This window comes from Megalops cyprinoides, chromosome 25 (assembly GCF_013368585.1).
Source record: "Megalops cyprinoides isolate fMegCyp1 chromosome 25, fMegCyp1.pri, whole genome shotgun sequence".
Taxonomy (NCBI): domain Eukaryota; kingdom Metazoa; phylum Chordata; class Actinopteri; order Elopiformes; family Megalopidae; genus Megalops; species Megalops cyprinoides.
This window is the reverse complement of record NC_050607.1, coordinates 12,380,865-12,442,070: the sequence shown is the minus strand read 5'-3', so window position 1 is coordinate 12,442,070 and position 61,206 is coordinate 12,380,865. Positions and strand designations below refer to the sequence as shown.

The 61,206-nt window shown below is 44.3% G+C and overlaps 1 protein-coding gene across 1 annotated transcript; it reads right to left on the bottom strand.

The window, feature by feature from the left end:
* Positions 1-942: 942 nt before the first annotated feature.
* On the bottom strand, positions 943-50,482 carry arhgef39 (Rho guanine nucleotide exchange factor (GEF) 39). The gene is made up of 12 exons (XM_036520503.1): positions 50,441-50,482; positions 41,797-41,992; positions 41,078-41,172; positions 36,087-36,207; positions 33,223-33,341; positions 22,985-23,055; positions 19,154-19,282; positions 15,376-15,605; positions 6,983-7,071; positions 3,429-3,558; positions 2,289-2,404; positions 943-1,205 (listed from the first exon to the last, which is right to left on the bottom strand). The coding sequence occupies exons 2-12, from the start codon at positions 41,950-41,952 to the stop codon at positions 1,166-1,168; spliced, it is 1,296 nt and encodes a 431-aa protein (XP_036376396.1). The 5' UTR covers positions 41,953-41,992; positions 50,441-50,482; the 3' UTR covers positions 943-1,165.
* Between the last annotated feature and the right edge of the window lie 10,724 nt (positions 50,483-61,206).

The window sequence follows — 61,206 nt, the reverse complement described above, 5'->3', positions numbered from 1 at the left end:
TATCTCGCCATAGATGAAGCAAAAGCCAGTGAGTTCAGTCCCCAGCGGTCCCCAAGCCTTTTCAGCACCTTTCCACGTGTCTGTAACATCACAGACTGGAACGTCATTCATAGCTTCCTGAAGCATTTTGTCAAGAAATCAATTTAATTTTCACCAGTTGTAACAGCTTTCAAACCAACACCATCTGTCTGGAGTAACAGAAGAGCAGACAATATAAAAGACAAATACTGTGTGAGGAAGCTGGCCAAAGCACATCGGCCAGCGCTGGCACATACAGTTAATGAAAAGAAAAATAAAGGAGTACAGGTCTCACTTAAAACATACAATCTTAAGGAGAAGGGATCTAAATGTTAACCTGAACATAATGATATAACAATTAAACGGCTACAAGTCACAAAAATGTCAAAATTAATGAGTGAAGATCAATCAGTATCAATGAAAAAATGCTACAGTATCAATATAAATACCTGCTGTATATATTATTATGATTGTTCTTATGATTGCCATTACTACAGGAACAACAATTACCTGATATTTAAATAATCTTTTCAGTAGTTTAATGAATTAATTCAATAGTAATCAATGTATACGGACACAGTGTAAATTGCTTCCACTCACCTACTCCATTATTGCACAACTTATAACCATCTCCACAAAAGGTGTCTGATATACATCCATATATCATCACGCACATGTTTAGTAAAACAGTGTTTGGCAGCCATAATATTGAAGTAGTATGTGTTAACAAACACTTCATAAATCCGTTATAAAACCACATCAATATGAGATGACAGGCCGAGAGCATAACTCTTCATTGCATTGATCAAACACATTAAAATGTTTCAAATAAAATATGAATAGAAAAGAAAACACTCAAACATTCAGTTTGATGTCCTTTGGTATATGATCATCATCACATTTAGTATTTTTCAGGCAGAGAAAAGCCACTGAAGCAGTTTAATAAGGATACATTTTTTTTAAAGGTTGACTGGAAATGCACTGGTTAATCAGGTCTGCCTAAATATATAAGTCAGTGAGCACTGATACCCTGATATTCCTCTAACCTCATTCTTAACCACATTCCTGTCTCAGTTCCCAGTGTCAGATATTCCGCAGCTCTTTGGAGACAGGGCGGCGGTCAGGCCTGGCGCCTCCCAGAAGCCCGTTACAGAATCACACAGCTGGATCCGGCTGACTCCTGAGAACTGGGTGAGGAAGGTCAGAGTTCACAGGTTAAGAGGTTTTGAACAGAGCCTTGCAGCACATTTCCTGTGAAACATTTCATTGTCATCGCTTATGAAACTAAGAGGCTAACACAGAGCCCTGCCTATCTGAAGACATGCTAGTTAGTTTCTGTTAGTTCAGTACATCAGTGTTCAAACACAAGAGGAATTTTAACAGTGGGGACAAACCTCTACATGGCTAATAATCTTTTGATGAACAAGATCTAACACAAAAAATGCCCAATAGTGAATTATGTGCTTTATTTTTGTTTTTGCATCATAGCCATCCTTGCCAAAAAATCCTAAAAGAACACATCACCCTTCACCTATTAAAGCTGTAGGAATTAAACAAAACAGGACTGTTAAAAGGTAAATCAATGATGAAGTAAAAGCTGCCTGTAATTATGTCCCTCAAGGTGGCAGGCTTTCACAGTCCTTGGGCTCTCTCACTTACCTACTGCTGATGGAACACACTCACCACAGAACTACGGTTCCCAGAATGCCACTTTTTTCTAATGAGACAACAGATGCACGCCATGGAGGTTCTCTGAATCTCTCCCTTCTTAATAAATTAAATGCCCTCACACTTACAATGGAAATTATTCTGCAACATTTCTCATTCAATTACAGCAGAGAAATTAGCCACCCCTGTTTCAAAAAGAGCAGCAATACAAACAGAGAGGTATAGGATCTGTGGTGATTAAGGACACTGTCAGGGCTCCTGACGGGGCCTTGATACCTCACAAACAGATCACACCACCAGTGTGCCATTGATATCTCCTCACAACCTCGCCACCACCTACATAATTTATACTTTCTGCCTTTTTTGGTTTTCCCTTTTGTTCTTCTGGTGCTGTAATTGGCTGTCAGATTGGAGCCGGTAAATAAATAAATAAACAATGGAAGGGGCACGGGGAAAGAAAGGGGTCCCTGTAAGTTTGACAAACTGGCCAGCTAATTAAGGGGGTTGATAAATGTTTAATTCCTCCCCTGGTCCTGGTGATGGGGGGGGGGGGGCGGGGGGGGGGGTCTCGGGTCTGACCCTGGATGTCGAGCGCGGGGTACCTTGCCGCAGGAGCCTCTGACAGCTTCATCCTTTTCGAGGCGCTGCCTTGGCCCCCTCCCGCAGGGGAGCGGGGGCTGCAGGGGTCGCGGCTCTGCTCCTTGGGCTCGGCTGTGACCTGAGGGGGGCGACACACGGAACAAAGCTCAGGCCCCAGGCTTTGAAGGAGAGACAGGAAGGGAGAGACGGGGATGAGGGTGGGAAGGGGGTCGGTTCCCCTGATGCACGTTACGGCCCCTGGGTGGCTCGCTAATTCAGTCCATGGGCACCTTTTCAAGCAATCAGCACTCTGACACCAGGAACAGCTGTCTCCCTGTGCAGGGAGGGAGGAAAGTGATGTGGGGGTGTGGGGGGAAGACTACTCATGGACGGTGCATTTATTCGGATTCGGACCCTCGCTGCGGGCGATGCCTCGTCAGCATAACGAAGGCGGGTCTGTTAAAGGTGTCCTGCAGCCGGGCACATGTCCCGACCCTTCTGCCAAGTGCATCTCACTCAGGCGCGCACGTTAGGGGTGCTGTTCAGGGGACAGAGGTGTGTGGGGATCGGGGGATGTGTTACTGTAACTGTGAGGGTGGGAAACGACCCCCGGGGGGGGGGGGGTTTGCGCCACTCCGGTGTGCCGAACCACGCGGGGAGCGGGTTTCGGAATCAGTTTGGCCTGTCGCCCCCTCCGCCAGCGCCTAACAGCCTGGGGGGGAGGGGCGCTGCAGCAGGCAGGGCAGCGGGCGCGTGCTGGGAGAGAGCCCTGGAACACTTGACAGCAGTAATACCCTGTTTGTTTTGCATTAACGGCGCCCGCGCCTCCTCCGAGCAGAACAAACGCCGCGTCTGACAGCACGCCCGCCGACTGCTACACTCCCCGCTATACTCTCCGGCTTCCGCGCGCTATCAGAGGCGTTCTAATTACACAGCCGCGCAGCCGCCGAGGGCCGCCAGACGTGTAAACTTAAAACGGGATCAGAGCCGCAGCAAAGCGAGGAGTGCTCCCGTTAGCCTTGGAGACACTGCACATCAGCACGCCCCCTGCTGCGCTCAATGGCTTCTGCCTAAAGAGCTGTGTGTGTGGAGTGGGATGCCGCATCAGGGAGGTTTTAACTGTGGTAAAGTCGGAATGTGGGTTATGAAGGGAGTGTGCTGACCATGGCCCTCTTCCTGCTGGGGGGTGGGGCCGCGGGGGTGTTGGGCTCGCTGCGGTCCTCAGCGGACCGCAGGGGTCGTCGGCACAGGTCGTCTCTCCGGTGCACCGCCGTGTTCCGCGACCTGAGCTGCCTGCTCGCACAGGGAGAGGAAATTACATCACAGCATTCACCTTTATCGCGTCATAGAGGTTTCACAAGTAAGGATGGGAGAGCGAGTGTTCACGAACCGCCATAACTGGTGGATGGACCATTGTGCTGTCAAACACTTACTTGCATGAACTAATCAAAACACTTGGTTGAAATCAGAGTCATAAACAGCACACAATGGTTCCACCCATTTTGTGGTTCATGACACCTCACTCTCCAATCTGTATTAACATGGACAAAAATATTTTTTATTCTCTTTCATAATGCTGTGATTGTACAAATTGTATGAATATGAATATGCATGAAAACCAATGTTGACCTATTGAGAACCTGGTTGCATTTATTTTTTAATAATTAAGCATAGGAGGAAAAAAAAAAACAATAATTTGAAATTCGAACTCAAAAAAATACTTAATTTCCATGACAAAAATATGAAGTGTCAAAGCAATACCAGTATATTAGCAGAAGTCATAGTATAGAGCAAATACACCAGCTACACCAGAAAAATACACAATACAACTGCTGATAACAATTACACACATCTAAAACCTAAAATCTACAAGGATTAAATAACTGTTCTCTGCATTCTCCCCACTCAGTTTCCAGAAGCAATGTCACCATTGGAAAGCTGATCTGAACATCAGTATCAGAGTGATGTGCATGGCTGTTTGGGACATCCAGGAGCCTTTGTATTGGACTCGCCTGTCTGCCCACATTGGGGCGCCCCGATTTCCTTTAAGAGCCCCTATCCTTAACCAGGACGGGCCGCCACGGGCGGGGCAGGGGAGGTGCCACTTTTAACCTTGCGAGGAGCTGTCGCTGAGTGCATCGATTCAATAAAGACTGATCGACTGCTCTGCCTCAAAGCTGTGTGTGTGTGTGTGTGTGTGTCTTTCTGTCTCTATCTGCTCAACAACGCAAAACGGTCTCCTGCATGAAAAAAAAAAAACCTTTCCGTGATTTAAAGTTTTGCAGAACACTCAAATACCACAGGAAGCGTGTGGCTGTTTCTCCCCTGCGCAGGAAGTCGATAGTCTATGAGACTGACACCGGCCGGGACGCCAGCAGTGGAAATAAAGCAGAGGATTGTGTTTCTCCACAAACATCGGTAACAATGACACCAGCTTGTACAAATTGCTGTAAAAGGAACTTTGATACCGATTAGTAAAGGAAAACAAAGATATTATGATTATTAATTACCTGTATGAACAGGCGGTATAGATTTTGCAAGACTGATAGTTACGGTACAGTGAACGATATTCCCTCCTGAGAATACAATGAAGTTTTTCTGCCCTGCAACATAATGTATCCTACCACAATGTATTCCTCAACAAAACCACACATACTGTTATGTAACAATATACTCTAATGTCCAAATTTAACAGGCACATTTCATTTGGTATTTTATTGCATTTAAAATGATAGACATTCTCATTCCTTGAACTTGACTACATTGTACAGTGTGCAATCACATTAAACTCTTATATGCAAGACATCTAGTGATATACTCCATGTAGTGCTTATCAGTAATGATCCAAAGTATTTAACAGATGGCCTTCCTCAGAAACACAGGAATAATGCTGAGGAGGATTTAAATTTGGTGTTTTTGCTTGTTTGATATTTCTGTGAAAAAACACAAAAATGTGTTCAAAGTGCTGCAGCTTAATAGGCAGATCCATTAATTGATGAGCCGGGAGAACTTCTGAGTTCCTCTATGCCAAGATGTGTCCGTTTAACACCCATCAGGGGGTAATTAACAAGCACACGAGTTAACACAGAGGGGATGGAAACTGGGGCGACCCTTTCAAAAAGACACATCTGAAGAAATTAGTTTTGGGAGGGGGGTGAAAGCAAACCTACTGTCACCCATAACAATCACAAAATTCACCCCCAAAGAACACCTTTAATTACCAGGGACAAAAAAGCGATCAGGGCCAATTAGTATCAAAAGGAGTGGTGGCTTAGACGGGGGTGATATTAATATCAAAGCGTAATATCTTTTGCTCTTTATATCAGGAATAGAAGGCGGGGCAGACAATGGGCTGGCCTTAATGAGGAAGAGTCGTGTGGAATGAGCTCCTAATTGCCCCTTCCCAACTCGTTCCACACACTGCAAGGGGCCCGGAGATGAAAGCAAAAGCTTACATGTGTCAATCAGCAAAGGGGGAGAGTGGCCGTTGGATATTTGATGGAGATCACAGACTGTGACACACACACAAGGATTAAGGGAACAGAAAGTGCATTTGTGACCGAGGGGGTGGGGGGTGGTGTCACAGTTTCAGGTCATGGTTACTTTGGGTGCCTGACACAAAATGCACCTGAATCTCCATACCTCCATACCTTCAATGTAAGTATGCACTGGTATTGGTATGAACTTACACCAATACATCTAAGGGAAGCATTTGGAAAAATATCTGAACTGTTAGGCAGCCACAACAACTTTTCCAGTTATTTCGCCCTCTAGTGATAAGATGTTGTAACTGCAGGAAAGGCTCACTCATTTCGTGCGTGAGTGAGGAACACGTCCCCTTTCTGTGGCTGCCTTGTTCTGCTGAGGCCAAAAAACAACAACAACAACAACAAAAATCTGCCGCAGACAGGCACAGTGCTAAAATATCCGCCCGCAAGACACTTGTGAGGCTCCGTCTCTCAGCCTCTCTCTCTCTCCCTGGCTCAATAATGAATCTCCAGGTTCTCTGCGGTCATTAGCGGCGTGTCATTAATGTCAGGGTCCTCGAGAGGAGCGCCACGTCTCCAGTATCTATCAAAGTGACAGCTGGGACCGCAGGCGCGCGGGGACCGCTCCTCCCTCCGCGCGCTGGAAGCCCGTACTGTAGGTGTGCCAAAAGAAACAGGGGGGTATTAACACTCTCTTCCCGCTGCCATCTGGCTGCCCCCACCTGCAGTGACCCCGCCCCCCCCCTCCCTCGCCCCCCCACTCTCCCGTCTCCTTCCTTCAGGTGAGCTCTTATCTTTTTAGTGCGACCCCGGCCACAACCCTGTCAGCGTCGGAACAGCAGGCCCGACCCCCGGTAATGACCACCCCGCAGGCCGGCTGATTCAACTCCTAACAACGTCCCCTGTGCAATAAAGGGCAAGATGACAACGTCTCCCCTCGTCAAGGTGTCTGTATAATAAACTAATTAGCCCGGCCGCGCAGGCTGTGCTGCTCCTTTAATGAGCAGCTATCGGCTGGCCCCAGTAATGATAGCCCGGCCTGGCCCCCCTTTTGGGATTCAATTAAGGCAGAGACTGTCATGTGCTAGGGGGACTGATCAATGCAGCCGCGGCCACCTCTTCTTGGGAGGGGGGAAGGGGGAATGGGGGGGGGGCATCGGCAAGGTCAGTCAGGCCAGCGTTGGGTGGTGGGGGCGTGAGTGGGGGGGAGGGGGTTGGGCGATGCGTACCCGATGGCCGCGGACAGGCTCCGGTACCAGTCGTTGATGTCCTCCTGGTCGCTGGACATCAGCAGGAGTTTGTCTTCAGTGAAGGTCAGCTGAAAGAGAGAGAGGAGCCGGCGTTAGCTGTGGGTTGCGCTGCCAGAGAGAGAGAGAGAGACAGAGAGACAGAGGAGTGGGGAGGGAGAGGTCTGAGGAGGCCTGGCTTCAGTTTCGTTTAAGATCATTATAAATCGGAATCCTCTGTCTCCCAGACAAGTTCTTGTCACTAATGGGGCTCAAGTGCTTGTCTTTCTCCCACACGTCTGTGGAAATGACCTGTTCTCTCTCTCCCACCCCCCCCCCCGGCCCCCCAGCACCATAAGCCGAAATGGAGGGAAATATTAATAAAAAACATCGACTGAGTACCATCATCTCTAATATTGTTACATGTGACAATGCATGAAAGAAACAGCTACACTCGGTGTTGGAATAAAGCAGAAACCGCAATTCTGTGTTGGAATAAAGCAGAAACCGCCATTCTGTGTTGGAATAAAGCAGAAACCGCCATTCTGTGTTGGAATGGAGGAACACAGAACCCTGCTCTAAGAGCGTGTTCTTCGGTCGAGGAGAGATGGGAGACTGACTTGCTGCAGCAGGTGCTGCCGTTATGTAACCAACCTCACAGATACGTTAGAAGGATGCTGTGGTGCTTGCACTGCAAACCCTGGGGCCAGCTGCATAAGGATGGCCATTTAGCTGCGGCTGAATGCAAGAGACTGAAGAAAGTCACAACTAAGGCAGCTGCATAAAGCACTCCAGTGTCCGGCTCACACCGGTCTGACTGCAACAAAGCACTAGAGCCTGATGACAAGGGCCCTCACTGTGTTTGAACATGCTGACGATGCTCCATGCATCTCCTGTCATGTCTAACTGTAGTTACAGTCTGGCCACCTGAACAGTGGAAAGACCTTACAGTGCACTTCCAGTGTTCAGGAACAATACTAGTCGTATACTATGCTATGTTATGCTATGGTCCTTAGAGGCCGTTGCTGTAATTCTAGAAGGCGGCTGGTTTCACTGCTTTGCCTCAAACAGTTTTGACCATTATAAGCTATTGATTTTTATTGTTGATTCATGTAAGTGGCCTGCACTGTATTGAGGAGAAGTGCATGCTGGGTAATATCTACGCCTCACATTCCAATGGCTCCACTGTGCTTCTGGATACTCAATTGATCATAAAGGATATTTTGCCATTCCGCCAGAACTACACCCATAAGTCTGTTTACACCATTAAGTCTGTTCTTTCGTCTGGGGTTTATTCTGACAACAGGCACACGCCATATTTCCCTGCTGCTGCGTGGACTTTGGATCAATTGCATCATCCTATCAACAGGGGGCAGCCCACACCCAGTAAGAGGAAGCACTCTGAGACGGAAGCAGGCTGCAATCACTGCTTTCATGAGTTATCACACTGGCTGCTTCTGCGTGTAACAGGATGAAATGAGTGCACAACATGAGTATATTAAGAGCTAAGAAAGGCAAGGTGGGAAAGAAAGAAAGGGAGTGATCAGACAGGGAGAAGAGAGGAGAGGAGGCAGAGGAGCGTGCACTGGCCTGCACTGGGGCTCAGGTCGGGGAGTGGACTGCACCTCTCCATGCAGTCTGTACAGCTTAATCAGAGGCCCTGTTGGCGAGGGTTCTAAATGTCAATGCAAATGGTGTAAAGTGACGCTCCGCCCCCACCCACCAGGGGCTTACTGTACATGAGCAGGGTGCTCTTCCATGGGACTGGGAACCGTGAGAGGATCCCGCATTATCAACACCCCTTGGTGCACCCTGGGATACTGGAGTTCATCCACACTCATCCTGGTTATCATGTAAAAGTGTGGGGGTGGGATCAGGGCACTGTTTGCAAAAGCCGGTAAAGGGGAGGAGGAGGAGGGCGTGAGTGGAGCGGCGGCCTGCTTTAAACCTCAGCTGTTACGTCACTGCATTTGTATCCATCACGACGGGACTCTTAATATTCAAGCTGTGTCTTTCCTGCGAGCCAAGGTCAGATAAGACCAGGTGAGGAAACCGGACTCCTACACTCCAACGTAGGACAAGGCCGCTGCATACCAGCGTGTACGTTACATATTGATACTAAAAATACGCGGCCGCTGATCTTAACTACAGAGCATGAATGAGCACTGAGAACTCGTGCTGTAGAGGCATGAGGTCGGCGTTATTTCCGCACTTGAGAGGGAGGGCTCTTTCTTTCTAGGGTAAGAGAAAATCACACATTAAGGGAGGTTTACCCCGACATTACACATGTCAAATATGAAAACAGCAGCTCCAGCCCCAAACAATGGGGGTTTTATACCAGAATAATTACAACAGGAACCTATTAGAGGGGATTATAATTAGTGCCCCGCATATTAAATGACCTTTCACATTTACCTGGAGCCCTGGTTATATGGAAAACAGGCGAGGTTATGAACGTCATATTAGTAATCTTTAATCTTTATTACGGCTGTGGACAGAATTTTAATGATGGTTAAATAGGCAGCGGTCACCAACATATCCCTATTAAAATAAAGGGAAGGGGGGGGGACCTCATAAAAAATTAAATGGATTAAGATTTCAAATGTACCATCATCAAAAGTATTATCTAATTACAGAGTTCACTGAGCGGGCCAAGCGAAATGGCTGATAATATTAGTTACTTGCCACTTGGGAACGATGGTGATTTATGCACAAATAGATTCCACTTCTGTTGCAGCGTGGTAATTAAGAATTTGTCAGGAAATTTGACCCTCTAGGGTAGAAATTACTTTGTAAAATAGGAATGGCAGAGCCTGGGCCTCCACACTGCACATAATTTAGCTTGATTATTTATACATCAAAGGCAGTCTGCTGTGGATGCAGTGTAATATTTAAGTAGCAGGGATATTAGGGAGAAACGCACACAGAAAAAGGAAGAGGGAGAGAGAAGGGGGGACAGAGTGGGAGAGAGAAAGAGAGAGAGAGTGAGAGTGAGAGTAAGAGAGAGAGAGGAAAAAAAAAAACTTTTCTCTTCCAAATATGCGTGAGAAAATGGAGGAAATTTTCATAAAGGCCTTTTCGTTTTGCATATAAATTGGCGGCCGGGATTGCTGGCGCACATTTACTGCTGTCAAATGTAATTTTTCTTTAATTCTTCAGGCCCTGATGCAAAGGGCTCGGGAGTGCTGACGGCAATTTTCCCTGCTTACAGGTAGGGCCTTGGATCGATAATGTGTCTTTATGAGAAATTACCCTTAATGTTATTGAGTATGCATTTTGGCTTTATAGGATAACAAGGTAATGAAATGCCATTTCTTCCGTTAGATAACGCTAACTGCTTAAATGAAAAGGGTGGCAGGCCTGAGGAAGATGTATTTACTGGAAGGAAGGAAGGAACGGATCTTTGGCCTAATCTGATAAGCGTCTGAGCTTTTAGCGTCCCGTCAGGACGGGACGGGACGGGCCCCCGCCGAGGCGCGGAAATAACGAGTGGAGTCTCGGAGACGTGTCGTCATGGCGCGGGGCCCCCGCGGTGCTGGTGAGGACAGGTAACGATCCTGTAAACGTCATCGGTCAGAAGCGCTGCTCCTGCCCCAGGAGTGAAAGCAGCTTTTACTGATATGTTCCTCAGAGGGACGACAAACCATATCAGGCCACCAAATTCCTCCTTGTGAAAAAACACTCGTAGCTCACATCGCTGAACTTTTCTAAAAAAAAAAAAAAAAAAAAAATTGTGGGCTCACATTCCTTTGCACTGACAATAAGACAGGATAAGCAAGGTTCCGAACATATCTGAAACCACCTTCCAATCAAAGCCCAGCAAATGGCTGCTCTTGTTTGCCTGTGAACACAGAGTTGAAGGATAAGAGGACAGGTGAAGGTCCCTTCAAAGCAGGAGAACACACGTGAACATGACCTTGCTCTCACCTGTTTGTACCACCTGTTGTGAAGAACTCTGAGAGCTCAGCGCTTCCTTTAACTAGGTTAAAATCTTCCTCTGAATGAACACGACAAAATTACAAATACATTTGCTCCAAAATATGAAATCGCATCTACACAACGTCTCCTGAGGCGCATATACCCCCGTGACATTTTACACAGTGTGTGGTGAGGTACAGTTTGTCCCTGGTTGGGTCAAAACCATTTGACCAAGCAGTTCAAATGAATTTCTCCTCTGCCACACGTGGATGACCTTCTTTGAGAGTTGGAGTTACAGAAACTGTTCCTCCACTGTGCCCAACAGCGCACAGTTCTGAAGACGAAAAAACACATATAGTGCACTGCCACCCCTGCCCCCCCCCACCCCCCAAAAAAGGAAAATATTATTTATATCCCTGGCTCCTTTGTTTGTTTTTGTAACCTGGTGCTCTTTTCACACACTCTGAGTGTGGGTTTTGAATGATTTATACGGATGCAAATGTTCCTACCTTGTCAGACATCAATCTCTGTCTGGAGCGTCACCCGCACTCTGACACTACAATCCCACTCCTGGGACTGCAGCCGTCTGACTTCTCCTCAGCGAGTCACACAAACTGTAAACAGTGCACTTTTACAAATGGGTATTGTGTATATTTAGTCAACTCTACATGTAAGAGGTGCTTGGAGGGAGGGGAGGGAAAAAAAAAAAACACACACACAGTCTCTGTTTTACAAAGCCAGTGGGCTGAGCCTTTAAGTATGCCTTTATCCAGAATAATGTTTGTTTTATGTTTTAAAGTTTGCGGGGGCCTTTAAACAGTGTACAGCTGTTTAAAGAGCCGAGCCAGACTCTCATTAATACACCATTTCCTCCATCTTCATGCACCCAAAACATATTATTAATCTCCTGGGCAAATGATGAAACTCACGTACATGCAGTTTACTCCAGAGCATGTTTATATGAGGCCTCATTGGAGCTACTGAGATCCACTCCCATCTGTAATTAGAACTCACAACCCTCTGGTGACAGGTCTAATGCTCTGACCACTTAATTTTCAACACACAATGCTTATAAACATACATTTTACCCCAACAGGACCTCTAGTGCAGTCTTAATGGGTTACAGAATATGTAAGCTGCAGTCTGTTCCTTCTGGGTGCAGCAGCAGCATTGCAATAGGAATGGGAACCCATGAACTTCTGGTATGGAGGAAAGGGCTGTAACCCCTACAGCACATGCTTCCAATGCCAGCGCATGTACACAAGTAAAGAGTAGAGCTACAAACCTACAGGTCGTGTTGCACAGCCGACCGTATAAGTACAGAACACAGCGTGTGCTTGTGTGCATGTCGGTACGCTTTGCATAGTGTTGCGTTGTGTTGCACTGCGCCTCGGCAAGTTGTTCAGATCCGATCAGGGACCTGTAGACAAAAGCCCAAAACACGGCACACTGGGATAGGCTGGGATAGGTTACCCCCGGAGGTGAAGAGCGCATCCACGCCCCTCACCCAGCGCTTTGATATCGCGCGTCCGGAGGGAGCAATCCACTTTGTCAATCTCACAGACGTCGAGGCGGCAAGCGTTTGTGACGCCTCGTGTTGACGAGGGCGGACCGCTCGTACGGGGCTTGGGACGAGTCGGGCGCGTGTCATATCCGACCTCAGGGACTGGGGGGGGGGAGAGGCGTTGGCCCTGAGGGAACATTAGCATCTCCCTCCTGCCCTGCCTGTCAGCGCTCTCAAAACAAGAGGTAACTGTCAAAACTGAGCAGCCTACGCCGACCGCGATAACCCGCCACGCACCCGGGAAAGGAGAGGGAAGAAACAACATTTTAAACTGCAGAACAAACACAAGCCATCAGGAGTTCTGCCTCTGCTTTCTGCAGCCCTAATGTGAAGTGAGATCTGTAGGCCTCGATTCAAAAACACAGAGGGAAACCGAAAAAAAAAAAGGTGCCGTACTGTAAGAACGCAAAAGTTTCTTCAAAGTTTTTTACAATACCAGGAAACTGCATCACAGACGCAATGCACCACTGTTGCCTCTTACTTCAAAACTTTAATTCCAATGCACCTATCCTTTTACCCCATGCTCAGATTGCAGAAAGGGATACAGGCGGCCAAAGCGGCCCAGGTTTGTCAGGCCAGCATATACCATTTCTGAAGCACTGAAACCATCGCGCCGGGAGTGGAAAATGGCATCCAGAACGGCGCAATGTTTTCTTCGGGCCTTGGCAGTCCAACGGTAGTGGACGAAATTAATATTACATCTAATATCAAACGCAAACCACCAAAACAAACACGAAACATGAGTAATGTAGATCCTGGTTCACCCAATCAAAACCAGCCAAGCAGCCGCCAGGAGCCGGCTGCATCTCGAAATCTCTAAAGTAAAGAGCACTGTGTGACTCAGTGCCCTGGGAACCAGGCGGAGTGTTAAAGGGGCTCCCAACAAATAGAATAATAAATAAGTGATGTATATTTACTGCTGCGGTAATTATCTGAGCTGGCAAACTGCACGCGTGTGAGCCGCGAAGTGAGGGGGGTGTGAGTGTGTGTGTGTGTGTGTGTGTGTGTGTGTGTGCGCATGCGCGTGTGTGTGTGAGAGAGAGGGAGAGGGAGAGGGAGAGCATTCAGGGGGGAATTGTTCCACATTTGAATACGTTTGATTTGCCATCGCAGTGAGAGAATCGTTAGACTGATGCAAAATTAACAGAGGAAAATACAGTGGCATTTCATGTCTTTTTCAGTTTTCTTTAATGTATAAACTGGGACACGAGTGAACTTTAATTACTGGGGCTCAACTTTATCTGCGGGTGCACCAGCAATCTCTCAGCATCCTCAGCTTTATCTAACACCCACTTACTCTCTTCACGGATTCGCCCTCTCATTGCGAGCTGAAGAATATGTCCACATTCATTAGAACATTTTATATTGGGGTTGTTTAAATTTATGTCATAAACACTCTAACTTTCAGTCATACAATCGCATCACACTGTAAGTTTGAGAGCACTCACAAAAAGAAAAGAGATTCTATGGAACTGAGGGCAAACCCAGGAAAGACACAAAGTCCTCCCAAAATGCAAGTTTTTCAGTGAGAAAATCGCATCAGATTGTAAGCTACAGATGAATTAAAACAGAGCAGGAATTCCATGGCATTGGGGCTGCACCCAAGACACAAAAACCACCCAAAATTCGAGTCCTGTGCAGTCAAATTCACCACGCCAAACTAAGCGAAGGAGGTGATTATGCAGTCAGTGTAAAGAAACACAAGGACCCTGGAGCTAGTGGGGATAAATACTTATACATTGCATAGCTACACACTACAGAACACATGCTGGAGGTCAACTGCCCTGAAATAACCATGAGGAACTACAGGGAAAAAGCTAGCCATGTACAGTTACAGCAACAGCAAATACATACGAATGAGTATAGAAAAACCAAAACATCTACATTGAAATATCAGTGACAACACATTCATCAGCCTATGCATGTGTGTTTCTGACAACCATATCCTTCAGATAATGAGGAGGTAAAGATGGGCTCCAGCGCTCTCCCTGACATTTAAAAGGGGAGGAGAAGAGGAAGAACCCATGTTAAAAAAAAAGATGTGGCGTGGCAGGCAGGTGACCTCTAACAAATGATCACCAGGTGTCACTCTGTTGCACGACAGGAGAGGGGTGAACCCCGCTTAGCATATGAAGGTAGACGAGTCACAGGACTAGTCAGATAGTGGCCCACCATCGACCTCCTGTTGGCCCTTTGATCAGTGAGAACAAACACAAAAAAACACTACCATGCATCAAAGTCTGCGATTACTTGGCGCTGGAGGATAACTATCTCCCGTATGTCCAGGAGTCATCAGCAAATGTAATCACCTATATTTTATTATGTGCTGTAATCCTTGTTAAGTTTCCTAACTGGAGACCTGAAACTGCACTACTAAACAGTATACTATAGCCATACTCATGTAAATTAAGATTTGTCAAGCTTCTTTGTGTTGCTAAGTTTACCCTACAGCATTAAAGCATTTCCATGCAAATATGAAGCATGTATACAATACAGCCTTCAACAGAACTGACAAAACGCCCTCTGTCGTCACCTGCATCCATGCTGCGGGGCGACACTTCCGGTGAAACTTTTTGGAAATGCGCCGCTCACTCTACCACAACTCGCACACGCTGTTCATACATACTTTATCATACAAGTGTGTTGTTTTGGCAGATACTTGCCAGACATCATGTTACACATTCTACTTTTAGCACTATCGTTCAGGCTGATGTTTAGTGTGAATCTGGATGTTCAGCGCATATGCTACTTTTGCTCCACTGCTATGCTTTTACACCATCCCAGCCTTGTGTGCCCCTCTGAGTGAGACCGTCTTGCCAAATAAACAATTACATAGACACATACATAATACGGACAGGATGATCTTGGTAGTCTGAGTTGCAAAGGGGCTTCTCTGGGGCCCAGAGTCACTCACACTGATCAGACCTCCCTGACTCCTGGTGTGGCCGAACACCTTGTCCACGGTGCACTCTTTGAGGGGGTAGACGCGCTGGCAGGCGTACTTGTCGCCGTTGGTGGGATGCAGCGGGCTGCAGGGCTTGGCCATGAGCAGGATGTCGGAGAACAGGAAGAACATCTTAGGCTTGGCCTCCGCACCCTTAGGGGGCACGGCCTTCAGCCAGCCCTCTCGGATGTACCAGCGGCCTGGGAGGGACATAGAGAGAGAGGTCATGGGAGAGAATACGCCCTCTACAGGAGGGGAGGACACAAAGCCTAGAGGTGAAGACCATATTAAGATATCTCGTATGATCCTCCATCTTGGAAGCTCTAGTTGGTAAGAGGAGGTTTTAGTGCTGTCTGTTTCTACAGCAGCGACGCATGCTTCATTTCAGACCACACCTCCTCAAGAATGTTCATAATGAGCCAGCAAATCAGAACACATACTGCTCCAACTACAGCAGACATCTGTGTAGATAGGCAGAACATAGTTTAGTGTGTATTGAGCTTGAATTTCTTGTAACAGTTCACATGCTCAAATACCAACACAAGCCCATGGTCAGTCTCCCATTATGATTATATACCATTAAAAGGACTGCAGTTCGAGGTAAATTCAAAAGGACATCTTTAACACTTTCTGTATCTGCTGTTTGCAGGGTATAGATGAACTCTGACCCTGGATTATGCAGCTGTAAATAGTTAAAAGACTGTGTTACTGCCTTCCTGAGTGTTTATTTGGCCTTCTCTGCACAGACTCAGGGCAGGCTGAGGAGAGGGCCGTTGGTCCTGTATGCCTTGTAAAGATCGGTAATTAGTCCCCAAGAATCTCCAATCCTGGCTAATTGGGAGCCATCGGGTTGGTGTGTAGAGGGCTTAAATGTACTACTTTCCAAGCACTTTCTTTCGATCTGTACTTTTACTTATTTATTTTTTTAAATAAGCTATTCAAAGCCTCAGAAAGTCTTGTGCATCCATAAGTAAATTAAAATTTTATCAATAAGAGCGCACATATATGATGTATAATGTAGTTAATTGGGTCCTCCTGTGAAGCCCTCTGTAGGGGTGTGGATAGGTGCACAGGAATTTGAATCGTTTGGAATCCACTGCCACAGCACCCTCAGCTGAACTAAGGCTTCCGGAACAGGGCCTGAGAGGACCTCATGTACAATGGGACAGAGATTAGCAGGAGGGTCAGGATCTATAATTGAGCAGGGGCAGATTTATTGACAAATCTATTGACTGACAAAAACATCTGGACAGTTCCTCTTGATGTTCTCTGGTGTTCTGGAGCCATCTGATACCACAGTTTAAGTGTGCTGACCAGGGCCTGGTGTTTCAAGCTCCTCCTCCGGGTCCATGATGCTGTTCAGTGCTCTTACCCGGCACGGACGCTGTCTCAAAGTGTTTAAGGGCGATTTTGCACTTACACCGAAATTCATTTTATTCTAAAAGATTAGTGTCACCTGACAGTGGGTTTGAGGGAGGGGCTTATTCCAGAGCGATGAGGCTTATTTTAGTCTCCTTCTGCACTGTAGGTGGGGACAGGGCTATACAAAGAGCTAAAAAGGCTGTGGCCAGAGCAAGGTCATAAATGATGTGCATCTTTCACGATCAGAGAATCAGGACAATGTAACAATGAAGGGTGAGGTACTGTAGGTGGCAGCCAATGTCAGGTCAGAAAACAAGATGCCCCCCCCCCCACCCCCCCCCACTCTTATTCTACCTCTTATGTGCGCTTTTACCAAATGTCTTGGATGAAAGAGTGGTCATACGAGTGGTGGAAAATGGACTCTTCAGGGTGTTTTGCTTAGAAAAGGACTGGACCAGCTTGGAAAAAAAAAAATCCAGGCTTACAGGCTCTCAAAGAGCAAACAAGCTATATTATTGGTTCCCAAGCACAAAGCAATATGAACCCTCGTGATCACTCAGGACACTCGTATGAACAATGGCACCAGTGGAGAGCCTGCCCGTGCCATGCTTTACTCGTTCAGTAATTACGAGCCACTCCAGCGCTCTGAAGCTCCTGTTTGTGTGGACCCTCCTGTAACCCAGAGCGGGCCCATTGTGGACCAGCCTGTTCCCTCTGTGGCCCTTTGAATGGAGCAGGTTCAAAGAGCGCCACTTTCAAGCTCCCCTTTCCATGTCCTGCTCTTTCAACTCCCCGTTTCAAAAGGCCGCTCCGCTGCAGTTCAAAGGCCCGCAGGTTTGCAGGGGGCCGGGTCAGTGCTAAAGGTTGCACTACAAAGACTTCAGGCCATCTTGACAAATCCAGTAAGGGCAAAAAATGAAATGCGCCTGATGAGCTAGGTGAGAGTGATCACCGTCATTTAATTTGGGGTGGATGGCCATAGGTGAGGACGGTAATTACGTCACTCTATCAAATATAAATTTCCAATGCAACGCCCAATAATTCCTATAGCTGGAATTTCAAATTCCACATTCTAAATGGGTTATGTTGTGATAATTGGCTGGCATTGGCAACGTTTGGTGGTCATTCCAATATCTCAGAACCAGAAACTGTCCTCAACAACATTTCTCAGGAGCATCATATCAGACTCAGGTCAGATATCGTGATGTGGAAAAACCTGACAAATGTGAAAAATGTTTGGTATTATAGCTGGGGGGGGGGGGGGGGGTTTACAGGTGCAAACACGCCGGGCCTGCAGACAGCTGGAGATGGCAGGGTTTCACTGCAGTCACCCACACAGGAATCGCGAGCATGTGCTTTCACCCGACAGACAGCCAGGCGTATCAATATCCCATTGATTCCGCTTTCGGTCTGACGTTCGCCCCTGCGTTTCCTGCCGCGCGGCTTAATACGTTTCAAGGGCTCTGAGGTTACTTATTTGTACAGCATCTCTCTCTTTTACCCACAGAAGGAGCCGCAGGGACGGGAGGCAGCCTTCACTGCAACCCTGTGACGTTATTGGATGAGAGGGCTCTCGGTAGATTCGGGGACCTCGAGAGTTTGGATGAGAAAGCTTATAAACTTCCCACATCCGCCACATCTGAGAGAATTGGGCTACGGCTTGTTGGGTATTCATCATCACCACCCCCCTCCACCCTTCAAGCTTGCGCGTCACACACTCACATACATACACACACACACACACACACACACACACACAAACACACGCGCACGCATGCACACACACACTCTTACACACGGACTTTGCACATCCTTTTTATCTGCCTGCCCACAAGATGTGGAGCGCCGTTAATTGGTCCTGGGGGAGATTGGCAGGCCCGGACTTTCATGAGGAGCTTTCTCTGTGTTTTGCACATGTGGGCATCTCTCCTGGGAGACACAAAGGCATGGAGGCAGGAAGAAAGGGGCCACAAACTCCACAAGTCGAGAGAGAAGAAACAGGGAGAAGCCAAGGGAGGAGAAGAGGCACCTCCCCCTCCTCCCCAAAACCCCCACCCACCCTATTACTTACCCACAATCAATCATCATTTTTATTTAGTTTATTTTTTTTCCATCTTAGAAAAAGAAGTCCACACTTATGACATTACTTTGGTGGTGTTAATTACCATGCTGTGATTTTTCTCCTATTGAAAATGAACCTTTTTTCCTCCTTCCATAGTGCAAACTTTCTCCTGTCCTCCACCTCCACCCTCCTCCCTCTCTCTCTCTCTCCCTCCCTCTCTCCCTTCTCCTCCTCCTCCTCTTCTTTTCCCACCTCCCCACAGACGACAGAGAAGGGGTGGTCTCTCGGAGAAGATGAAAGGAATAGATGATCACAAGAACTAACCTGGAGCCAACACCTTGGTCTTTCGTCCTTTCAGCAGTTTTTGCACCCTCTGCATCTGCAGGTGGTTCTCGTGGCTGCGGGCGTTGTCCTGGATACGCTGAGACACCCCCGAGATTGCCTTCACCGCCCCTGGCACACGCACAGTTAAAACGTTACTCCACCAGGGTATATTATCAACAGCACTGCATTCCCGCGCTAGCCAATTAGCACAGCTTAGGTTCAATCTCAAGCATTTAGCTAGCTGTTCTGAGACTTCACACTGTGTATCTGTTTTGGTGTCTTTAGGATTTAAGGGACGGGTTGAAAGGTCAAGTTGAGTTTGACTTGGTTCACCCTTGTGGTCAGATTCCAAATTTTCTGAGCAGTTTTTTTTCTTTCAAACCCAGTAGAATGTTAATAGGTTTTTCCCAGGTCCTTTGCTGATTGGGTGATTTATGTGCTGGTGACATATATTCCGCTCTATTTGGAACTGCAGGCCTGAAACAAACCACATTAATTATCTAACCATCAGTTCCAAAAATCATCCAATCAGCAACGCCAGCATGCGCCCCTCCACTCCAAACTGGACCAACAAAGAAATCTGAAATATTCAGGCTCAATTCACTCAAATTTGCTATTGGTGATTTTGGTATCCTGAAGCAAGAAAGTTGTTTAAATTCAATCTCAGTTCATCCACTCTGACATAAAATAATTGTAATATCCCATGTGGAAGTTCAAAACTTATTAATATCATTATAAATAATGTAAAAATCTGCAAACATGACTACACTGGTGATTAACCAATTCCCAGAAATAGGACCGTTTTCATGACAATATTTCAGAAGTTCAGTAAGAACTGAAGTCATTCATTCAGTCAGTAACAAACAACCAATTAATCAAAGTGGCACAGGGGAAGGAAAAAAAAAAAAAATCAATATCCAAAACCCGTACACATTGTCTATATACATAGATGCGTGTGGTGAGCTGTTTGCATTGACTGTGAGTATGTTTATGTACACGCACGCGCGATGGGGAAAGTGGTGCGTTTTCACAGGCGCACGCAGCGTAGGGAACCCTGCGGGAGGAGAGCGGCATTATCCCGGGCACAGCAAACACGGTAACGCTCCGTTTGTTTTCCCCTGGCCCCCCCCCCACCCCCCCTCGCCTCGCGGGCGGGAGCGGCCCTCTGTTTGATTTCGTCACCCGTCCCCAGACGGTGGGTGACCCCGCTCGGGTGAAATTAAAATATCAAAACGCTGGTGATTGCGTTGGATGTGGCGCCGGGGGAGGACGCGCGGCGCGGAGAGGAGCGGCGGACGGCCGCGTTAATTAGAGCGCTCGCTGTCGGCTCCGCGGGGCGTTCTGTAACCCATTAAATGTCGCCATGAAGAAGGTGTGCCTTCGTCTTATTAGGGGCTCCAAAAGTGCCTACACATACGGTGGTGAACCAGCAATATCGCAACCAACACCATCGCTCCCCTCAACCCGAGCAGGGGAGAGAACGAGAGTGTGCGTCTCATTACACAGCACTAACTTCTAACAGAATGCTGCTCACCAAAGCTTTACTTTATTCTTGAATGAATCTGAAATTTACAGCTGGTACAGCAGACTCTGAGCCGGGACGGCCCAGAAAGGTCAGAGGACATTCCCGAATATGACACGTCGAACAGCATGACTGCATGTCACTCCACTAAGGCGCCATTGTTTCTCTCACGCTCCTAGAGGTGCGGGAACCCAGCAGAGAGAGAGAGAGAGAGAGAGAGAGTCTATCAGCTGAGGCTTAAACCTACAACTCACTGTATCCATAGTGGGCATCAAACAATGTGCTAGCATCAGGTGCAATAAGCCATTACACCAGCACATTACCACCAACACAGAATATACAAATTACACATACCTAAAACATGAAATTTCATGTGAATATTACAAGAATAAAGTATTCCGTAATGTACAATCTTCAATAGCAGCATAATATTCAAAATAGGCAGAGACAAAGAATACGTAGCTTTGACGGAGCTGCATTGTATTATATCCAGTTACTACAAAGAATGTTTTTAATGAGCCCTATTTTTTCCTGTACATTTAATCTGCATAACTCAGGTGTGCTCTGTTGATTTAATTAATCACTAAGCAACTCGATGAACCATGTGTACTAATAACGCCCAATTACTATTCACATTTACATATATCTGCGAAAAAAAAACAAAAAAAGGAAAAAAAAAAACAAACAAAAACTAAATGAAGGGATGTCCTCTAATTTTGAATTCAACTGTCTTGTTCGACAGAGCATTAAGAATCAGACGACGAGCATGTTGCTTCAGGAACCTTGACTCAGATAAAATAATTACTGTAGACTAATTGGGTCACTTATCTTTATAACAATTATCAGCTCCGTCTTACATAAATGAGTTTTCCCGCTCTAAAACATTCCCATTATTATTATATATATATTTTTCACCTTTTCATAATTGTGTTTTAGCATAGCCTATACCAAATGCATTAATAACGGATCTGACATGCATAACAGACAGGTACAAGTTGGCGCCTTTTTATCTACCAAATATGTTTAATATAAATTGGCCATAGGAGCACTTCATTGTTAATGTTTTTAATTAACCTCTGACAGGGCCGCTATTGTGGGTGTGGGGAGCCTGTCTGCCTAAACTTGTGAATTCATATTAACATGTGGGCTAAAAAGATTCTGAAGTGCGGTGATTAAAACACTTGACACCGAGCTATCAACATGTTGCGAACTAAAACGAACCCTGACAAAAAGAGTGAAAAACAACAACAGGACTCTGGTAATTTTCACTTCTTGTGTGCTTTATCAGTTCTATGTGCTAGAGCTCTTTTTTTAAGTACAATTCCTTTTCTAATGAGACATCACATTAAGGGGAAAAAAGTAGCCAGAAAAAAACAACTTCAAATTAAAAGAGGAAGGAGCAGCAGAGTAGCAAATGATATGTTCCTTCATCTTAGAAAATAAAATATCGCAGCCGTTTTAATTTGTAAGCAAAAGCAGCACACAGCCAATGAGATTTTAATTAAAACACATAAATAATTCTTTGTGTAAATTTGTGCTTAAGTAGGATCTGCTGTTTATTTGACATTGGGATTAGAAATTAGTCATTATCAGGCTTCTGTTGATTTTGAAATATTATTTATTAATATATATCACGCTTCATATCCCCTGGTCAGGTCCCAATTAACGATTTCAAAATCCAGATAGAGAATGTAGACTCGCGTGGAGCTCAGCAATACTTTTATCCTCTTTGAGTCATGTTGTTCTGTGATAATAATAGTAAATAAATAATAAAGCTGGGAAGAGGAGCATTGCTCTTTGTTACCTTAACAAGGATGAGGTAGGCCCTTCTTTCACTAAGACTTGTTTTTTATTTTTTGGGCCAGCCATTCTTGGTTTGTACACTTTCCTCATGCTTTTGAAAGGTAAAAACCTTCATGCTCTTGAAAGGTAAAAACCACAGAATTTACTTCTATTCATCGTCCTCAGGTGTAGCACTACACCTTGTAATGCAAACAGGCACAATAATCAGATATCCTTCCCTGACAGATACACAATGCTGACATGGAGAGAGGGATGTGTCTACTACTGATTGCATGAAAAACAGTGTCAAATGGTCATATGGAGCTTGTATGTGTGAGAATAAGGCTGGCATTTAAAATCACACACACACACACACACACACACACACACACACACACACACACACACACACACACACACACACACACAGGGGGTACCAAGTTAAATGGTATAAGGTAAATGGAGCACATTCACGTTTTTTTGTGTGATCCATTAGTGATTAGGAGTACAGTGGTGAGGACTCTTACTTGAGAACTGAGGAAATTCTGGGTGCTCTGGGCTAGTGTTTTCTGCCAGGTCCCGTAAGAAATGCTTGTACCTGGGAAAAGAAAACAAAAAAGTATTTTTCCCCCCTTTTCATTTTTAACCATAACAATCCTAAACCAACAGAACAGAAATAAAGCAGGAGAGGTTAGCAGGTCGACAGGCCTGTTGCAGAATAGCTTCTATGCAGGGGCAAAGATGCACAGCGCAAACACTGCACTCTTTCTAGTCAACTTCCTCGACATGATTAAGTCCCGTTCTGTCAGAGCACATCAGTCCCTAAAGCAGGTAGCAGCGTCGCCAGTGTGTTAACGTGAACTGCCTTCAGAAGAAAGAAAAGAAAAAAAAAAAAAACACATCTCGAAGCCATATCGTATCTACAGCCCAGACTGTGAAAGGAATGACTTTTACAGTGTTTTCTGATGTCCCCAGAGCCACAGTATGGCCGTGTGCAGGTAACCTCCTTAATTCCAGTAGGGTAGTGAAAATGTGGCACAAACGCAAGGCTGTATTTGACAGGAGTCCAGATCTGGACATTATTTACCTTTCCCCCAAGTCCAATGAATTGCCATCCAGGAGAAATTAAATATTGATTATTGGGAGATCGCCTCCCCATTTGAGAGAGGTTATAAATGACAGGCCACTCGGAGACCTGTGTCATTTACAAAATCTGAGGAAATGACCTCATCACGAAGTGACACACAAGAGACGATAGGGAAGTTCTGGGATATTTATTTCACTCTGTTCGTGGGAAATGAGAGGGCCGGAATGAAATCCAAATACCAGTAAAAGGATGGGTCCAATTTTAATGGTTACCCGTGGATTCTGAGGCATTTGGGTCGCCTGGTGTCACACAGAAAATGAGAGAGGGAGCGAGCTTTCCCAAAATGGCCAATTTCATTACAGTTTTTCCTTTGGTACGGAGTGCGACCCATTTAGGGTAATGCGACTCACAAAAAGGCGTCGATATTCCTCAGTTTCATGCCATTAACTCCTCCATGCGAGCAAACAGACAAGGAACTAAGGGGCTTCTCGCTTCTTTTCGGCAGGGCTTGAAAGAGGCCTGGGCCACAAGCTGAAGGCACATAAAGACAGAGGGAAGATGAAACGCGAGTCTGGGCCTCTGTTGTGACTACAGAGTGTGGCTGCTGCACAGGTACACATGTGGGAGTTAAAGAAAGGTGTTCCTCCAATCTCAGACGGCATCAAAAATGAGTTCTGGCCTTAATCTATCTAGGGAGTGCTACAAAGACGGGGAAGACGACTGCCGAAACGGAGCTGAATTGCGCGCGACACATTCAAGAGCTGTCGCTGTCAAAAGCCCAACGCGGGCTCCGATTCAATCTAATTGCACCGCGCTTTGTCCGTGAATTTGAGTAAGGAACTTACGCGTGTGTCAAATTTCTATTCATCTGTTTATTTTATTTATTTATCCGCTTGTTAGTTCCTTCACAGCGCTTGCTTAGACATGCTACTCACAGTTAAGGTCAGACTCCTTTGTGGTTTGATTGAATCCCACCTGCCTTTAAAGATCAGTCTTGACGGGTTTGGCCACAGGTACTTGCAAACACCTTGAAATACTTTCAATTGTATCTGCGCTCAACTTTTTCATTATGTGGTATTTTTGTGAAAAAGACAACCCCCCCCAACAAAAAAAAAAAAAAACAACTCCAATAAACGAGGTCCCTGTGGAAACACTGTACCGCTGTATCTGGAGGAAAAAAGTACCATCAGCATGAACACGATGCTATCAATTAACACCTGAGAACAGACTTACACCAATAACAGGAAAGCAGGGGAGTGAGGGCTATTTCACTCAGAGGGACCATATACCCTTGGGACAAAAAGCACATTCAAACTCTATTCCAGATGTATTTCTGTATATTGGATTCTTCAAGTACATATTAACATTAATATTGATTAGTAAATATGTCTAAAGCGCTTAGAATCGCACAACATTAAAGCCAAATCTATTATGTATACATACTGCCGCCTGGACGTGTAGAATTAATACAGTATGGCGGCGTTACATGACCGCAAACAAAGTTAATACGCTTTATTAAATATTTACACAGACAGCCTCATTATTATTTTAAGAGACCTTTACCTACAGGATTATACCACTTCTTAGTAATAAAGACAATAAAAAAAGTTTATTCGCAGCCATCCCTAAAATCCCAGAGGGGAAAAGGTTTAGCAAAAGATGTTGCTCAAGTATTCCGTCTCCCCAAGAATTCAGTCGTGCCACGGCAGTGCATTTCATCATTGAGGAAACATCGGGGAGGGGGAGAGCCACCACTGCCTCGCATTTCCTGCAGCCATGTTATGATATAAATACCTGTGACAGCAGATGGATGTCACCCGTCACTTGTGAAAACGACTGAAATTGATAGTATCCAGCAGAAAGAGATCTCTCCCGCTGCTCCTGCCTTTAAACTCCAGTACTGACAAGTCTTTGTGGGTAAGACTACAAGACTGGGAGAATATCCATCGCATGAAAATCAGATTCCAATTTACCTGACTGTTCCCCCCACCCCCCCCGCCCCTCCTTTTCCTGAAGCGAGTCCCGGTGTAGGTTCAGACTGCATTCAAAATCTGAGGGGTTATCTTTATTCGGGACAGTGACTGCAGCATATTAACTAAAGTCTACACATTAAGGGTGTGGGCTGCATGAAGTGTGGATTTCATTTGCTCATTATGATCGCTACGTGTTCCATTGAAAATGCTTGATTGTGTTTTTAAAAAAAAAAAAAAAACAGGTAATCAATTCAATACAAAAGTACGTAATGTAATGTAATGTACAATGTAATACAATGTGTAACTATAACATATTGTACGACAGGCCTGCACAGGACAGAGCAAGGCTGAGAAGTCACAGGTATTCCTGCTCGTTAATTCTCCCCTGTGAAATGTAATCTGCTCTTCGTATCTCATCCGAAAATCAGACTTTTTTTTCTCATGCATTTTCTAATTAGAGATAAAACGAGCATTTATTCAAGAAATTCAAAGTTGAAATATCTTCATTAGAAAAACAAATGGAATAAACCATGTTCTAGAAAAAAGAAGAAAAAAAAACATTCATTCATTCATTTTGAAATTTGATGAATATTTTTCAGAAGAAAACCGTTTTTTTTTTTTTAATTGGCAGCGTGCCATAAGAAGTGTAGTGGCAATAGAGATCGTTCCAGAAATGAAACCTGCCATGGCAGATTCACAGCTCTCTTAATCCTGGTCTATAGATCCACAGAGGGGCAGTGCGACCTTGGTGGCATTGACAATCAACATTGATTTCCACTGTGTCTGTCTCTGGCTCCAAGTCCTTCTCTGTGTTTACCGTCTGTGTCTGTTTTCAGTGCCACAAAAGAAAGGCTCTCTGTTAGGGTAAATCACAATCAGAGATGATTCACATAAGATCACATTGGTGGCAGCAGTAGGATGACTGATGCAAACCGAGAGTAATGGATGATAGCGAATGTCAGAAAATCTGTATGTACATATTATCAATAGCAGACTACCTTTCTATTAAGTTACTGGCAGTCAGAATGATCCGACAGCTTTCCGCTAATTGGCGCGGACGGACTGACATGGCTCTTCCACCAAGATATCCTAATACCGATTATTTCCTCCATAACCACTTCAAAAAAAAGAATGACGAAGAAACATGTTCAGTGTCACTCCATAGCATCCCAAGCAACACTGACAAGGGCAAGCAGACTGTCAGCATATCAAGATCAGATATGGGAGACATGCTGCATAAACGCAGTGTGAATCCCTGGAAATTCAGTCCTTCCAATGAATGCACTGTACCTCGGAACGAGCAAGGAGGACACAAGTGACAGAGAGTTGAGATACTGTCGAGTTACTAAGAGAAGTATTGGAGTACTGGAGCTACAAGCTTGTGGCTTTGGGGCACATACTGTATGAGGTGGGGAAAAATGTTACGAGGCTTCAACATGCATGTGGCAAAAATGAAACCCAGCAGGGCCCAACTATGTTATGTCACACAGACCTACAGCACAGGGCTGAGAGCAGGCTAGCTGGAAATGAAATTATATCAGCTCCTCATCAAAATTACACCGACCCCAAACAGAGGAACATCGCATTACTCGTTAGAAATAAAATTACAACAAACGCAGAGCTAAATTAAGCCTCCTTCAATTAAGAAGCACTTGAAAGGGAAATAATTTCAGATCTTTTTTCTTGTCTTATAACAAATACATTACAGGCATTATCAGCCCTGAATGTCCTCATACTTATTAAGGGTGTGGGTGGGGGGGTAAGGGGGAGGGGGGGAATCAAATTAAAGCAAAGCATTTCCCTGCTCTCTTTAACAAAAAAGGGAACATTCTAATGAGTAATATTAAGGCACATTCCAAATAATGTAAACGGAAGTTGCTCATTTAACAGCCCTGTCCTACTCATTACCGCCAATGCAAAGAGATGATAACAAGACAATAATATAATCCGAATGATATCTATACCAATTAAGTTATTATAATGAAGACGGGAGGATTAGAAAGCGCCGTTGTCCTACTTACAGACGCGCCACTTAACTATTCCCAGCTAATTCCTTTGTAATATGCAGATGAAATGTGCTCTTTTCTTCCGGCAGACATGTTGGGTCATTCAGTACTAACGCACTTGTCAGTGAAAGAGAAAAGGGAAAAAAAAAAATCTGTCCAATTATTTTTCTTAATATACACGCATTAAGGATTCAAATTTCTAATTAAGAGACAACATGCGCTGTCAGGCATCTACATGGGTTATTGAACACTGCATAGGCTGTTCCATAATTATTCAAGTTTAACAGCTCCAAAATGTGAGCAATGTGCATCTGCATTAGAGGCTGCACGGCTCGTCACGTGAGAGAGAGGCGCTGAGAGGCAAGACGCACCTCTCGGCGTACCTGACTAATTAAAGCGCAGTGGAGTTTCTTCAAAAGAGGGGAGAGATTCAAAGTAAATTCAGTTAGGCGAACAGAGAGGAAAAATAAAATGTCCAAGAGTAGAGTAGGCCGAATGCTGAATTTTGGACTGCTGGACTAAAATCACTTACTGACCGCTGCCGCTGGGAATTATGGGATTGAAACCAGAGACCCATGCGGTTAATCTGAGCGGACGATTCTGTGGCTGAGAGCAGCCTGCTCCAAAACCCATTCGGCACCTTCATCCATAAATTGCATCCATCTCACTGGATTGTGCATTTGATGGTTCGTTAGATCTGCCCGCAAAATTTGGAACTGGACAAGGCTCCACACGCATGCCTGTGCCTCTCTTCTAGCTCATAGCCCAGTGGTAACTGCACAACTATTCATAAATTATACAGGGAATATCTGAAAGACCAAATTTGCTTCAGACGGTAAGATGAAAAAACACAAGGCCAACCTTCATATAAGGATTCAGGAGTCACTGGGTAACACCACTAGTGTTTGTTCAGTTTTTGTAAGGGAATATGGCTGAAATTACATAAATTATGAGTAACTGGGCTTCATTTTGATCTCAGCTCTTTAACAGCAAACCTACATTTTCAAATGTTTTTACAAACTCAGAGAATATCTGCTTTGTACACGAGTACATTGGCATTTTTAGTAAATGGAAAATATGATTTTTGGTGAAGATACAAAAATCGCACCCCAGGGACACCATCTCTGTCATATCGCACACACTGCATGTGGCTACAATCAACAGAAGAAGCTCTTTGGACATAAGAGAGATCATTCGGTTTTGTCTTCCCAGAGTAAAGCAGGGATGCATATTAAGGGATCTCCATTTTGAAGACTCCTAACTTTCATAAAAAAAGATGATCAAACAACAAATGCTTGGCAGAACTATGGGAAAAGGAAGATGAATGAAAAAAACAAAGCCCCAGTATTCCCAATCCTGTCAGATAACTTATGTCTCGGTATTTGTGACACAACCGTATGTTTTCCAATGTGGCAATCTGGCACCATTTTACACTCCTGGGGCTCCCCAAAACACATGGAAGACAACCCTGTACCTCAGCTCTGCAGCTACGGGCTGAAATACACACACACACACACGCACACGCACACACGCACAGTCCAAGTTTTTGGCTTGGGCCTTGCCTTCCCTGCCATGCCTAGGGCCCCGGTGGGCACCTGCAGCCCACGGTGGGACCATGTCAGGCAGGGAGGCCTCCTCAGCCGCTGGGTTGGGCTGGATGAGCGCCGGCGCCAGTTGGCGCGGGCAGATGGTTACGCGCGTTTAGGCTGTGAGAGCCCTTCCCTCGCCGCCGCTGCTGAGCTTAATTACAGACGACGGGTGTCAACGCGAGGCAGGCAGGGCCTAGGGGGAGAGGCCCTAGCAGTACGTGCTGACAGCCAGTTCACTGCTCTTAACACGCGCGGGGGGGTGGGGCGGGGGTTACTGTTGACAACGGCAAGATTAACAACAGAGCTTTCTCCCGCGGCCGGGGGTATAGGGGAGGGAGGGAATGGCGTCCCCCGGAACGAGAGCGTTCCTCCAGGCTATGAGAGGCCTGCATCCCCTCAGCACGGAACAGGGAGAAAAAGCACAGCAAAACATCACTCTAAGAGTGTCAGAGTCCTACCTGAAACCTGCGTTACGCTCCAAGAGAGTCAGAGTGGATGTGGAGGATGTGCTGGGCAGCATGGTGGCCGGGAGTAGGCTGCAGGCCCCAGCCAGTGATTTCACTTACCCTGGCAAAAATACAGGGCCCATTTTTCCCGTTGTTAGGTCACAGCTCTGCAAACTCGCCTCACTCTCCTCTCCTTCTGGTGATGTCCCCTCTGGCACTGCCAGCAAGCAGAGGGTGTGTAATCTAATCCAACCTTGCCTGCAATATAATGTGACTTGGAATAAGCTGAACCATCGTCGTCTTCTCTTTTTTTTTTTCCATGGAGGAGGGTGACTCCAGCAACATGTGCTACATGTCAGAAACAATTATGCAACCGGAGGTGGATTCCTGCCATTACATGCATATTAAAATGAAGTTAAACACATGTGTAGTTAAGAGTGCGTCTCTCGGGGGATTGCCTTCCGAGAAAAAACTGTGTAAGAAATGTAGTCACCCTCTAAACCCTTCATAAAGGCTGGAAGATGATAAAGTGCACTGTGATGAAATGGAATTCAAATGCACGGATTTGACTGTAATGTAACCACAAATCAGCATTAAAGGGAAGGAAAAGAGTGGAATGGCCTCATCCCGGGCTAAGCTGTTTAAACTGAGTGCACTCAAGGTCTCTCTATGAAAGCACAGAGGAAAAGACTCAGTGGTGACCTACTGAACTGTTTCACGAGAGGGTCACAGGGTTGCCTGGGGTGACCTCCAGTGCCCAATCTCTATCACAACACTGGCTCCTAAGTCTGGATGCACAACTGGATCCAACTTTGGGTGTTTCATCAGAGGTATTTGCAATAAAAGACACCTCCTTCCCCTAAATGCTTTCTTTTCTACATTAATATCTGTATTAACCATTATTAAAATAAACGAACTTCATCACCAAGACTGCACTTTGTGTGCAATTATGACAAAGTCTTCAGTCTCTTCAAATAAACACTGCTTGGGGGGTTGGGGGGGGGGGGGGTCTTCAGAGCAGCGGTTGATCCCTATAGGGGTACCCAGAACACAAAAGAGGTCGCAAGCCTCTGATCTCCCCTCCAGTTGACACCTCCGGTCAGAACAAAGCGGCGCTCGCCCTTGGCGCTCAGCGGGGCCTGTCCCTTTAAAAGGCACGCCTCTCCCTGTCAATACATCCACGCATAAACAGACAGCCGCAATAATGCCATTCACAGTCAAGAGCAGCCAATAAAGCCAACGAGGTCCATCACTGCCATCATCAGAAGGCTCTGCAGGAAGGGGAGCCATTTCCCCACAGCGCCACTGAATGTCATCTCTTCATCACTCTAATGATTTTTCCTCCTTCATAATGCCTTAAGTATCGACGCTGGAGACGCGGTTACGATCCATCATCCTCGAGCGCGTTAAATGACAAGGAAAGGGGAATCACTTGTTTGCTGTCCATGGTTCCCCCTCCTTTCTGTAAAGAGTGGCAGGCCCAGGCGTAATGTGGCCCACTCCTCTCTCCGCCGGCTCGTCAGGGTACGGTCATTAAGGCAGACAATGAAAAACCATTTATGCTTATTTTTGTATCATATCTGTGTCTGGTGTTTGTATTGTGACCGGCTTAGGCAGACGTCACAATGTAATGTACTTCCTTCTCGACTTTCCTGGCTGGACTCTCAAAAAAAAAAAACAGGGTCATGAGAGATTTCTTGATTAAATAAAGGTTAAGATTAATTCATGAATTAGACAGCTGCACGTCCTGTGTTCATCTACTATTTTTATGCCGCGGGAAATGATTTGGAAACACGAAACGGAAACGTGTGGCAAAATCTAGCACAGCACAGAAATCCATCAGCGTAGCTCCGTGCAATCTGAGTCCGATGTTATGATACAGCACTATATTTAAAATTGCACACAACGCTCTACATACGCAAATATCCTCCCGACTCTAATGTGCTTTGGCTTGTGGATCCCATCTGTAGAGGCGGGGCCCGGGCCTGTTTTGTTCGGATGTTCGGGTTTCCATTAAACAAAGGACTTAAAATAAAAAAAAAGAAAGAAGACCATAATTAAGACATTCTCAACCAGCCTGGTAAAACAATGGCACGTTACTACTCCTCTTCATTAACAAGCATGTTTTGGTCCATTTTTGCTTCATGCTGTATTAATTCATGACAGGGTTCAAGACCGCATGAAATTACAGCCAACAAATTGGTGTTTAACAAAGGATATTTTGACAGTTCTGGGATATGTTGGGAGCAGGAACGGCCGCTGCCGTCAGTAATTCTGTCTCTCTACCGCAGGTTACAATTAAGGTTTCCTGTGAAGAAACGGGTGACTAGTAATGGAAAAAAAAAAACCAACCAACGCTGCAAACCAGGAACACTTCAAGTGTGAAACAAGTGCCATCTACGTCAGCGACGGTTTTTCTAATGATACACTTAAAACGGGAGCATTTTTTAAGGAAATATGAACACAAAATAAAATCCTAAACAAGAAGGGGGTGTGTGTGTGTGTGTGAGAGAATGTGTGTAAAGCAACCCGCTGCCCAATCATTCTAATGACACGCGTGTGACACGTGGGGACAATCTGTACGCTTTAATCATATTACAAGCAGGCGAGCTTAGCACTGACACGGTGCAGCGGTGCATATCCAAAATCCATAGGCTTTCAGTTCAGAACATGAGCGTGTATCAGCGCCGGCAGCTCGTAAACACTGCCTAATCTCCCACAGAGCCCATTATAAGACAGTGTCAGTCACACACCGCTCGTAAACGTAAGACTGATGGAGAACGCTTTCCCGCTGAATTGATTTCTTTTGCACCGGTGGAGGAACGTAAACCTACAAATTACATTCTGTGTTTGTGATAACCACGATCACAGGTAATAAAGGGAGTGGATGTATGTATGGAAATACGTGCCCAGATCTCCCCTAATACTTCAGTGGTGTCCACAGAGATAAAGCATGCTCTGGCCTGTTGCAGCTTAAGACATTCAGAGTACACGGTGGCTGCACCGTTTACTTTGACACCTCAGTGCGAAAGCACACGTTTGGGAACAACAGTATGGCAATGGGCAAGTGAACTGTCATGATGTACTATTAATTAGTATTTACAGTTAGACTGAACACTTAATTGCATAGAAACCGCTGTGTATCACGCAGCCTATAAGCACGACATGCACCCTAGTGTTAGTAATCCATACCTGTCGATCACAAGTGAATCAAATCCTTTTTCGTTTTCATTCTGTTAGGCATTATTATGTGTTGTATGCATGAATAAAATTGGAAAGGTTGTAAATATTCTGTGTTACTCCACAACAAAAGAATTATATATACCAAAGACTGCAGACTGAATGCTCGTCGGTTTAAACTACAGCTTGGTTCAACTAACACCAAAGTCTGGGCACTCACAGCATATCCTCAAAAACATTTTCATCCTGCACCTACTGAGGCACTTAAAGTATGGGATGTAATGTAAAGACTCCTATTATTAGAGTGTGACACTTATGATTTAGTATCATCTCCGCTCTTGGCCTGACCTTCCTGTATGGTATGTACTTTTGCAAGTCTCTCTGGTTAAGAGCGTCCGTTAACACGACTAAACACAAATGTTAATGCAAACATCACACTTTTAAGTGTGTTTTAATCCATGACTCTGTAGAGACCGGCACTCACTGCTGGATGCGCTGGAGAGGCAGAGGCAGCAGATCCTCCAGCTTTGAGTTGCGGAATTCGGGCCGCGACTCCTGCAGCTTCTTGAATCGTCTGAAGGCCTTGTTCTTCTTCACTTGTATCTGTTTGAAAGGTACAGCGACAGTGACAATACTACACCACCTGTCCCATTAGCCCTTGCACAGACAGGACATTCTGTAAACTTGAAACAGGGACAGAAAAGTTTTCATGCACACTATTCATGTTTCATGTTTTTTTTTTTGGAGGGGGGGGCTCTTTGCCCCACTGCTAATGTTGCTTCTGCTTCAACTTCTGTACATGCCTGTTTCAGTTTGGTTTACAGCATGAGGCAAGTATTATTGAAGAGCAGTGATGGGTTGCCATAATTGAAAATGATGATTAATGAATGATAACAGTAATTCAGTATAATGTCGGCTGTCGGAGATTGCGTCAGACATTGTTCTGGGTTCAAGTGCATAACCCTCACAGAAGCAAAACACTCAACTAACCCACCGCCTCCCACACACACAACAGATCTCTCATCACAGAGGAAGGAGGAAAGAAGCTGAAAGAAACACAGAGAATGAGGACGAAGTGCATTACTAAATGGCTCAAGAGCAGCACAGCTTGTGCTAATGAGGCCCACAATTGTCAAGGCCAACCGGACACCAGCACCCAAATGACTACTTTATACTGATAACTGCCTTGCGGTCTCACGATCACCCGCAAATACTGCCTCCATTTTCAATGGGATGTGCGAGAGTTAGTGTGGGCTTTTTTCTGTTCGATTAGAGAGAACAGCAAATTGCAGACCATGACCCTTTTGTCCATCTCAGGATTTGTATCCACGCATTCACCAGGTTTACCTGTTCTGTGTTGAGTGATTATGTGCATGACACACACACACACACACACACACACACACACACACACACACACACACACACACACAATGACATAGGAAGATATCATTTGTTCTGGATTTGTGTGAGTTTTATTCCGTGTGTGAACCCATATGCTGATTCCCCCTCATCTAAGATGAAAAGGATGGCACAATTCTTATAATGATCTGACCAAACCATTTCTTTAACCTCTTTTAGTGGTTGTTAAACTTGGGGAAATTTTTGGTTGGATTTACTGAACACAGATCTGCCTTGAAATGACCTTGTGCGTTCAATGGTAGATCCATCAAAACTCTCTCTCTGAAGTTCACTTTCTAACACCTACCACCTGTTTCCACGCAACAAAAAAGGACATTTCAGGCTCCAAGTAGATGCAAATAATAATGACTGGATATATATATATATATATATATATATATATATATATATATATATATATATATATATATTTATATACACACACAAAAGGATAGCTGCAAGGTCAATTATTATTGATGAGAGAACATACCATGAATTTCCTTTAAAGCTGTGCTACGCCATTTGTTTCGACTTTTAATTTTTGAATTTCCCCAAACAGGCACTAAAAACTCGCAGTAAGATTTCTATTTTCGGGAGACCAGGTACCCTGCATCCTGAGGAGTGCGTTGCCCAAAAAAAGAGGAGGGGGAAAAAAAATGACACTTGCTAACATTTCAAAACTCCCCGCTAATTGAGCGGAATCTGCATTATCATGCGAAACAAGGAGACTGAAGGTTGAAAAGGACAGACCAACTCCTCTCTGTCACACCGCTGCAATTATGCAGCCCCATGTTCCGACAATTACATTTATGTAGACCCACTGCTAAAATCAATGTTACTTGTGCAGCGAGTCCTTAATCGATGGGATCAGTCAATTGGCCGTGGCCACATCCTTCTTCTTAATTAAGACAGTGATATCTCTGGAGCTCAGGGGCTCAGAGAGATAAATAAGCAGCAGAGGTTAGGAAATGTCAAAGAGGTGAAACACCCCCCCCCCCTTCTTGCCCACTCCCGGACCAACTTTGAGGGAGCGGGAGACAGTTGGGGATAATGAAGGCGTTTCGTGGAAGGGGTTGAGTGGCCTCACAAAGAGTTGGCTAAGCGCTCGTTAAGACGGTACAGGTACAGGTCGTCTGACAGCCATGTGTTAATGAGCAGGGAGAACCCCCCCCCCCGCCCACCTCCACCCACCCACCGCCCTGCTGTGTGTTTCCATGACGCTGAGTTATGAAGGCTGCGGTGCCCAAGCCTGTCCAGATGACACGCAGCGAGGGCCCTCGATCGGACAGCTAGCATTTAGCCGGAGGGGCCCGTTTGGGGAAGGGCGTCGACCCGCCTGTCACAATGGAAATGGCACGCGAGATGGAGCGTCCTGCTTTAAATGCCCGCAGTACGGGTTGTGGTCCCGCGCTCCGGGGCAATGGCGCTCCGCATGTAAAAAACGCAGCAACAGGATCCGCTGGAGCAGGGATGCTGGACTCGGTGACACCCGGGGGGGCTGTGGAGACCGAGCCGTGTGCCGCGCGGGCCGTAACGACACAGCGGGCTTCGGATTAACACTCAACGCGGCAGCTTTGAAGGCGATCGTTATGAGCGTTTCATCAATGGCACCTGCTTTGTCAATCCATATCAAATAAATATTCATAGGGAGGAATTGGCAGCGGGCCTTGCTGTCTGGCTCAGAACATGTGGAAGGTCACCTCTCATGATTCATATCGCGATTCACGGCGTAAGAACCAAACAAAAACAACAATAAGTAGAGTGCTGTTCAAAAAATATCAAAGGAAGCTAGCGGAGTGACTGCTGTAAGTGGTTGTCCAACAGCAGCTTGGGGTCAGCGTAGAAACTGGGTGGTCAGATGACCTTTGTGTAGAGAGTTGTCGTCAAACAGGTGAGTGAGGTAACCCACTAACGCATCCCCTCCAACACATCTGAGGATCCTCTTACCTGCAGAACCTTGGAGGCCTTCTGGAAGTTGTCTGCATAGGTATAGTAGTAGTTCAGGTGAGGACAGAATCTCTCAAAGCCGAGTCCAAACTTCCCATCTTCCAAATAGGCCAATAATGCCCTGAACATGGACAAGGCGAGAACAGGAGGGGGAAAGAAAAAAAAAACTCAGACACATCAGACATGATTCTCACAATCTGAAACAAGACACCTTATTAAGACAACCTTTATTCTTGTCAGTAATTTTAGACTGTCTGGGAAAAAAAGTATATGTAGGAGAGGAAAAAAATAAAAAACCTTTGGGAAAGTGTTTTGTTGGATGTCATGAGCATACACCAAGTAAATTTCCTTTGTACGGCAGATTTATACAAACTGAGTATGTCCAAACAAATCGGCTGGCTGCTATTTTCTCACAGAACACGGCTCCTTTAAATGTCATCCTCAGTTTTCTTTCAACTTTATTTATGCAAGCCACAGTCGTTTCCCCAACGCTCGCACCTCACCAACAGCACGCTTTGTTTCCCAGCCTCTCTCAATATTTCACTTTACCGCCTTGCACCCCACTGTAGCTGCAACACGCTACGCGCAACGGAGAAATGTCTAATGGCGGTAGTTAGGGCAGTCTTAATGCTTAAAAAAAAACTTAAGTCTCGTAGTGTTCTGTAGTTCTGGTTTCTAAGATGGGAGTGTTGAAACCACGGCGCGTGTAGTCGTCGGAGGCCTCCTGCTTATGGCTGACATATTTATCGGGGTACAGGCGGCGGGCCTGCCCTCGGGGCTCTGCCGGGAACTTTGCAGCATGACAGCATTCGCCGGATCCAAGAACAAAAATACATTAAAGAGGGGGAAAAAGTACAGCAGCCGATCTGGCTGTCAAGCACGTTACATTAACGCGGATAAATGGGGAATTCGTCGGGATGTTGACACTCGCAACAAGCTTATTATCTAAACTTGGAATAATGCACGCACACACGCACATGCACACGTGTACACACACACACACACACACACACACAAACACACCTTCCTGATTCCACTCCTTAACAATGTTCTCTGGGACTTTACATGGTTAAAGAAGGTACGCTTTGCAGTGAAGTTGATTTAAATAGATTTTAATGAATTTCTGCACTAAGGTGCCCTCCACTCTCAGTCAGTAGATGTCTGCTGAGCCTGGAGAGTTCTAACGAGGGCAAAGGGCAGGCAAAATAGCATTTCCGGTTTTTCTTATGGCTGGAGGCGATCATGATAAATATAAAAATATAACTTACATTTTTTATGCCTTTTTTTAGGGCAATTAAATTCTTGGCGGTGAGCAAAGGGAAGGGAAACAGCATTAGTATTCCTTTTGCATTGTGTTAATCCACATTAATTCTTAGTGGTTGAGGAATCTGGACTGGTTGAGACTCAACCAAACAATAGAGGCCCATGTGATTTCCTCTGTGGAATGTTAGAATGGATGAATACTAATTGTGTGTTGTTTTGAACCGATTCGGTTGTTACTAGCCAGCCAGCAACAAAAGCAAACAAGAACATTCAAAACCAAGTGCCAAGTGCACCAAGTCACACAGCAAACTCAAAACTGCCATGAACAACAGCCAACAGAACAAACCGCTGCCTGATCTGAGAACTGTGTTTTGGTTTTGTCAGACAAATAAGTGTTCTCTGACATGGGAGTGCCAAGTTGCCACAAAAGGGTTAAAGTGTGGGTTTGTACACCTTGGTGAATTTAAACACATCTGAAATGTGTGCAGCACAGATCAACTGCTGACCATGTTCAATGCACAAAGCTCACTTCAAATCAAAACATGATTATTTACACATTAAAGCATAGCCTTAGGTTGTTCCGGAAATGCAGCAAACTCTTAAAAACCATTAACACATGTATCCAATATATGCTTGAAGTTCGTAATGAGAATAAAAATTTAAAAATGTCTATGGACATGCAAGCGTGAACATTTCTGAAGTAAAAAGAGAAAGAAAAAAGAACTTCATACTACGAACGAGAAGCGATCAAGCTGAAGTCATGTGTTGATATTTTTTCAGAAACAAACCAAAAGCGTGCCCGAGATTCATTTTTGCAATTTTCTTATGAGCAACTCTCCTGACCTGCAGTGTTGTGACATGCACACCCGTAGACACAGAGAAAAAAATCCAACGATTAAAGTACCCCCAACTTCCAACAGACCCTTTAGGGCCTGGAGACTGGGGTAAGGTGGAGGGGAGAGGGGTGTCTCAGAAGCCAGACCGTTATCGTACTGGGGTACCTTTAAGACGTTCAATTATGCTCTAATTTTATTCAATATTTTTCACAGTGACAGGGTTCGTCTTCTGACACGCGGCATATTATTTGATCTATTTTCAAACCACATTTATTCTCATTAAGAAACCCCCTAGACGCGTTCTTTCGGAATATTTATTTTTCAAATACTTTTTGAAATTGTGCTACTTACTCGATAAAGTGACAGCACTTTCAAGTTCTTTATTATGGTTTGTTATGGAGCAGCAACCCAATTATCCCTGCCTGCTATGATCGCCTGGTCCCCACACTCAATAAACAGCTATAATGATGATGTATGGCACCGGTGTATCAATATATTCAAATCGCCAGACTTTTTAATTCTGAAATGTTTATTGAGACGGGAATTCATTAGAGCCCCATCTCCCCATCACGGACCAGCAAAGGAGTAAGCAAATAAAAATAAGAAATAAAATTCAAAGGCAGATCTGCCCCCCTCCACAAAAAAATATTTCTGTAAGAAGTTTGTTGGTGCATGCATCTTTGACAGGAAGGATTCTGGTCTCTTTTAATGCTTTATGGATATCGTTTGGTTTTGGCTCATTTTCCAGGCTTTCGCATGCAGTGTCATCATCAGCAAGAGACTAGACTTAGTGGAAATTAGTGGAGGGGAAAAAAAATCTCCGAATTAAATTCCACGCCGCACTCCAAGACAAGAAAGAGGAATGCTGATAAGAGTGCCTTTATTTTATTTATTTAATTTTTTTTTTTTTTGCAGGAGAATGGAACTTTGTTCCTTATGTCGCCTGTGAATTCATATACATATGCATATCTAGACACCAGAGGGGGAAAAGGAATTATATATTTGTTTTGAATGTTGTTTCATTCTTTATTTATGTCGAAAAAAAAAAAAGCATTGAAGATGAAACAGGTTCTTCATGCTAGAGAGCCTATAATCAACCAACAGTACGAGCAAGCAGACATCTGAGCCGGCTGTCGCATGGGCGGCGTGGTTGAAGTCGCGCACCAAAGTTTACAGCTCTCTCACAGAACTTTCAAAAAAGGGACAGTGGACCACTTCCACCCTATATGATGTTCTCATCTGCTCTGCGTGAAATTTTGTGTTTCAGCAAATAAACTGCTCTCACAACCTTGACTTTTTTTTTTTTTTTTTTTACCCTGCAAGTTTACGTCTAAAAACTACTGATGCTTTACAATGACGAACCAAAAGCAGCGGTACTACAAAGATGCCGCTGTTAGCCTTTGCCGCAAAACAACAATCAGACGTCTGCTTCCAAAATCCACCAGCAGGACCCAGAAAACAACGATCTTCCGCCTGGGATAAGAGAACGGAACCGCACCGGAAAGCGCACCTCTTAATTCTTCTAAATCGATGTTTCATCGCTGTTTCTTTATGGATCTAAATGGTCAAGCTCCTATTGTGCCTTGGCCCCTCCGACTGAGATAATCGCGTATAATGATGATGTATGGTGACCGGGTATCAATAGATCTAATTCTCCAGACTTTTAAATTCACCCTTCATCTTCATTCCGCTGCACGGCTGTCGAAAGCTGTCAGTCTTGTCCCGCGGTGTTGAAGGAAACCTTGGGGGACACGCGGTCATTCATCATTTAAACTGTAAATAAGATATGATTTTCAATCAAGGAGCCCGTGATTTAGCCCTTATAGGTGTGAAATTGTCCCGCCACATCCCTCGTAGGCCACGTCAGTTTTAACGCTCGGCCATACAGCACCCAGCTGCCTTCCAAATGGCGCAATTACGGGCCAGATAACGGAATGAATGCTCCGCATCGGCCTCCGAGATCCCATTCAAATGACTGGGCTCGAATCGTTAATATCGATCCGCTCCTTGAATTTATTAACCATTTAAAGGTTGTTGAACTGTAGTTATCTTATTTATGCAGACACGAGTGCCTTAAGAGTGGTTAAACAAGCGTTTTTGTGTGTGCATTGCGTTGGACAACATGTGTATATGGACGTAGGTGTGAAAATGCAAAAGTTAAGGTTGGGAGGGACCTCTTCATCAGATGTGCAGCACAAATCAGAGTTTCAGACCTCTTTTAAGATGAACAGACTCCCAACACCAGCCCTGTTAAGTTGCTTCATAGTGCTGGCCGACCCTCAGATCAATTCAGAGCCTGTGCTTAAGGCTCATTTTGCTTTTTCCTTGCCTGGCACTACATTAGTATGCACTTAGTGACATGCTAACGAGCCGGTATCTCCCATGCACTTCACAAGACCACTGATACCAAATGGGTACCATATGCTGCATTTCCAGGTCTGGCAAACCAACGGGGACAGCGGGCTGGGGTTAAAAAGATATCACAGTTTAATTCAGACGTTTTTTTTTTAAACAGAAAACTTCCGCTAACTGAAGCTGCCATGACAACAGTGAGGAAAATAATACATCGCTGTCCGTTCCCAACAGATAAAATAAACAATAAATCTAAATGAGGGTGGATCAATGCGAGTGACGCCTCCCAGGACGCTAAGGTTAAAATGAAACGGTGAAGCCGTGGGGGGGTGGGGGTGGGAGAAGACGATGCTGCACTCAATTTAGAACTGGCGACCTCATCGATTTCCACGTATCTTGTTTACTCAAACAGATAAAACGGAGCAGGCATCCTCCGAGTTTATCATTACTTCATTAATATGTAAGTCACCAATTAATGTTTTTTTTTCCCTGTCCTCTCCGAAGAATAAATATTCTATAAATTATTTAAAGAATACTTACTGGTTTACTGAATGAATGGATTTAATTGAGCTGAAGATGCTTTCTCTAATGTCCTGCCTGAGGGTTCCTTTGGCTTTCAGAATCTCAACAAAGTACTGGAAGAGAAGGGGAAGAAGAGAGGGGAAATGTTATCTTTTTCGGCACTTGTACACCTCTCCCCCGTCTCATTACGGCTGTCATCTTGCATGGGAACTGAGAAAGAGGAGGTGAAAAGAGTAACAGAGCATTTATCAGCCCTCCTTTCTCCATTACTCTTAATTTAATTTTGGATGCAAATTTAAAGTAGGTTTACAGGGGTAGGGGGTTGGGGGGGGGTGAACAGAATATAAAATCGCAAACCATCAGCCTGCTTCAAAGAACAGAACAGTTCACTTTTTATAATCAAGCATCTAATTTGTATTACGTTACACAGCAATATTATATATAAAACTGCCGTTTACTTATTAGATAATGAGAATTTGGGCAATATCATTGAATGGGCTATGCAAAGACTCTCAGAAAAGGATGCTATAAATTTTCTCAGTCTTGGTCTTTGTCTTACTTCTGGCACTGAGAGCATACTGGGCGGGCAGCGAGTTGGCATTAAAAGCTTGGACCGCTTTCGGACTCAGGCCTAAACTAAGAGCTGAGAGTCCGTGTCAAATAATGCAAATTAGAGGGTGACCCTGACTTTTCCGCTAAGCTGAATGGCAACGCTGAGGTAGAAGCCAGCGCCTTACCGTGGTGACCAGCTCCAGCTGTTGGCAGTATTTCTGCTCGGTCAGAACCAGCTCCCGGGCTGTTCTGGCCCTCTTCCTCTCCCAGCGGTCCCTCTGCTGCTGCACACTATCGCTGGTGCCGCCAGCCGCTCCCACGGGCCTCGGGTCCAAACTCATAGCTGCGGAGAAGGTGGACAGGACTCAGCTGCGCCAACACCTGAACACAGAGGTAACAACGTTAACGCCCCCACCCCCTTCATGCTGTCACATGCCAACACCAGTGTGTTTGGGTCTCTGGAAATTCGGTCTGAAACAACATCACTTGTCACTATTCAGATGCCTGGAGAAACTTGTCACTCATTTCAAAAATGGCTTCTCTCAAATTCTTTTTAAGGCGATAATGCATTTGAATCTGAACCCAACAAAAATGGAATCTCAACATAAATCTATGTAGGAAGACAAAAAAAAGAATTAGGCCTCTGTGTTAAGCCAAACGCGTTATTCAGACATTAAGCACACAAAACTTTCTGTACCAAGTATGTACCAAGTCAACAAGTATTTCCCCCTTGGTTAAAAACAGGCAAACTACTACCTTGAGTGAACAGTTATAAATCATTTGCAGACACTGCTCAGTATATATGTGTAACTGTGGACACGGCAGGGCGTGAACAGCTCGAGGGAGGTGACACGCAGAAGCTTAGCACCGAGGGACTCGGGATGGGTGTGAAACTCAGAGACGCGGCGAGAGAGAGGCACACCTCGGCAGACGCCCCGCTTTGTCAGGGAAGCTCTGTCGCGGGGAACACGCAGACAGCTCCCCGGCACTGGCGTCACGGAGACGGCGCACACGGCTCTGCTAATCTGTAATGATTAGCGAGGAATAGAAATCCATCGGGTTTTACTATTTGTATGTCTTTGTTCTTAATCCTTTACTCAGGTAGGCTCCGTGCTCCTGCCCCCCCCCCCCCCCAAGCCCCCAGCTGCAGGTTTATACCTGGCTTTCTGAAGGCATCTGCATCACCAGAGAGGACGAGCGCCGCTGCATTCGCGGACGAGCATCAATCACGCCAAGAGTACGGGAAGGTCACCCGGGAATGTCAATTTCAATCAAGCCTGTAATTAAATACATCCCCCTGCCCCCCCCCAACAGTATAGATTTCTATTTATTTATTTATTTGTTTGCTTGGTGTCGGTGCAGGTGAAAAATACTGTTCGTTGCAAGGTACGTTTGCTGTTGGGACAGTCTGTTCACTGGGCTGGGGGGGGGGGGGGGGGGGGTGACTGTGGCTTTATCGGAGTGTGAGGGCCTTAACTGAATTGGAATCTTCAGTGAGGGCCTAATGTCAGGCCTTCCACCCATTTCCATGTTGAGCACTAGCGTCTCAACCAAACGAGCATCTGATGATTTTTAAGAGACGACACTGCTGGTGACACGTGTTATATTTTTGCTTCTCTAAATTAGCCTGTTAGCGGAAGGCTTTACAGTGCTGAAGGATCAGAACCAGAGGGACATGATAATATTAAACATTCCAGTGTGGGGGGGGGGGGGGGGGGGGAACGATAGGACTACATTTAACCTATATTCAGCAGCTTGCTCATTATCTCTGAAAAACACCCACAGAAAAAGTGTCTGTTCTGTTGGGCGATGACAAATATGGCAGGTTCAATTCAACAAAAATCTCGCCCCGCAAAGTGTCAACATTTGTAGCAACAGTAAGTTCAAGTTATGAGATTTCTGTTTGACTAAATAAGTAACTGCGCAGAAAATTAACACCGCCAATTGCAAGTGACACATCTAAAATTAACCGAAAGCCTGACGGAGATGAGGAGCTGGAACATCAAACACACACACAAAAAAAATAAAATAAAATAAATAAATCAGGGCAGAGAGTGTCGTTTGCTCATGAAATTCTCAAAGTGTTTGACGCCTGGAATTTTGCATTGCCAATTTCTGAGGCTGCCGCCATCGGTCTATTAGAGAGGTCCCGCGCGCATCACTCATTACGATTATGGTGGTAAAACAAGGTTCACATTTGTACCTGTCTTCAGCAGCCAGTTATGCGCAGGCTTGGATAGTCCTTCATAAAATATTCATAAGCGCACGCGGAGAGCTGTCCCAGTGGGACACGGGAGACCTTGTGTTGCTCGCCCGGATAAACCCCTGTTTACGAGGCAGAAAGGTCCATTGGAGGACACAAAGTACAGTAAACAAATGCCACCGGAAAGCACATCATTTTATTTATTTTTTTTTTTTTATGAGGAAGGCACCACCTCAGTCTGAAGTTGATAATTTGTGGAGGCTGTTTTTGGAAAGCTTACTACAAACATATCCTCGATATGCAATGAGAGCTGATGCTACACAGGATTAAAAAAACACCCACATATCTTTTCATTGGTATTCAGCATCATAGAGTGTAAATATGAATTCATCTGCAGCCTCTGCGTATATGGGTGTACGGACACCGGTTTGCAGCTTTTCATACAGACAATTTTCAGTTAATTGCAAAAAAAAAAAAATTTGATTTAAGTAAAGCAAATAAAAATGACAGGGAAGGAATAGAGCGATTTGTTGAAATTGGGCATTGGACATGAATCCTCACTTGGAGGCTGGGAGAAAAAGATGTCAATCATCCAGCTTCCTTAATTTGACCAGAGACTTGTGAAAAAGTGCAGAGTCATAGCAAACAGCAGTTAACACCTTTTAACACTGCGTCAGCTCGGCTCTGGTACAAAGGAGGGAGGGGTGGGGTGGGGGCCGGGGGTCACAGTGTTTTTTAGAGCCTTTATGTGTGGCAGACCCCCCAGGGAAGCCACTCTGTGAGGCCAGGCTGGTGTGGGAGGATGCAGGCACAGCCTCCCTGGGACTCACGGGGGTCCTTGTTTATAGCTTTTAATTGGCATCACACAAGCAGCAAAACATTCTGCACTCAGCTTCCGCCAGCAGCAGAACCGCGGGTGTCCGTTGGCGATGTGAGGTGGGTGGGGGGGGGGGGTGACTTCAGAACCTGGCTGAAAAGGTTAGAAATGAACAAAAGCCCCTTTTCCCTTATCGGAACTGGAGCTTGCAGGACCTGAGGGTAATGGCCTACCCGCCTTTTCCCACTGTCTTTATCAGCACTCAGTAGGGTCACAATCAACATTAAAAGCCTCACTCCTGCCTCTGAACCAGAAATGTATTTTTTCGTTTTTAAATTTGTGGTTAAACGTATCACCAGGCTTAATGGTTCCATAGGCTTAACAGGTATGCTCATACTTTATGTTGATATTTGAGACATATTAGGCTATTGACAGATTGCGCATGCATCCAAATCACCCTGTGCCATGCTTGTCAAAGATTAATGCTGGTCTTCTCTAGTAACATACTTGTGTGACAGCAGTTGCCATCAATAGCTATGCTAACTTCAGATTAATGGTGATGCTTTTTGCTTCACTCTAACGAGAATTAATACAGGCACAGCTCGTTCTAACTTTCTTTGTGCTTGTTAGCAAAGCTGCTTAAAACAAGCAGAAACAGTGCATACATTGACATATGGAACAGACGGAGGGCGGTCTGTTATAAGCAATGACAGCAGCCAGCCTTCTAGACAATGGCCACTTTATGCTTTGAGCTAAGAGCATTTTAGTTAAAAATAATAAAGGTAATAATTCAGCTGGCTAACCTCTGAACAGACCAAACCAAAAGCCTTCATACTATCAGCAACCTAATAGCATGTCTGAAAGAACAGCAATGTACTCTTCTTTCTGTGTTGTACTTTGTCAACACCTCTCAGTCTCCCCTGATTGGCTGGGCCCTGAGGAAATGTAATGGAAACGTGAATGGGAACCATGTCCGTCTTTTTCACTTTGTGCTTCAAGTTCCACAGGGCTGTGGTTCCAAAGGGGGTTATTGATATTCCCTTACACACACATTCCCTTACACACTCACAGATTAACTTACTTACTCTTTCTCTCTTGCACACACACACGCACACACAGACACTCACTGTCACACTCTCAGTCTCACTCACACTCACACACACACTCACTCACTGTCACACACACTCACACTCACACAGGAACCACATATAAAAGTGCATCCCCGATTCAACCCTCTCTGCAGCTCTTGCCTCTGGCACCAGCCCCCGGTGCCCCTCAGCTTGGAGCCGTCCCCTGCCCCCTCTCATTAGTGTCATCTCTAATGTGGCGGCGGGGCTGAGGACTGCACTGGTACCGCCCGTTTAACAGCAATTAACCCCTGCGCCTTCCCCCGGGAGCCATACATCAGCAACTTGCCAACACACTGTGGAGTCAAGTGGGCCTGATCAATCCTGAGGTTGGGGGTGGAAAACACCCCCACCCCCACACTCACAAAGACCCAAAACTCAGCCGGAATAAGCTTAAATCCGGTGTCAGCCAAACAGCTATTTTACACTTTAAATGACACTACCTGTTTCCTTACCAGATGCCCTGGGACACAGAATACTTACATTTTAAATCGTCCACATGCTGTGTTACCCAAACAGCTGGGCAATTTTTTTCCGGAGTGAAGCACCTTGCTCCGAGCAGTGTCCCAATGGGGATTTCAGAGCTTGTGATCATGAATCCAGGGCCCTAAACACTACGCCGTGGTGCAGAAGTTCCTTTCCAGGTAATGAGAACTGCAGCAGAAGCTAATTTATCTCCCCGTGAAAAACCTGAGCGATGGTAAATCAGCTATCAGATTTGCCGTTTACACAACTGCCCATCCGCCTAACTGGAATTCCAGCATCAGCGCTGCTTTCCTGCAGTCCTTTCGATCTGACAACAGGCAACCACGTGTTGTTGATGTGAGTGCGGGTTACGATTACCTGCTGAGCTAACTCTCCGGTTCTCACCTTTTCGGCCCCACACGCAAGAAGAAAAACTCAAGCAGCAGATGCTGTATGTGACTTGTGCTTGAGCGGTTGTTATTACAAAGCAATAAACCGCAGACAGAACCAGAGCGAATATCATTCTGAGGAAAAGCGTGTGTGCAGCCACTTCACTGCAAATCAAAATGACCTTGCGCTAACTGACAGCACAGCACATAAACAATAATGGCTGTCTGGAAGCCTCCTTGTTGGCTAATCCAAGTGGTCTACATAACATGTGACTGTCAAACATGAGGACACTGTGCAAACTCCTGTGGTTAAAACAGCAGTGTTCCCACACTACAACCAATTCACAGCAAATTTAACCGTGTAAATTCACTGGCATTTTACTGGAACTAAGTCTGCCGTGAACGGAGTCTTAGTTTTCACCACTTTCACCACACAGCTCAAAGCACTACCCACCTGCAATTAATCTGACATTGTTTCCCCACTGTCTCCGAGCAGGTGTTCGGCAGCAACACACCAGAAGGTGAATAAACTATGAGAAGTAAGCACGCGCTACAGCAATCCTGCCACGTGCCGCACCATCCATGTTTATGCGCTGTGCATCTGTCTGGGTAATAAAAACATATATGGCCCTCATGAGAATCTCCTACAGAAACACAGACCCAGGTCTGGGTACTCGTATGCCCTCATCTTTCAAAATTTGTCAAGTGTGCAACAACATTCGACAACACTGGGGAGCACTTCACCATAGTTTGCGAGGGCTAAATTAATTCGGGTTTCAGTTCTACCAGCTAAACACCAACCACCGATGCACTGCTTTGGCATGTTAATGAGTTCAGACCCCTCTGCACAGTGTGTGCTGACAGGTTGGGAAAAAGCTGAACTCATTTTGTTTTGTGTGACAGCAGGGCTACAGGTTTGATTTTAATCCAAAAACAATAAGAGAAGAGGCCATTGTAGGTAATGAATAAAACGCCCCATGCTTGGTTCAAAATGTAGAAATCCTTTGCTAGTCAGATGTTTCTGGACTAAAACGGTGCCATCACTGTATTTAAACTAACCATTCTACTAATTCTTAATTCATCAAGGGTTTGACTCCCCCAGTAGCCACACTAATTCAATCCAGCACAACTAGTCTGTTGCTACGCCAACAATGAAGCTAAAATGACATGCTACAATTGCCAGTAGTAGTAAGAGCTAATAGTGTGCCTGAAACTTCTGCACGTACCATTGGGGCCAGACAGTTCGGGGCCTTCTGCTGCTCCGCTGTATCGCCGAGCTCCAGATCCGACCCCTCCGAAAAGGCTCTCCCCAAACAGCTGTGTCCATGTCGGGTAAGATTACTTCAGCGCTGATCCAGTGGACGCAAATGCTCATTACAATACAGCATTAATTAGCAGTCGTTTGGCACGACTGACAGGTTATTCTCAGAGCAGGACCCGGGACTTAATGAGCGTGAGGACGTGGGTGGGGGGAAAGGGGGGGTGGGGTGCACAACAGCTGCCCAGCTGTGCCATACGCGCGCTGGCACGCACGCACGCATAACCCGGGACGAGGCAAATTCGCTCTCATTGCCTCAAACTCCTTTACTGTCTGGGCTGAGAGGTAGACACCAGGTGACATCAAACCTGTGGACAGCTTGTTAGTCGAAATATACTTTTAGGACACGGAAAAATAAACTAATGGTACCAGCCAGGTTTGGCATTTCTAACTGTGGGGTGTGTTATTTGCTGGTTAAACTGGACTCCCAGCCTTTGAGGCACAGGTTTGAATCCCAGGGCACTGCTGTTTTACCCTTCATTACAAAATACATGGAAAAACAATAATCATAACAGTCCTCTGGTTAAAAAATATTTACATCGGGCTTGCAATCCCTGGTCGGTTGACAATTTTTTTTCTCTTGGGACACTAACTGAAGGCCATACAACAGTAGTCTCTCGAATTAAATGGCACACGATGACACTACTTAGGTCAACGTTAAATCAGCGGAAAGAAAAAAAAAACCCCGTTGCTTACTTATATCGCTATCATGCTAATTACGCATTTGCAAAGACGGTATAAAAGAGGAAATCTGGATTCCAGCTCGGTGTCATTGTCTGCGGGGGTGCTACAAAGGGGGCCGGTATTTCATTCGCGGCTGGGACTCAGCGATGGGTAACAGGCAGTACAGGAAACCAGCCGCATAATATCTCCCTGCTAATTGAATCCTGGCACCGAGTGCAACTTCAAAGCGGCAGCTGGGGAAGAACCGTTTCAGCTTTAATTATGTGAGCCACTTATTCATCTTTTGACTTTGTCTTTAAGAGACACTTCTTTCCATTTCAAAGACGCTCGCACAAAGGTAGAAGGAGGGTACAAGCTGCCGGAGAAGCTGTTATTGTCTCAGTTGATAATCTGAAATCCTCAGACTGTGCCCCAGTGAAAACACGTTGCCCTTACGCCTTATCACAGAATCCCAACAGACCTCTCTGTTGCGTTCAGAATGTTTTTCTCTCTCTTATTTTTTCGTTTAACGTGCATTTCTCCACAATCGGCTCATAAAGTCGTATACCTGGTCCTTATGCAAATATCTTCACTTTAGGAAGGAGCTGATACTCATTCACTGAATGCCTTTGAGGTCTTCTTTTGTTTGCCTTTTTGCGAAAGGTGTTTTTAAGCGTTATTTAACAAGTAGCCTAGTGCACCTGCGTTAGCGGCGTCTTTCTCTTGCAGTGACATACAAAATTCCGCGACATTAAACCCGCACTTCATAATATCCCTAGCTGACACTTCCACAGGGATATTGTTCTCAAGTTCTACTCAGCGGTGGCTTCGTTTCTCGCTTTTCGTTTATCGGAGGATCCAGAGGCAACTGCAGGGTGTTTAAGATTCATTTTCCCACCCCAACATTTGTGTCGCCATCGGATTCGGGTACTTTATAACTTAGGATGAAAGTGTTCACCGCTTGTGCTTCGCTTCTGCAGTTGCCTCTGACGTGTTCAGTGCACCTTGCTGAGGAGTTGCACAGAATTGCATGTTACGCATACACGGCTAATGCTATTTAAGGAGATTTGCAGGTATAGCGAAGGTGTATGACATTTCCTTACATTTTGGAAAGAAAAACTTGCCCTGAATTTTTGTACCAATAATGTGTTAAACATATTCACAGTGGTTGCTTGCAAGATGTGTAGTGACAAGCCGGCGCCTGCTGGCTTCTTTCAAAATTCACAGCGTCATCAGGTTGGAATGGGAGGTCGCCAAGTGCCTCGTAGGTACGGAATTCTTTTAATTAAACATAAAGGTTAGTTAATTAGAAGAAATGTTTTCGTGAAGCTATCGTTGGAAAAACGCTGCTGTTCTTCAGAGGAGCGTTGGCCCTTTGAGGGCAAAGGGGGCATTTTAGGAAAGTATGTAAACCTGCAACTGATAACAGTTTTAAAACACATAGCATAACTGTGGTGAAAAGGACGGTGGCTGTTGCTCTTCCTGCTCCTAGTCTAGCAAACGACTGAGAACTGTTCCGACTGTAACATTATAAAACGCGGGCACTATACTCTCTCGAAACCAGTGTCAAGAAGACACGTAACTGGCGACTACAGATCTGTGATAATTCTGCAGCAAATATTATGTCAAAAATATTTGTAAAAAGCAATGTGGCTGGCTCGGTAATCACAGGCCGTTACTAGTTAGCTTGCTGCTTAGGTGCTATTCATTTTTCAAATACGTATTGATAGCTTACGTAATAGCTTGCTAGTTACTCAAAAATCGCATGTTTCCCCAAATTATTAGATACTTCCTTCACATTTACAGCTTCCCAAAAGGATTAAGTTTGCTGTGTGATTAAAACTCACCTGCCTCGCTATAGGTCTTCGGCTCCAAATCGAATCCAGGCGCTCTTTTCGGAACTGTACTCTTCCGGGTTAACGTCTCGTACTATTGGCTCTCCAATCCTTTGGGGGAAATGAGTACAGATAAACGGCACCGCCCATATTGTGCATGACGTAATGATCAAAACACTACTTCCATGCTGCTCTGCCTTTTACAACTTTTACATGAGACCATGCTGTCCATCCCTTACCTAACCACAATCATTTCGTGTGAAGTTTTTATTTCGATCCAAGATCAGTTATCAAGCTCAGAAAGTACCTACACCCCCTGAGCCAATATGAATATTTTTGTGGAGATGCTCAGCATAATAGGAGGGCGCAAAGCAAAATACAGTGAATTTCAATTAAATGTTAGTTGTGATCAAAGTTTCACTATAGCCACGTTGACTGTATTTCCTGCCTGGACAGATACCAGCATACAAGCGGTAGCCCCTCTTTTCAGTATTTGATCAGTCAGTTGACAACATGTTTTTGAAAATGGTGTTTTATCGCCTTTTCAACGCACAACAAGCTATGGAATCACGAACAGGTGTAATAGCATATCATTAGAACTGCAGTGCAGAAATTTGAAGGGGGGAATTGATCTATTACATGAGCCATGACTCGCGTTGCAAAAGAAAAGTCACATCTCAATAGCATGCATCTTACGTTGTGTGGAAGTGATTCTGTCTAATAATTAGAGCTGTCGCGATGTAAGTGTTCAGCTTTGATTTGTCATTTTCTCAGAATCAGATTCCATGGCCCCTAGCCTAGTGGTGCATTTATACTAATTTATAATTAATACTAATAAAAATGACCCGTTTTCTTACAGGATGGATAGAGCTGGCGTTAGAGACTCCACAGGTCGCCGACTTTGAAATTCCATAAATCGCTGTCCCGCTTGGAGCAATATGTGTTGACTTATTTATGAAACATTAACTACTGGTTTAATAACAGCTTATTGCCTCTTATACTGTCATTATTGTTGTTTTTAATCATAAAACTATTCAACATAACCTGCCAAAAATAATGAAAATCCCAAGTTGCAAAAATACGACTGTACGGATACAATGCGCATGGGCAGTGAGCCCCAGAGTGGCTTCAACGCAGCTAAGACGTGAACGTTTGAGCAGTGATTTCAACCTCTCTTCTTTCTGCCCTGAAAACTCACCAACGTTAAACTTAGCCCACTGCAGTGAGAGCAGTGACACCTAGTGGTACAAATGCGCTTTGTCCAAATAGATAGTGGTCACCGTCAGAGCACAATCTGCTGTCGACAATCAGACGGTGCAGCTGCCGCTCAGAAGACTGAGGAGGTATGTCAAGCAATTGCAAGATAATCGCTCAGAGCAGACGTTACTGCACTGGGCTGTAGATTTCATCGTTATCACAGGAGGAACACCACAGCTGTACCCTGGCAAAAGTGGCAAAAGTCACATATAGCAGTAACACCCCAGCTACATAAATGGTTTTGTGTACACGGGTGCCTGTTTAATAGTGATACTGTATATCATTATTAATTTATTTGTATTTCATTTGATCTCATTTGTGAATTGAAACAAGGAGGGAAGAAGGTACTAGACAAACAAAAAAACAAAATGTTTTCTTTGACAAGTGGTACTGTTTCCCCTCCCTAAAAACTGGCCATTCAGAATGCTGTATGCTATTTTCCTGAGAATGAGATGATATTGTTATAACATATTGTTCAGTATACTCAGTAAGTGTGCACTAATTAAATTTGAATTAGACAGTTGCTCCTTCATTTCAGTCTTTATGCAGAAAAAAGGGGGTTGAGGTAGAGGAGCTTCATTTTAAATGAAAATAGACAGCATCAATTGCTTGCAAGCAAATAAAGTTTAGATTAGCAGCACAAATAAAAAAGAAACTAACCCAAATCCAAATTTTTCCACCCTGTGGAATGATGAGCTACCATGAATAATGTCAAATTAAGCTGAACATGCTCATAAAACTACATAATGCTTAAACTATATGGATATCACAAAAAGAGAAAATGTCCTTAATGAGTACATATTTCAGCTCACCCAAAGCAACACAATAGACCTTAGCAAAGGAGTACAGCGCTAGCTGATGGAATGAAATACTCATATCCATTTGGCAGTGAGCTGGAACGTTGTTAATGTGACAGCAGGTTGTGGGTTTGAGTGGGACATGGTTACATCTTTCATTGGAAAAGGAGATTTGTTCGAGGGTAAAATGTATCCCAATAACAGTATTCAAGTGATACTGAAAAACTGAAGGTTAAAGCAAAAAACAAAAACAAAAAAAAAACACTGTGGAAAACAGAATTGGACAGATATTGTATCTGATTGGATCCGACTACAAACACTCTCTTCTGTGACACTGCATTTCTCAAGAAATGAATTGATAATGTCCAGTGATCAGTAAATTATCAGGGCCTGGCTGTGTAACAGGCTCTTAAGTGAGCATCTTGATATCATGTTCGTTATGAACCTGTGCAATTATGGTTGGTTTCTGTGGGATACTAAAGGCAAAATCTTCATGCATAAGATGGTGCAGAGAGAGGCCACAGACTACGCGGAATCAAACTGATTATAAGGAAGAAACCTCACAACTTTACCAGGAACTCTATCAACATTTATGACAAAACATGGCAAACCTATCTTTTTATCGTTGCAAGTTTATAGTATTTTTAAATATTTTATGAAAATTTGCTATTATAATAATTTGCCCCCAAAGAGACCTGTGCAAATTAGGCCTATTTTGCCTAAGGGCTATCCAGGCTTCAACAACAGGGGCTCCTACGAGAGTTCCCACATACAAAGGGTTCTTTTTACCTGAGGAAAAAGATATTGCGTATAAACGTCAATAATCCACATGAGTTAAGCAACCCTCCCAAGGTTTTCTGTGCTCTGCGGTGCATTATTCATACGCGCGTTGCCAGAGGACGCTTAAATATTTTGCCCTCTTAACCTCGCAAACTTCACAAGTTGAAAGAGTGCAATGTTTTCGAATTCAGCCTCTCCGTCCCTTTACACCGCCCCCTATAGCATTGAATTTCAGGTTCTGAATTATTTAGAGACAGGGTCGCCCATTAGCTTTAAGTTGTGATTTTATAGCAGCCTCCAAACCCAGGACAAATTGGATCAAAATGTAGGGAGGAATGATAGGAGGCACATCCAAACAAAGATGTTTGTGTGATGGTACTCACACGTCAATGACAGCAGAAGCTGGTCCCTAATAGTCGCACAACTCTTAAATACATAATTGTATCAATTAGTCTTAATTGGCAAAAATTGTCCTGAGTTCAAAGTATCACAGTAATTACTTCGAAAGTCTCCTGGGTCCTGGCTCTTCAGCTGAAGGGAAGGCCAACCCTGTGCTACCTACAACTACAGTAGTTGTCATTGGTAGGCAGGTTCTGGAACTTTCCAGTGCAATCTCTTTTAATTACAGGGTCGCAAAGGCAGATGATAAACACCAGAATGATGTCAGAGACAAAGCAGAACAAACAAACAAATGGGGGAAAATGAGGCAAACGGAGAGGTATACGTTGAGGATTTCAAAAGCAATTTGCAGTAATTGTTCCACGCTCCGAAAAAATCTCTCCCCCCTCCACCTTTGGCGAGCTTGGATAAAAGCATTAAATCGGCACCCGTCACCTGGCACTCCACACTTGCTGTCAGCGTTTTGAATGCTTCCAAACCACGAGCTCATTAAAACAAAGTGACCATTTGGTCCCAGAATAAAAAAATAGAGAAAAAAAAATCTAGTTTCCAAAAAAAAAAAAAAGTGACACACAAGTGGAGAGGGACCATCAAAACAAGCTGCATGCAAACATCGATGGTTTTTATGGCTAATTAAAACTCTCGAGACCGCAATTACTAAAAGCACTGGATGACAAGGTTTATGTGTGTCAACGAGGTGTACTACCGTATTGACAATCAGGGACAGCTGAGGCCCACTCGCGCTCTGGCTGTCACTCAACTGTTGAGCCATGAACGCACTCGTATTGACTTTGTGTAAGTGGAGATATGGAGATATGTGCACTGTCTGGTGGTGTGGCGTTATTCCAGTTGCGGTGGACATCTCTTAATATATATTAAAATGAGAAACAGATATGAAAATCAATGAGGGGAAATGGCCGATCTTGCTACCTTCCCTTAAGGGGCTGTGTTTGAAACCAAATCCGAATCGATATTTAAAATTTTATACACCACCTCCTCCACCCCCAGCGGTAGACGTCCTGCTCCTGCCTTCATAAACATAAAGATGTTTGGATAGTTTAAGCTTGTAGTCAACTTGCACATAGACCTCTGGGACCCCATTTTAAGACAAAGTCAGACGATTTGAGCAGTAGTTGTTGGGAGTGCACTAACAAGTGCAGCAATCTTTCATACCAACTTTATTTTTAGCTTTGTTTTATCTCATTATAATTGGTTTATTCTCCAGAGGATTTTTGTGTCTTTGTTTCAAAGCAAAGACCTATTTTATTTTATGCAAAGAAGGTCTGTGTATACTCTGGTTGCTTATTGCATTTGAACATATTATTAGCTTTGAGTTGTTCCAGATCTGTCTATATTACTTATTACGATAGTTGCAACCCCCACAAACATAGCAGGCTCTACGGTGATGAATTCTAACGCTTTAATCATCATAACAAATCACACGGAAGACTATTTTGGCCCTATATCAACCACATCTCCAAATAAAGTGCATCAAAAATGTGCATTATTCACACCAATTTACTAAAGCGGAGCAGGGAGTTTGAAATAATGCAATCAGAACTCGGATTACTAAAAAGGGAAAGATGCATAAACAGAGACACTCCCAGAAAACATGGTACACACTTGCAATTTAGTTTTTCGTTACGGTAATCTGTATACACGTTCATGCATGTGCCTTTCTGCAGTATATGTATGGTCAACAGAACAGCTGCATAACAGGAGCATGTGTGTAAATGCAACACACACATCGCCTTCAGGAACGTCACGGTGACGTGCATTAATCAACGCAAACCTGCTTACCAGATCTCTGTGTGCATGGAGTGCTCACATTTATATGTGCCTGGTGTTTTCCTGTCGTGGGAGAATCTAAAATTAATCACAAAGCTTCTCCTTCGCTCTTCTCTCCCGTCTTTTTTTTTTTTTTTTTCAAGCCAGCAAATTGGGCTCCCATGCATTATTCTTACAATATTATAATTATGGTACCAATTAAAGAAACGTCTGGAGTGAAAGTGGTCCCAGTTCACCTGCTTTAGCACTTCCTGCACGGCTCTGCTTTGTAGATAGCGACTCCTTTAGCATAGCCCTAGGAGGTAAAGTGAATCTCTCCTCAGAAGTAATGAGACCAAAAGGAAATGATTTCAACATCATCTGTGAACTTTCCCAGCAGCGGCCCTTGTCATACATTAAACACCCAAGTGGAAAAAGTGAAAGGGTTTGCTAAGATTTTCAAAATTTGCCTTTTGATGTGCACGCCATCGTTACTTTGTTAATTGATTTTTTTGAAATAAACGCTCTTGAGAAGCATTAAACTCTCTTTCAGCCCTATTGAAAATTGACATTAAACTGTAAAATGAATGAATGCATGAATGATGTTCAGGAGGCTCTTATGTCTAACCTGTCACTTTCAGTGACACTGTAAACACACCTTTGCCTGAATTTGCTGGATGCTGCACCAGGTGTCCACTGTAACACCAGGTGCTTATGTCTGGAATACAGTGTGGTGTGGAATGTGCTGGGGTTCTTTCAGGTTGTTTCAGACATTGAAGATGCACGAGCGCACTGTTATTGTCAATGTGTACGTTGTGTATGTGTGTTTGGGTGTGTCCAGAATATCTTACAAAACAAAGGGTGAAGCTCCGTCCAGTCTCTGACGGTAAACTGACCGCATCCTACAGCAAATTAACTTGTCTTACAAATTTCACATGGGTCCAGCCTGAAGATGGCTTGTACACTGAAAAGATTTTGGTTCAGTGCCGAGGAACAGGGACAGTCAAATTTTGATGTTTTTTCTTCTGTGGCAGGAGGTGCACCGGCTTTCTGAAGAGGCTCAGATGGTGAGACAGATGAAAGAGCAGTGCTCTGTGGATGAGAACTCCTGCAGTCTGGAGTCTCCTGAACATGTTTATATATACCCCGCTCTCTCTCAAAGGGTTACTTTGGTTTAATAATTTCACAAGCAATAAATAAATGAGTTAATTGCGTTTACAAGTCTTCATTAATGTTTAATTGTCTTCACACACTGTTGGGGCGATAGTGATAAAACTCACTTAAGATGTAATGTAACAGGATATGTCAGCTCTCTGCCTATCAGTACTTTAAAGGATGATGTTTTGAGGAGAGTGTATCACTCAAATGGCTGGGTTCAATAAACTGCATGTGCTTCACCAGACATTGTGCAGGAAAACAGAGATTTGAAAATGGCAACATATTGTCCCAAAATGATGTGACTCTCACTCGCATGAGAGTCAATGTGACTTACTTTTATCATTACAGATCATTACATCGTTATGGTTTGGCTCATTGATTCCAGCATTAGGCCTCACTTACAATGAGAAAGTCGGAAATCTCTTCCAAGGTTAAATAAATATGCCACAGATTTCATTTCTGTGCTTATTTTAACTGCTGAATATCATTGGTTCAAAACAGGCAAAATGGAGGCAATGATGTTCAATGCATCTGTCACCATATGCACAATAATTAAACTGTTAATTGTAGATAATGGCAGATCATGGCAGATTAATACCAGTCATTGCGCAAAATGGCAGAGCAGAACATTACTGTGAAGTCTCCAGTCTTCTTTACATATTAAATATATGTTGTCACTTGAAGCCTGGTAATTTAAAGAGGCAGTTATTGTGCACAGGAAATGTCTCACAGCTGGTTCTGCTAGTCCTCCACTGGTCTGTGCATTCATTATAGCGTGATTAAAAAGAACAGGAAGACCTACACCACATCATTTTGAAATATGCAGATTTAGTTGTTTCAAAGATGAATGCATTTCATTAGGTTGGCTAACAATTAACAATTTTGTTTCTTGGTGGAAGCATCTTCTCAATACAAATGTATGCGCGCAAAGGAGGCTGGAGTGGAGTTTTTTATTTTGGGGGTTTGCCATGGTCAATGGATGATTGTCAGGCACATGCCAGTCAGCCTAGGGATTCATTTATTTATCAAAGATTTAATATGATATACTTTTTACATACATAGGCCTGCCATGGTGATGTTGGAAACTCGGTTTATTGTTTACAGTTTATTGGACAAACCTGAGCTGAAAAATCACAGGGGGAACCACAACAAGCCTGATTAAATTAATTTAAAATGAATTAAATCAGAATAAGTACTAAACTTCCTGCCATAAAGAATGGAGAATGCATGTCATTTGTCATGTCAAACATTTTCAATGTCATGTGATAGGTTCTACCAGCTTGACCTTGCTTATGTTTATTTAAAAGTATATATCTATAACATTAGATGATATACTGATAATATGAAAGCGGCCATCATCCCTGCCTTATATTGTGCTTTTAATACCATCCCATTCATCAGGTATATTACCTTTTATGTGTTAATGTGTTTGACATTTGTATGTGAAATTAAGTGAATTTCTTTCCACCTTTCCATCAAACAATTTAAAGTATTTTACATGCAAACCCTACCTATGGTGCTGTGAATATTTAGTAAACTCACAGCACAAAGCATGACATTGTTATTGGAGCATTATGTGTCAGGTTGGGACAAAAATCTTAGTTATTTCAGTATCTCCTGGTATCATCATCTTGGCTGCTGCTGCCTCCGCTGTTGTTAAGCTCACAGTTTAATCCCTCTCCCTCTCTTCGCTTGTAATGAGAAATAAGACCCCTCTTGTTCACTGCCTTGTTCCAGCCTCAGCTTACAGTATATCCCCGCAACCCATCCCTTCCAGAGTGCCTTTAAACTTGGCAGAAGAGCTTATTCGCTGGCCAATTAAAACGCAGCATTCCTGCAAGTACCAGGTACCATGCAGCTGGAAATTAGGCCAATTACTTGGAAAGAGCGTGCTGAGGGGATTGGCTTCATCACAGGAATTGGGTGCAAGACTAGCAGGGAGTTTTTCCAATCCGCACTCACACAAAGGCGGATATATACCACAGGGATGTGGTGCAAAAAAAAAAAAAAGAGAGAGAAACTTCTCCAAAGTGAAAGTAAAAGATCGGTGCAAGAAAAGGGAGAGCGCGGAAAAGGAAGAATGGGAAAACCTTGCAGGTTCATTAAATTACGGAGCGAAACCTCGGCAGCCGTTGATGGACAGGCTCCAGAGGGAATTGTTTTGTTGTCTTTGTGGAGGGGGGTTTTAGATTGGCGTGCTCCTGGGACAGAGGTGCAGTGGGATCTATGCCTTTTCAGTCTTTTTTTTTTTTATCCCTGGAGCAAATGTAGCTCAGGAGCAGGGAGGATTCCTGTACCCCGCCCCTGTGTGTCGTACCTTTGGTGGCACCTTGCTGATGTCACGCGGTTTCACCTCTCCCCCTGGGACGGCTTCAAAATGGGGACCTCAGCGGGGACACCTCCTCCTTTAGGGATGACTGACGTGTCGTGCGCTGTGTTCTGGTGACGTCGACAGCGAAAGCGTGTGTGTGCGACGAGAATGTCGGCACGTTAAAAAAAAAATTTGTAACTACTTTCATGCTGTGTGTTTTCTCAACATGTGGGTCACTTTTTTAGATTAAAGTTGGAGACAGTCTTGGAGTTTTAAATTTTAAATGTAAGCACCGTATAACCGCAGGCAATTTCTGTGTACTGTAAGTACATAATGACATATAATTACATAACTTGTGTAATTACACAAAAAGTTAGTTTTGTTCTGGGTTTAGATAGTGAGTGGGGTTAAGGACAGATGAAGAGTCAGGATGTGGTCAGAATTTGGGCCTGGGCTTTGGTGATTCAGATAATGTGGTTACATAAACTGCAAACTTTTCTCACATACTTACAGTATGCAATTACACAGTTTCAGCAAAGTTAAACATTGCACACTTAATGTAAAATGCTATGACAGTGTCAACAATAGGTGTATGGTACCAAAAATGAAGCCCTTTCATTTGTTAAGCATCCAATGTACTCATCATAAGACTACACTTTCCACTTGTGAGCAAATTTTCTGTAAAGGTGGTTTGCATACTAAAAAAGTTTAGTCAGTGGACTCAACTCTTCAAATTTGCAATTCATTATTTAATATATTCTTTAAACACAGGGGAATGAAAAACAGACATTTTAGCCTAAGCCTTCATCAGTGTCTGTCCGTACACATGTCTGTTTTTTATTACCCTGTGCTTAAAGAAAGTATTAAATAAAGTATTGCAAATTTGAAGATTTCAGTCCATCAATTGTGTGCTAACCACATTTACCATTACAGAATTATTCTTTTTGGTTTCTTACACCAAACTAACAGACCGAGCTAAAGTGAGAGAGGGCAATGTCCAACTGTTTCTAAGAAAAATGTTCTTTGGTCACGGTCATTTTTGCCATGGTCAAACTTGTGGGAGGGAGGGCTGGAAAATGCTTAACTGAAGGCAACAATTGATAATGTCAATGAATTTTTACAAGGGTTTCTCCTCTCCCAGTGCAATGCAGAAGAAACTAAAAGGAATCAGGGGTATGCATCTAACTCAAAACACAAAGTTATTCACAAGGCCTTAAAACAAAGTTAGCGGGAATGACAAAATACTGTGACATTTTTCCAATTTATAAAATCACATAACTTTATTAATTGGAAAATATCTATGATCACACAGGGCTAATTGCACAAGACTGCCTCTATATACATGAATAGTTCTGTACGTGATCGTAACAAAAAAAAAATATATTTTGTACAAATGCAGCACAAATTCTAATCTGTTGATTTGCAAAAGCGTTTGACATAGGTAACATTCACAGAGCACTTACCTGATCCTGACTCAATGGTTGTTTGCCTTGAACAGCCAAAGTAGTTTTGCACTCCATTTATTTTCTTTATGTGGCATCGCACTGCCATTAATGTGAAAAATCTATTGGCAGGAGAGGGAACAAAATTAAAAGCAGACATCTGCGCTTGCATCACTAGCTTTGCTTTGACCACACTTACAGTGCTATTGTCTTAAATTATATATTTTGTGACCCCAGATGCCCTTCACTTCAAAAGCTTTTGACTTTCATAAATTGCCTACCGAATTTCCGCCACATAAATGGCTCTTAATCGAGATCTGGAGTGGTTTGATGATGTTTTAATTGTAGCGTACAGAATGTATTAGCCATGACCTACAGGCTTTTGTGGCAGCTTCTATTCAATATGTATGCGTATGCCGACACCTTAGGGTTTAAAAAGGTTAATTAACCTCTTGTGGTAGACCTTTCCTTAACACTTAACTTTGTCTAAATCCTGATAGCGCCATTAACCCGTGCTCTGACCTGCTAACCTCCAATATCATTAGCCACATTCAACCCATTAAAACTTCCTATTGATTTTTTTTTTCAACTTTTACTTTTCTTGGAAACAAAGATTGTTAACAGTTTTTAGTAATTCTGAGAACAGAATGCGAGATTGAATTGGGGTGAGTGGGGTTGGGGGGGGAGGAATGAAGAAACGCTTTAAAAGAGTGAAAGCTGTATGTTGGAGTGGTCCTTTAGAGGCAAGGATACTCGGGGGCAGTTCTTGAACCGTGATTATTTAAAGCCTTGAACATCTCATGTTACAGAGTGGTTGTTCACCGTGACAGGCAAGACTGAAAAGTAACTTTCTGTGAAACCATGGGT

What these genes read in the sequence shown, in the direction of transcription:
- arhgef39 (XM_036520503.1), bottom strand. Translation starts at nt 41,952, where the DNA reads ATGAGTTTGGACCCGAGGCCCGTGGGAGCGGCTGGCGGCACCAGCGAT. An exon ending in AGCTGGAGCTGGTCACCACG is followed by an intron (nt 41,173 to 41,796) that starts GTAAGGCGCTGG and finishes CTTCTCTTCCAG; the next exon opens with TACTTTGTTGAGATTCTGAA. An exon ending in CCTCTCCAGCGCATCCAGCA is followed by an intron (nt 23,056 to 33,222) that starts GTGAGTGCCGGT and finishes TTCTTTTCCCAG; the next exon opens with GTACAAGCATTTCTTACGGG.